This window comes from Tamandua tetradactyla, chromosome 20, assembly GCF_023851605.1.
Source record: "Tamandua tetradactyla isolate mTamTet1 chromosome 20, mTamTet1.pri, whole genome shotgun sequence".
NCBI lineage: Eukaryota > Metazoa > Chordata > Mammalia > Pilosa > Myrmecophagidae > Tamandua > Tamandua tetradactyla.
Genome location: NC_135346.1, coordinates 42,867,459 through 42,939,547, shown reverse-complemented (window position 1 = coordinate 42,939,547; position 72,089 = coordinate 42,867,459). Strand labels below are relative to the sequence as shown.

The following is a 72,089-nucleotide window of genomic DNA, read 5'->3' as shown; positions in this document are numbered from 1 at the left end:
TAAAGCATGTACTTATTTGTTTACCTATTCGAACGTGAAAATGCACAGAAGTATTTTATGAACAAACGAATGTACGGGTGTTTAAAAAGCTTCTACTCTATGAGATTTAAGTATAGATACTTTAAAGCTGGGAGCTTTACATCTGCTCTAAAGTCATTTTTTTCTCTTTTTCCTTCTACAGAATAAAGTGGTAGAATATTCTCTCTGAGATGAAAGCCTCATTTATTGGATAAAAGTCACTTCCCCTGACTTGCAAACCATTTTATAGAGGATTTTAGAGAGAAAATTAAAGAAAATCATAACAGAAAATAAAAACAACAGGGCGGGCCACGGTGGCTCAGCAGGCAAGAATGCTTGTCTGCTATGCCAGAGGACCCGGGTTCGATTCCCGGTGCCTGCCCGTGTAAAAATAAATACATAAATAAATAAATAAATAAATAAATAAATAAATAAATAAAAAATAAAAGTAATAAATCCAGCCCATTTAGAGGCACTCAAAACTATACCTTTTGAAAGGAGACTCTTCTATGGCTGAATACATGTCATATCCTTTCTCTCTCTGAGTCTGATTCTCTCCTTTCTTTCTAGTTCTACTCTCATTCCAACTCTCTCTCCCCCTCATTTTTCCTTTGGTCTCTCTTTTTCTCTGGCTATTGGCATGGCTTTGTTTCCCTGTCTCTGTTTCTCAGTCTCTTTTGGTTTTTAGAATTTTATAAAACACTTTCAAATGTGTTCCTTTCTACACATCTCCTTCAGATTTCATAGATCCCAAGAAACCTAAAATAACCTATTATCATTGCATGTGTGTATATTTCCTTTTCACTGGCAAAACTCAATGCTATCCAGCTAGCAGACTGAGAACCACAAGTGGTCATTAGAGTAACTTACTGGATCATAAGCAATTTTTAGCGCAAAGAATAGAAATGAAAGGAAATAACTTAGTTAAACAAACATACTAAAAGGTAAATGCATTTGTCTCTGTAATTATGTACTAGGCCATGCTATAAAATGCATTTCATGACAGTGTGTTGCAGTGAAAAATGTTTTAAGCCTCTGTTCTGCTACTTTAGGACACCCCTATAATCTTGAGTTTCTATCTTGCCTATAATTTTTTATAGTTCTAATAGGCACCTAAATTTCCTTCTGTAGTTTCAAAGTTATAGCACTTGGGATCCAATCAAAGTGAGATGCTGAGATGATCAAGCAAGTATCTGGAGATATCCTCTGTCTTGGACATTTTAAAGAACATGTGACTTAAGGAAACATAGCCTCTCCGTACCTCTTCCTAATAATTCCTTTTGGTTTCTGAAGTTTCATAGAGATCTGTTTCAAAATTTACACCTATGAGACAAGCTCAAGCCATCATATTGCTCACCTTCCTACAGAATTGACTTCATGGACGCAATACATTTGTTCAAGTTACCAACAATTTGTTTTGCCTTTGTTTTATCTAGCTCTCCCTGGGATCCAACAGAAACAACTACCTCAAGAAGGAGGGCTCTACAAATTTAATGGTTTATCATTTAATCATGGGTTTATTCTGTTAATTTGGAACAAAACCCTCTAAGTGGGGTCATGGGTTACCATTTTGCACTTTAAATTTGCCCCTTTCTTGACTTTACTCTTATTTATGATCCAATGTAAATGTATGTGGTTTTTAAATGTAATGGCCTGATGAAGGAATGATACTCTTCCCGACCAGGTGACAAGAGAATACAGCTCTGTTCCTACTCTCCAGGCCAATATAACTCCTGTATCATTCCTCAGTAAGTCACTAGCATTGAAATTCTTCAGTAGGTGGCATGTGAGGAACAAAGGGCAAAATCATGACCCATTCTTCTTAAAAGCCTTCATACTGGGTTTTCAAATGAAAATAAATAACAGTGCTTGTCCACTCATGTTAGGATAGATTATTAGTTTTCCTGTATTGTGTGCATTTAGCAGAAAATGGACCCATGCACTCTGGCATCCTTGGTATCTTTTAGTCATTTCTCTTGCAAGATCTTATGTTCTGAAGAGACATATTCCATTTAGGGGTTTAGATTCAGCAGTTATAACTCTGCTTTTAAGAGTTCACACATCTTATTTTTAGTAGGAGAGGCTAATCTGTGTGATTACCTTCTCCTGCTCTCTCTCCCATCCTCCACCCTTCTTTCTCCACATTCCCAACCTTGGAATCTCTTTCTGCCACTTGCAAGTGTGTTAAGATGCCTCTCACACTTGGAGAGTTGTTAGGAGCTGCAAAGAGAAATAGCAGGTGTAGACTGGGAGGGTGCAGCATGAAGATGCCGTGCAGAAGATGGTGCTTACAGGAAACTCTGAAGTGTCGAGGCTGGTAAACTTTGGCCCAGACCTGGCTTCCTCCAGACAAAAATAAACCAGCATTAGGAAAAGTCCAGTACAGCAAAACCTCTTGAAATCCAAATTTTCATTTCACGAGCTCCTAGTTTACTGACTAAAATTAGTTTCCCTGTAAGCATGTCCTAACTATCTCAAGAGGGTCAGGATTCTGCTCACTGGTCCTAGGGACAGGTTATTCACTATGACCCCTGGTTCTTTCCCCCAGGCTACCAGTGTTCTGCAGTGACCCTCACAAAAGCAGGAAATCTGTAATATTTAGTGACCATCCCACTATGCTCCTTCATGAGCTCAGTGGAAGAGACTCTCATCTATTCCATCTCTTCCATCCCAGGCATGGAGGAAGCTTTTCCATTCTGTCATCCATATAGTTGAAGATCTTAAGCTATCCTTTTTCATGGAAATTTACTGAAAGTTTGAGAAAATGGAAGAGAAGGACAACTCAGAGTTTAATTATAGCTGCTCCCCAGGAGCTCAGCCTGGGCTGACTCTCTACTGCTATGGGCTGTTTCTAAAACTCAGGGGAAGCTCAACCCCCAAGTGCCAGCGTGGGAATTCACGGAGAATTTCAGTGTTTTGGAATATGAGAACTTATCTCTTTTTAAGAGAAAAGAGGAAGTTTTTCTCTCACTATAGTTTAAGTTTTACCTCCATACTTTCATTTCATTTCTTTTTCTTTCTTTATTTTTTTCACAAGACTGATCTCTTCTCAAGATACTGAATAATGGGAGTTTTAATTCTTTTTAAGAAAAACTCAATTTTATTGTCATCCATACAATTGTCTGACATTAGTATGTGTACTGGAATTTTAAAAGTATTAGTCTTAAATAAAAGCACCTATGGAATATCCAGTACAATTTAGGTAAACCAAAACAAGCTATGCCAATTCTTTTTCAATAACACTTTATCACATACTTGGGGATTCTAGACTAACTGCAGTTCACTCAACTGGAGTCCACTGCTATCGAATTTATGGATTTTAGAGTAGCTAACCTTCTGCCTTCCTCTCTTCCCACCATGAATAAAAGAATTTTTGAAGCCAAATATTAAATGTTGCAAGAGAAATGTAGTCAGAGAAACAAAAACTTTTTCTCAGCCCTTTTCAAACAAGTGTAACATTTTTATCTAGTTGTTCAAGCAGACTTTAAAGGACGATCAACTTGACAAATTTTTTAAGTTTACTTTCTGAACGATACAATATTTTTAACATTAAACAATGTCTAAATTGAAATAGTGGCCAGATCATATTCTTAAAATGAGTAACCCTGGATTTTCATCTTATTTCTTCTCAATTCAGCAAATCAATGAAATAACTCTTAGGACTTACAAAGAATCTGTGGATTCTAATTGACTATGAATTGCCTGTGTGGTAGAGTATTAAAAAGTATCAGTTAATTGAACTCCCAGGAAGTCCAAAAGCCGCCTTTTAGCTAATAATTTTTTCTAAAACATAGCCAGAATGAATGATTTAAAAATTATTTCCTTTCTCTTACTCTCAGATAATATAGAAAATTCTTGAGAATATCAGAAGGAAAAAAATCAAAAAAAGAATAGCACTGGTTATATGCATGTACACATACACACACGTAAGCAAAGTACACACAGTTTTGTGGGGAAGAAGTCTTGTCTTTAAATTTGTTACTGTGTATCAATAAATGCAAATTTTCAGTATGAAATCTGGAAACAGTAAAAAACATTAACCTGTTTGACCATTTTTCAATCAGGAAATTTATATCTAGAATAAATCTTAAGGAAATTTTCATGGTATGGATAAAGACAGCAACAAGAAGAGTTACAGCAATCAGAATATATATACATGTATATATATATATATATATATATATATATACCTACACACACATCGGTGTGTCCATCATTGTATCCCCATTGGCTGATATTGTGCTGACAATCAATATATATTTAATGTTTGTCTGAATGGATAAGTAAACTTCGTCCAGAATCGGCTGTATTAAATATTGAGGATATAGGAGTGAACAAAAGAGTCAAGATAAAGAAAATCATGGATATAACAAACACTTTTCAAAAGACAATTTGAGATGATGCAACATTTGTCTAATTCTAGGCTATATAGGCTAAAGCCAATATTCAAACAGATAATGGCTTAGAATTATACAGAATAATGAAAACCAAGGAAATTCAGATTCAAGAAGGACATGTCTAAAGGAGGATTGATAAAAATAAATCCGCACAAAGACACAACATAGTAAAACATTAGATTATCAAAGACAAATAGCAAAATTTTAAAATCACAAAGAGGAAATAATGCATAATTTACTGAGAGTGCTGGAAAAACAATAGTGATGACTGAATAGAAAAGGCATATATACAGAAATATTACCTCTTTTTCTATGCCAATACATTTGAAAACTGGAATTAAATAGACAAAAGTACTCACCAAAAACTGATTTAAGAAGTAAGAGGAAACCTGAATACGTTTATAACTGTTAAAGAATGTGAATCGGTAGCTAAAAATCTACCCACGATGATAACAAACCTTAGCAGATTTGCAGAAAATTCTATCAGACTTCCAGGGATAGCATAGTCTGTATTTCAAAGGAAATATTTCAGAGAGTAGTAAATGGGAAATATTCCCAAATCATCTAAGGATTCAAGGACAAACTTTCTGCAAAGACACAAACAATAGGAAAAATAAAGATATAGACCAATCTTGTTTATGACCATAGACACAAAATTCCTAAAATAAAAAAGCAAACCTTGTAGTTATCTCAGAAGATGCAGAAAAAAAAATAATTCATTTGACAAAACTTGATGCAGTCTTTATAAGATTCGGTAGAAAAGTAGGAACAGAGAGCATCCTTAATCTAAGAAAGGGTATAGCAGATGCTTCAGTTCTTTGTCTCACAACCTCTCCACCACTTTTAATCCTGTCAATTGTTGTGACTAGGTTTCTGAATATGGAACTTGATAGAAACTCTTCTCAGCTACAGTGAGTATCTCTCATTTTCTGCCCCCAAGGTTGGTCTAATGTCATGGGTTAAACATCTGACACTTAACACGTGCATCTTGGAATGTGAAGCAATTAACACTCCTGTGAGGCAGCAATTGACACTACTGGTGGATAGAAAATGTCTTAGTTAGATTGAGCCCCAGTCTTCCACAGTCGTGACTAACAAATATATCTTGGCATTGTCTCCTCTTCCTTCTCTGTTTCACATTCCAGTTCTTACTCCTGCTCCCTGGGATTGATCTCAAATAAATTTTCTCTACATAAACTTTTGTCTCAAGCTCTGAATTCAGGGTGAACCAAAGCTAAGAAAACTGGTGTCTATCATACTTGATGTCAAAAGAAACAATTTTTGCACATTAATTAAGGCATCAAAAGAGTTTGTTGAAAGAGGAAAACTATTAATCAGCAGGGACATCTCAAAACAAAAATGGGGAGGCTCCACAACCATCTGGTCACAGCTGCTTATAAAGACATTTAGGGAGTTTCCAAGTTTGGATTATGATCAGTAGGTAACATTAAATTTCCTCATTACATAGAAGGGTCTTACAAAGTGGGGAGCAGGGGAGCAGTTACATGTTGATTAGTATGGTATCTTAGTCCATTCTGATAAGCTATCTCTACTTGCCAAAATCTGGCTTATCACTAAGGGTTGTTTAACTGCTATTCTGTGGGTGTGTTCCATTTTCTCTAAAAGCCTCTGCAGTTGATTGTTTTTGTAAATGTCCTGTAATTTCTCAGAAAGGGTCATTCCTAGCAACACCCAATGCAGGCAGCCTTATTATTTTACTTAAAGGTCACCCTTTTGGTCATTTTTCCCAGTGATCTCATTGGGAATTTGACCAAAACACTCTGGTCACAGCCATTAATCTAACTTTTTGTCCAGTTGTTGAAAAGCCCACTCAGTCACTGTGTAATTTTTTCCCCTTTCATTTATTGTGTTTATTTCCTTTTCTTGATTGTAGTAAGGTTCATTGGATGGTTGTTCATTTACATTTAAGAGCCTTGAAGTTGGGTTACATTGTGTAGGGGTTTATGGTTTTGGCCTGCTCTCTGAATCAGGGTGTCCACTATTTTTATTTTTAATTTTAGTCTCATTCTATTAGAGACAGTCCTATTTCTAAATCATTTTCCTTTGAACTACCTATCTTAAGAGCAACCATCTGTCTTGAGGGTGACAAGGAATTGGAGCAGCATCTTGAAATACAGTTTGTATAAGAAATAAAAACATAAAAGTATGACCACAATTACAAGTTTAAATCCAAAGTGTACTAGTTTCCATATTCTCTTAAACCCATAACCTAAAACAAGAGAAAGGTCTGTAGTATTGGTCAATGAGAGGGAGGGGTAAAGGTTATGGTATGTGTGAGTTTTTTCTTTTTTCTTTTTATTTCTGTTTCTGAAGTGATGTAAATATGCTAAAAAACGATCACAGTGATGAATACATAGCTAGGTGATGACACTGTGAATCATTAATTGTACACCATGTATGGACTATATGTGTATGAAGATTTGTCAATTAAAAAATATGTCTGTTCCTTGAAACATTTGAAACTGACCGTTATTACAAAACACCTTGACTGGTCTTTTTAAATGTTCATGTTATTTATCACTGCACATTGTTCATGTGCCAGGATGGAAGTACCTCCTTGTGGGCAGTCAGGGTACCTAGAGCCTATTTGTGCTGCAAGCCCAGTGATGCTAAGTGCTCAGCTTAAGACTTGAAGGCCTGAAGAGCATAAAGGATTGAGTTAAAGCTCTGTTCCATAACCTTAACCTCAGATATGTTTATAACTGCTCACTTCAGGTCATATGTTCCTAGGGAACATATTGTAACTGAGTAATTAATACTTAACAAATAACTGTGATTACTGTATCATTTATACAGATTTTTTTTCTTTTTACATTATAGAATAGCCAAAATTGAATACCTGAAATTACTGAAACTCAACTAGCCTCAGTCTTACTTAACGGTTACTATTGTAATGGCTATTCTAGCCTAGTTTCAGCCAGGTTTATACCTGATACTATAATGGTAACAATGCCATCTCCCCTTGTTTGAATCCATAAAAACCCTGAACTCCTATGACTCAGAGAGAGAGATTTTGGGGCCCATTGGCCATCTCATTTCCTGCTCTGTGTGTAGCATTGAACTCTTTCTCTCTTTGAAACCCCATTGTCATAGATTGACTGTTGTGCACATCGGGCAGAGAACACTGTGTTGGTTCAGTATCAGTACAATGGTTTGAATGAAAGTGTGGAGCCCTGTATTGTCATAGGTCAAGGGATTGAGAGTACTTTCCCACTTTTGGCAGTTTGAGGCCTGATAGACAAAAGATCCTAGTTAGCTTTTTCACTGCCATTAAGGATAGACAATGTATGCAAGATTACAGGATGCAGTCTAATTTACAGGTAGGGAGTAAAATCAATCAGGTATTTGCAGTTTATAATGGGGTTGCAAAGTAGCTCATATAATAAACAGAATCAGAATCTGATTAACCTACAGAAGTGGGCTATAATTTTCCATAAAAACAGAAAATTTCTATAGTCACTTTCCTTTGGATGAAAGATAATTACAAAGAAAGATTATTCTTGATCATAAAATAATGTTGGTTTCATTTACTGTGACTTGGTTACATGGGTGCAGCATGCATGGTGAGTTACCACAGGCATTTTTAAAGGTTGCTTTTTTGAAAGTTTTCATAAGGAACCTAAGATTGAACCTTTAAGAGTCTCTCAAGGCTAGCAAACCAAGTCAAGAATGTAGCACTACATCCCACCAGAAGCACCTATAGGTTTGAATTAATTCCTTTTCTTGAGGTCCCCTAAATATGATATGGTTCCTATGTCTGACAGAGAGTGACCTTCCTTACTCACCTGGAAAGGGGGGAACCCTGGAGCCAGGTACTAGACCAGTTTTTCCAAGAGGATTTTCTAAGCCTTGTCTCCATGAAGTCAACCTTAGTTCTTTAAAAGTGTCTGGTCAGGGCGGGCCGCGGTGGCTCAGCGGGCAAAGTGCTTGCCTGCTATGCCGGAGGACCTCGGTTCGATTCCCGGCCCCAGCCCATGTAACAAAAACGGAGAAACAGAATACAATAAAACAAGAAAATGTTTAAAAATGTTTCCCTTTCTTCCTTCCTTCCTTCCTTCTATCCTTCCTTCCTTCTCTCTGTCTTTCCTTTAAAAAAAAAAAAAAAAAAAAAAAAAAAAAAAAAGTGTCTGGTCATATCTAACTAAGTGAGCATCATCCTCAAACATGACATTCCAGTCAAAGCCTTGGTTATATAAGCAGTGTCTCCAATTATGCCCTGATTATAAGGGAAGAATAAGAAAGGGAAAAAAGATAAATGTTTCATGAATTATAAATAACTTAAGGGAAAAGGGAAAGTGGTTCCTTGCATCTAAACTATAGAAAATTAAAGTAGTAGCAGTATTCCAAACAAAACTTATAATCATTCTTTATCAGTTCATTCAATTCTATGCAATTAATCCTTGTTTTGCTTGATCTTGTGTTGGCAACCACAAGAATCCATTAGCTTCTCCACTAGAATTCTGGAGGTCTTGACTCAATCCAAATCTTTTGCCACGGGAATCATGTATCATGTGTTACATAGTCCTTTCTATGGTTCTGTGAGGCTGTATGTTTTGTTGAAGGTGAAATAATCTGGCCTGTAGCTGATTGCAAGAGTTTTCAGGAAAAATTAAAATAGAAAGGAAGAAAGAAAACCCATTTGTGGATGACAGAAGACTTAAAATGACCATGGTTATATTCTTACTCTTTTATAAAGGCAAAACAGTTGATGAGAGTTCCTTATTAAAAAATGCAACTGTGGAGGAAATTTGGTTGTTTCTGAGAAGTGTTTTAAGAATAACTGACAATATGATTATAACATTATATTATCATGGTCTAATATTCGTCCAAGCTCTCCCTGGACATATCCTGAACAAGGAGATAATGACAAATCTCTAGGAACTTTATATAATTTCTGAAATATTTATATTTATATCACTTGATTACTAAATCTGTATACATTTAAGACAATACCTAACTACAATAAAACACTAAGTTTATATTTTACTTAACACTAATGCAGAAACATACTTTTAAAAAACAAAACTAATAATATTAAACTAGTCCCATTCACTAAAGATTTACCTAAATTATGTGAACTTGGAGTGTTCTTAGGACTAATCCAAATATTTTAAACATTCTGCCTTCTTTTTAAACATTGGATATATTAGAAGTTAAGTTTCCTTAATTTCTGGGATTTTAGGAATATTTAATTTATATAAGCACTTACTTAATTCTAAGCCAATTAGAATTTCCTTAAGGGACTTTAGAAGCTAATTAGGTAATACCTTCTGGAGGTAGGAAAATATCACACATAAAATATACACACACAGGTATACAGACAGACATAAATAGAGCTTATAGGTCCAACTTTAAATTTTTCAGTCATGACTAAGACATAAAAACACAAACACGCATGACTCCCTTGTTTATATGAAAAAGCTGGCTCTCTGTCCTTGTGTCCTTGGCAGTTGAACAAGCCAAGGTTATGCTTGTCAATAGCTTTCCCACCAATAATTATGAAGGAGACTTTTAAGATTTTCTTTTCCCTGATGTGCAATCTAATGGAAGCTTTGCCATATTTTTTCAGAACTTGTTTTTGAATCTCAGATATATCGTAGAAAGAGGGATCCTATAGGTCTCCATCTGGGTTGGTCCAATCAGCCACTGCTATCCAGGAGTTAGCATCAGAGGTCTCAACGAACATGTGTACAAGTGGGTATAGCTGAGGTAAGCCTAGTGTTTTGATTTGCTAAAGTTGCTGGAATGCAATATACCAGAAATAGGTTGGCTTTTCCAAAAGGGATTTATTAACTTAAAGTTGAGTTCTCATAAAAGACTCCAATAAAAAGATTAATACTCACCTTGAATGAGGTGGGTCACATCTCAATTGCAATGGCTTAACCAAAAGTTCCCAACTATAACAAGTCTGCAACCACAGGAATGGATTAAAAGAGCATAGTCTTGACTTCCGGAGAAGATAGCAGCTTAGTAAGATGCGCGGGTCTTAGTTTCTCCTCCAGAAAAGCAACTAAAGAAACAGAAACAATACGAAACAGCTCCTGGAGTCACGACAGAGACCAAAAAGACAGCGTACCCCATTCTGGAACGGCTGAACGGGCAGGGAGAATCCGCTGCGGTGAGATACCCGAGGGGCGCGCGTTTTCCCGGCCGGGGTGGCTGGTGACTGGGGTCCCCTCCACGCACGTGGCTTCCCGGTCTGACTGGGAACGTTGGATAGTGGGGCCCTCCCATCACGCTTGGTGTCTCGGGCCAGCTGGGCAATTTGGACCGGCACTCCCCCAAGCCGCGGCGGCTGGCGACCCCACCTCCACGCGCGGTTTCCCCGGGCCGACTGCACCGCAGACAGATGAGCACCACGAGCGCCACCTACTGGACAGGAAAAGAAAAACAGAGCACAGAGATTTCACAGAAAAACCTTTCAACCAGCCGGGTCCCACACCCAGGGAAATCTGATCAAATGCCCAGACACCAGCAGAAAATAATGGATGACGCTCGGAAAATTGAAGATATGGCCCAGTCAAAGGAACAAACCAATAGTTCAAATGAGATACAGGAGCTGAGACAACTAATGCTGAATATACGAACAGAAATGGAAAAACTCTTCAAAAACCAAATCAATAAATTGAGGGAGGACATGAAGAAGACATGGGCTGAACAAAAAGAAGAAATAGAAAATCTGAAAAAACAAATCACAGAACTTATGGGAGTGAAGGACAAAGAAGAAAAAATGGAAAAAACAATGGATACCTACAATGGTAGATCTAAAGAGACAGAAGCTACAATTAGTGAACTGGAGGATGGAACATCTGAATTCCAAAAAGAAACAGAAACTATAGGGAAAAGAATGGAAAAACTTGAGCAGGGGATCAGGGAACTGAATGACAATATGAAGCGCACAAACATACATGTTGTGGGTGTCCCAGAAGGAGAAGAGAAGGGAAAAGGAGGAGAAAAACTAATGGAAGAAATTATCACTGAAAATTTCCCAACTCTTATGAAAGACCTAAATTTACAGATCCAAGAAGTGCAGCGCACCCCAAAGAGAATAGACCCAAATAGGCGTTCTCCAAGACATTTACTAGTTGAATGTCAGAGGTCAAAGAGAAAGAGAGGATCTTGAAGGCAGCAAGAGAAAAACAATCTGTCACATACAAGGGAAACCCAATAAGACTATGTGTAGATTTCTCAGCAGAAACCATGGAAGCTAGAAGACAGTGGGATGATATATTTAAATTACTAAAAGAGAAAAACTGCCAACCAAGACTCCTATATCCAGCAAAATTGTCCTTCAAAAATGAAGGAGAAATTAAAACATTTATAGACAAAAAGTCACTGAGAGAATTTGTGACCAAGAGACCAGCTCTGCAAGAAATACTAAAGGGAGCACTAGAGTCAGAACCGAAAAGACAGAAGAGAGGGGTATGGAGTAAAGTGTAGAAAGAAGGAAAATCAGATATGATATATATAATACAAAAGCCAAAATGGTAGAGGAAAATATTATCCAAACAGTAATAACACTAAAAGTTAATGGACTGAATTTTCCCAATCAAAAAACATAGAATGGCAGAATGAATTACGACCCAGCAATACCACTGCTAGGTATCTACTCAAAGGACTTAAGGGCAAAGACACAGATGGACATTTGCACACCAATGTTTATAGCAGCATTATCTACAATTGCAAAGAGATGGAAACAGCCAAAATGTCCATCAACAGACGAGTGGCTAAACAAACTCTGGCGTATACCTACGATGGAATATTATGCAGCTTTAAGACAGACTAAACTTATGAAGCATGTAATAACATGGATGGACCTAGAGAACATTATGCTGAGTGAGTCTAGCCAAAAACTAAAGGACAAATACTGTATGGTCCCACTGATGTGAACCGACATTCGAGAATCAGCTTGGAATATATCATTGGTAACAGAGACCAGCAGGAGTTAGAAACAGGGTAAGATAATGGGTAATTGGAGCTGAAGGGATACAGACTGTGCAACAGGACTAGATACAAAAACTCAAAAATGGACAGCACAATAATACCTAAGTGTAATGTAACTAGGTTGGAACACTGAATGAAGCTGCACCTGAAATATGGTTTTTTGTTTGTGTGTTTGTATCTTTTGTTTTTGTTTTTTCTTTTTCCTTTATATATATATATATATATATATATATATTAGTATTATTATTTTAATTCTCTTCTCTGTATTAACATTCTATATCTTTTTCTGCTGTTTTGCTAGTTCTTTTCCTAAATCGATGCAAATGTACTAAGAAATGATGATCATACATCTATGTGATAATACTAAGAATTACTGAGTGCATGTGTAGAATGGAATGATTTCTAAATGTTGTGTTAATTTCTTTTCTTTTTTTTGATTAATAAAAAAAAATTTTAAAAATAAATAAATAAATAATAGGGGGAACAAATGTTAAAATAGATTTAGTTTGAAATGTTAGTGATCAACGAAAGGGTCAGTAAGGGCTATGACATGTAAAATTTTTTTTCTTTGTTTGTTATATTTTTCTGTTGTCTTTTTATTTCTTTTTCTGAATTCATGCTAATGTTCTAAGAAATGATCATGATGATGAATATGCAACTATGTGATGATATTGTGAATTGCTGAGTGTATGTGTTGGGAATGTTTGTGTTTCTTGTAATTTTTTTAATTAATAAAAAATTTAAAATGATAAAAAAAAACAAACAAAAAAACCCTTAACTGTGTTTCTACTGGATGGAATAACCACACAGAGAAGAATTATACCAAATGACTTAACACATTAATTTGACTGTAGGCATATATATCCAAGAATAAAAAAGAACTACAAATAAAAAAAGAACTGCTCTCCTTTGGTTACAAGGTTGGGTATCAATCTAGCAGAATTCTCAATAAAGGATTTAATTATTAAAAAAAAAAAAAAAGAGCATAGTCTTTTCTGGGGTATATAGCAGTTTCAAACCAGCACACCTAATGCATGTACCCCCACCCCCACCACCAAATTCTGAATTCTTCCATGAATACATTCTGGTCTTTTTTAGGTTTAGAGAAATCTTTAATTGTGGCTCCTCAGTTTAGTTCCAAGGCTTAAATTCTGCACTCACCTCCATAACTGGGTTCATGGAGAGATATATCTTTACAGGCAACTGGCATTTTAGGGTTTTGAGGAGATTTCTTGCAGAAGTAGAAGATCTGGACAAGGAGAAGAGAAGAGTGGAGTCAACAGAGAGGCAGAAGCAGAGAGATAGGAAAATAAGGGGGAAGTAGAACAGCTGGAGATATAGAGTAGACCTCAGGACAAGAAGGGGGGAGATTTACTAGAAAAATAGCCTAGTTTGTTGTTGCATAAGTTTGTCAATTTGCTCATTAGTTTTGGCCAAAGAATCTTTTAGAGAGGCAATTTCTGATTCAGAATATCATTTAGAGGCCTCAGTGTACCAGTCAAAGAATGTTTCCATATTTTTCTGGCAGGTCTTGGATACTTTCTTTTCTAAGATGCCTTTCAACTACACATTTTTGTTCATATCAGAAGCTTCTTAAAGTGGCCACTACAAAAGCAAATTGTCCTTCATCAGATCCATCCATGAACAGAAAAGTCATGGGTAACAGGTCCATAAACAAGAATACATGAGAAACACTAATTTTAGCAAATGGAAGAGAGTGAGATTTAAAGCAAGAGGAAACAATTATATTGCATTTGGATGAAATGAGTCTTGGGTCCCAGGGCTTTTGGTTTAGCTACTCAGATATTGCTCCGACCTTTCAATCCCTGAATGGAAGTTCCAGCCAGGGGTCTGCAACTGAACACAGGCAGCATAATGGATAGAAAAGGAAATCAAATCAGACAGGGAATCTGACAATAAGACTGAAACCAAAGGTACCCAAAGTGGTGACTGAAAACACAAGTCATTCTTGCTGAGATTTGCCCATTTACTCAAAACCAAACAAGAATTGCACCTATGGTGAAGAGTTCATGTTTATCCAAAGCTGTAAAAGATGAAAATCATGTAGGTGCCTTGTGTTTTAGTTTCTTGGCTGCTCAAGCAAGTGCCACATAATGGTTTGGCTTAATCAATGGGAATTCATTTACTCATGGGTTTGAAGTTAAGAGAAAGTCCATATCAAGGCATCATCAAGGCAATATTCTCCCAGGAATCTGTGGCATTCTGCTGTCTCCTGGTGATCCTTGGTCCTTAGCTCGTCACATAGCAAAGCACATGGTAGTGTCTCTTGGTCTTTCCCTTCTTTTCTGGGTTCCACTGATGGTTTCTCTCATAAAGGACTCCCGTAATAGGTAAAATCCATACTGATTGAGCTTGACCACACCTTAACTGAAGTAATTGCATCAAAAGGGTCTTCTTACAATGGGTTCATACCCACAGGAATGGATTAAATTTAAGAACAGTTTTTTCTAGGGTACATAGGGCATCAAACTGCCACAACTTGCAAACAGAAACACACTTCTCTTAAGGTAGACGTGACCTCCCATACATCAACACACACACAGACAGTACAAGGTAATCACCAAGGAAAACCCAGACCTAACCAAAACCAAGTCAAACAATAAATTAAAGAGCTCAAAATCCAAAAAGAGCAGAATTTAAATTTTGGGTTTGATATTTCCTTGCTCATGAACAGTTTTTTTTCTCTGGATACACCCTGTTAATGCTTAGATTTATATGTGGCAAATTGTTTCTTTTGAGAATGGTGAGAAATAAGAAATGTACTTTTCAAAATCAGAGAAAAGAGAAGAACGTCTTCATCTCTGCTGTAATTCCCCACCGCATGAGGTCCCCAGCTGGGACAGCAAGGATATATTTTAAAAGGAAAACATTAAAAAGAAATGATAAGGGTGGTGCAATGGTGGTTCTATGCCAAGAACTCTCATTTGCTGATGTGAAGACCTGGTTTCTATTCCTGGAGCCCACCCATGACAGAAAAAAAAAGAAATAATAAATATTGAACAATTAAAATATACAATTTTCATTAGTTACAGATAGTATGACTTCCTACAGATAAAGTCTAACAGAGGTTCTAGACAGAATTTTAGAGCAAATAAAAGAATCAAATAAAATTATTGTTCACAAGATGCACACGTAAAAAGAGCTCCTAAAAGAGTGGCAAATAAACAGAAAACTTAAATTTCAAAAAATACCATTACCAATAGCATAAAATATAAGATAACCATAACAAATAAATCTTACAAATTCATATAGGGCAGGCCATGGTGGCTCAGCAGGCAAAGTTCTCACCTGCCATGCTGGAGACCCGGGTTCTATTCCCAGTGCCTGCCCATGCAAAAAAATTAAAATGCATATAGAATTTGTATTGAGAAAATAATACAACTTTAATGACAAGGGTAAAAAATAGATCTGAATAAATGGGGAAATATAGGATATTCAAGGATGAAAACTTCTATATTTTGCATGTGTCAACTCTACCAATTAACGTCTAAACCTAATGCCATTTTCAAACAAAATCCCAACAAAATTTTTCACAAAACTAGATATGCTGAAAAACAAGATTATTTCAAGAAGAAAATAAGGGGATAGTGGTCTTTTTATATATTAAGTTTTATTTCTAGAAGTAATCATTTCTAAAATAATGTAGTGTTAATGCAAAGATAAGTAAGTGGACATATGTATATTTCCTTTGTGAATGTTAGAGATTCCATTGAAAAAATCAGTGAAGAAAGGGTGGAGCATTCAACAAATGTTGCAAAAAGATATTTCGATCCATAAATATAAAATTAGATTCCTGTTTCCCACTAAATACAAAGACAATTTCTGGAAGGATTAGTAACATAAATGTGCCAAAAAACTATTTGAAGATTACTTTTGGAAATCAAAAGAGTATATCTTTATGATATCAGTGTAAGGAAGGCATCTATAATTAAAAATCTAAAATTATAAACCCAAAACCAAACGTCTGTATGTCAAAACAAATTGGAAATTCAATCCACATACAAGGAGAAGTTATTTTCAATTAATTAAATGACAAAAAAAATCCAGAATTAAGAATACTTACAAATGAAAAAGAAAAAGATAACACAAAACACAGAACATAGGTAAATGATATAAAACAAACAATAGAAAGAATAACAAACCTGCATGGCCAATAAATATGAAATTGTGTTCAACCACATTAGTTATCAGAAAAATGGCAATTCAAGGAAATATTTTACACTCATCAGCTGTACAACATTTATAAGCCTAAAGCCCCATTTTTTAAATGATGATGTCTAGAAAAAATATTTGTCTTAAGAATAACTTGTACTTGTGTAAATTGATACACTTCTTCCAAAAGACACTTAATAATAACCAACAACTTTAAAATTAACATATCCTCAAATAAAAGTAATTCTATTTCAAGGTCTCTATCCTACAAAAGCACACAAGAGCTTATGAAATGAGACATGTATGAAGTTGTTCATTGCTACAGCATTTGATGGATTGAAAAAGTGGCAACAGATTACTATACTTCAACAGGAGAATGAAAAAAATTAAATGTAATTTCTTAACCATAGAATGCAATATTGTAGAGAAGCATAAATGAATGAATTATATATATGCATATTATTTTGTATTATTTATGTAATACTTTAAAATAGACAAAATCTAAGAGAATATGGTTTTATGGATACATATTACATAGTAAAATTATGCAAAGATATAAACACATGGTTGTGATAAACTTCAGCTTCAGTAGAGTGTACCCTTAAGGAAGTAGGGTGACCAAAAAATGGGAATTGGGAATTTTAGCTGTATTTGTGATAATTTGTTTTCTAAAAGCTAGATGGATCTGAAAAATTACGGTCAAATGGTAGTATCTGAATAACCTTGTTTTTGTATAAAAGGTTTACATCATATTATTTTACACGCTTTATATCAGATTGATAGGTTTCATAATTAAAATAAAAAACAGCTAAATACTCAAAGGCAAAGAAATGAAGACACAGGGATATTTAGTCACTATACATCATAGCCAAGACTAAAATATTAGGGGACCTTCTTTCAAGGTTCAGAGTCCTCACAGAGCACACATGAGTGTGCTTTATGCTTTGGACTCATGGTTCAACTCTTCTGAGTAATTGAGCTTAGAAGACAGCTTTCCTACAAACAACTCGAGCATGATATTTTATCTGTCTCCACTGCAATCATGATGAATGAGTGAGATTTCAGTCAGGGCTTTTTGTAGACATGATTGCTTTTACCTTGGCTTTAATGTTATTTTACACTTGAACTAAATGTTGGTCCAAAGACAATACCTCAGTGAGAAGGCATTATTTGCTATCAATTCTTCCCCTCCCCACATGGCTTTTCATATGGTCATGGGATACCAAGAACTAAAGCAGAGGCTATTTGACAGCTTTAAGGCTCAGCCCTAGGAATGTTATAGCAACATTTTGCTCTATTTTGTTGGTCAGAATGATCCCCAGGGCCAGCCCAGTTTCTATGTGGGAGAGGACTACACAAAAGGTATATGTCAGAAGAAATCATTGGGAGCCATCTTTCAGTCCCAACTACTGCAAAGCATATGGTATCCAAAGAATGTAGATACAGTAACTGTTTCATTTTGCTTTTAATTTGAATTATTATTATGCAATTATTTATTAATAATTAATATTAATAAATTGTATCTACTAACATTAATACATAATATTTATTAATAATTAATATCATGTATTACTATGATATTAATTATTATGTAATAACACACATAAAACTCAAAATATTCCAATTTTAAACTTGCTTTGCTGTTATTCATTTCCAGGTATAGTTTTCATTTCTCCATGTAGGAAAAATGAAATGTTAACCAATTACAAGTAATGCTCCAAACAGCATTGGAAAGTAATGTTTCCTAGAAAAATATGAGAACAGTTAGAAAACGTGTTTTGAGAGCTCATTGACTCTCCATCTCCATTCACTTTCAAGCAATTTTGTCAGAGAAAAATGGCATTTTGGCAGAGTACACAACTATAGCCACGGAAAGCATTACCTAAACCTGTTTTGAAAACTTAGAATGGTTCTGGTTCCATTTACTGCCATAAGATTTTTTACTAAAACTGCAATATTTCAGAGAACCCTCACTTTAACTAAACTGAAACATACCACTAACGCAACCACAAACACAAGCACAAATCAAAACCACCAAGAACCAATACCAGCACAAATCCCAACCGCCAAACCCAGTTGAAAATCAACTCCAAGCCTAACTTCAATCCAGACCCTCACACTAAAACTAAGCCTAAACCTAGGCCTAATCATAACCCTAACCCTAATCCCAAAAAAAAAAAAAAAGAAAAAAAAAGTAATGCTCCAAGTTTTACCAGGTTTGGGGCTACAATCTCCCCGGTTCACCACATGAGAATAGTGTGGGGAAAGTCACCATCTCCCCATACCTGCATCTGCTGTGACATGTATCACCCCATCTCCTTTTCTGTTGTTCATAAACACTAGAAGTTGCTGTGCCATAATTTACTTCTAAGTCAAGATATCAGTTATATCCCAATCCTTTTTGGAGATGTGGAAAGATGTCTGGCTGTGTTACAGCAGACTGGAGAAACACATCAATGTTCCCCTTGGGTACAAAGGAATTTTGTCCCATGTCCGTGGTCCTGGAAATTGAAGCAAGACCACGCTCAGTGGAACCGCAAGGTCTACTCACAACTAGGCTATTTTCTTGAGCATCCTCTGCCTAATTCAGAAGTGTTGTTTTTTTTTAATTCTAACCTGAAGAAAAGAAGAGGGAGAAAGGTCTATTTTTATTTTTATTTTTGTATTTTCTATGCTTGAAGTTATGTCAGTTTTTGATAAAATTTTGTCTCAAGGAAGAGCCCTAAGAGAGATTGCTGATCTACAGGAAAAATAGTTGGAACATCTGAGGAAGGTTGTGAATTAACTAACAGAAATGAATAAATGTGGGAGAAACCAAAAGCATTGTAATGTAGTCAATGTATGCGGGTGGGCCTGGGCAGTCTATCATATTAGCCACTGGCCGCATGTGTCTACCAAGCACTAGAAATGTATCTAGTCTAAGCTGAGCTATAAGTGTAAAATACACACTGGATTTCAAAAAATAATTAGTGTAACAAATATAAACTATCTCACTTCTAATAATATATCTAAAGACATATTGAGTTAAATAAAATATATAATTAAATAAATGTTATCTGTTTCATTTACTTTTTTAAAGTAGCAACTAGAAAATTTTAAAATTACAAATGTGGTTCATGTATATAGCTTGCATCACATTTCCATTGAACAGACTTGGGACAGAAAATGAAGGATACGATAGAACAATGTATATTGCAAGAAAAGTCAACTTGGAGAGAAGAGCCAGATTATCACATTTTAGTCTTCATCCTCCAGTCTTGTCACTACCTAACACCCTCAGGATTTAGATATAACTTCATAGGAAGTGAAGAAAAAACTGATTTCATTGGGATTCATTGCTTACCTGACCAAATGCTTACTTGAAGAAGAAATGAACTTTCATTGCTTGCGCATCTGAATTTGTGGACCAAGGTTTATTTCTAGGATTAAAAACTAAGAAGAAAAGGAGTTTCAATAGGTACCAAGATGTCAAGATCAGATAGATGGAACATCCATGTTCCCTATCAAAAATCCATGAAGAAATCAAAGTTTGAGATTTTTTTTTTATACCTATGACCTCCTCCAAATGGTCCGAGTTCATTCTCCTTGCTTTACCTTTATGCATTGTACAATTTAGACTGACTTGTGCCTACTCTTTTTCTATCCATTCCTCCAAAGTTTTACTTGTGTCCCATCTCTACAAAGACATTTTCCTACACTGTTTTAGTTTCCTAGGCTGCTCAAAACAAATACCATGAAATAGTTTGGCCCGAACCATGGGAATTTATTAGCTTGCAGTTTTGAGGCTGAGAAGATGTTCAAATTAAGGCATCATCAAAGCAATATTTTCTTTCTGAAGACTTGCTGCAGGTGGTCCTTGCCTCCAATGCCACATGGCAAGGTACATGATGTCATCTGCTGGCCTCTCCCTTCTCTTCCAGGTTTCCTTGACTTCAGCTTCTTGCTTCCATGGCTTTCTTTTTGTTTCGGTCTGAATTTCATTCTCTTATAAAGTATCCCAGTAATAGGATTAAAACCCATCCTGAATGGGGTAGGCCACTCCTTAACTGAAGTAGCTTCTTTAAAATGCCCTACGTACAATGGGGTGATACCCATAGGAATGGATTAGATTAAATAACATATTTTTCTGGAGTGCATCCAGCTTCAAACCAACACTCTACCCTAGTCTAGATACATGATTCTGTATTCCTTACTCTTAAAGTATCTAGGCTCTTTTTTTTATGTTGGTGTTTTATTAAATTTTGCTTTCCATAGATTTTAAAATACTGATCTTTAAAAATTAGTATCTCAACAATAAGAATTCTAGATATTTGATAATTGGGACTTTGTAATTCTTTTATGCCTCCCACCATGCCACACATGTAGTAGGTATTCAACAAACATTTGCCTACCCAAATAAAGCATAAAATTAGATGGAATGCCTAAAACCTTAGTTGTGAAATATGTTTAAACATGTTTGTGATGATGCTATCTTTGCTTGTGAGGTTCATGAAATACCTACATTGTACAAAATTGAATTTAGTAATAGTATATATTTACTTTACCCCATGCAGTCTATAAGATAAAGAAATCATCTGTCAGTAGTCATTCAGCTGGTGTGCTCCCAGTGAAAAATGACCCTTTTCCAAATTCCTAAATGTCTTCATTCGAGTGCTTTTATTTCTCTCCTGTATTATTGCATTAGTCACTTCTCTGGAATTCCTTCCTGGTCTTATTTCTCTTTAATCAGTCCTTCACCTTTCCAACAGAAGGATCCTTCTAATGTGTAAATCTGAAAGTCATTGTCCTGGTTAAAATCCTTCGATGGCTTTTCATTGCCATTAGGATAAAATTCTCATTCAAGCATGCGACTCAAATTCCTCTATAACAAGGTGTCTGCCTATTCTTCTTCAGCTATCTATTGCCACCCCTCTAGAGAGTTACTAGACAATCTTTGTTTTATTTTACCCTCTCCATTCTCATTCGACCCTGTTCACTCTTCAAGCAATAGCTCAGGAAACATCTCCTGCAGGAAATGAGCTAAAAGACTGATGCTTTCACTCTTTCATCACCAATAGTCATGTTGTACTAAACTGTGACATCTTCAAAGCAGGGGTGGTGTCTTTCATCTCTTTTTAATCAGTCTCCAACACTGGCACTCAGCAGATTCTCAAATAGAATGTGTTACAAAAATGAAAAAGTTAGTTGTAGTGAAAGGAGAGAAATTAAAGGGGCCAAATTGCCCAAATAGCCAGAGGAGACATTTCTGCAAGTCTGATTTTGGATTGGATCGAGTTAATATTCCAAGAATAAAGAAGAGGCTCAGACTTTTAAAAATCATCCTCATTAGAAATCCCTGAGGAAAAAAATCTAAAAAATTAGTCTTTTTTTTTTTAATTAGGTCTTTTTTTTGTAACCCCAGTGACCATACCATCTGGTAAACATTTTAGTAACATCACTTTAGAGTGAATTGCATTTTCTAAGTTTGGCCAATCGTTTATCTGTTCTGTGTGGTAAGTGGCATGGCATTTTTAGTATGTTCAAATTGCAAGTTAATTTAGTATTTATGAAAGTTCCTTGGTGATTTGAGTGAGATTCAGGCAGTAATTATGGTTTGTTTGAAAATGGATGATGCTTGATTATTATATCATGTACATATACATTGAGATGCATTTATTGACTTTCTAAATTTGGAGTCCATTAATAACTCTGAAATGAAGCAATGTCAATTTTACTTGTTTATATCAACTTCAAAATGTGTAAGTTAATGAGATTTGCACACCAACATTTTTCATAGTTTTACTGCTGACTCTAGTCAGAATTAGCATCCTAGTTAAACATATTTTCCCTTTGATCTGATAACAATCAAAAGAATAGTTTATGTTTGAATGTTCCATTCTTTCACATAGCAGGTACTTTAGATCTTGAGAGCAAGTTGGGATGGAAGGGATTGTGATCCCTCTCAGAATATTTTTAATGATTGCTCAAGAATAATGCATATTCAAACCAGTTCTCTCCATGCTCTCTTCAACACCATCCTTATGTGAATTGAATGACAGACCAAAAATCAGAGGTGCAATGAACCCAGGCTATTTGCATTCGTAATAACTCTCTAAACATATAACAGATAACTCCTCATTCATTCCGCCTATTCTTTCATTCACGTGTATTTAATGATCACGTATTATAGAGTAGGTAAGAATTCAAAGTGGCAATAAAGTCATGCTCCCTGCCCTCAAAGGACTGGCAATGTGGTAGGGAGAAATGCTGAGCTGACATTGGTAGTTAGAGACCAATGTATAAAGTTAGCTTTGACTCCAGGGAAGAAGGGAAATCAGGACCATTTTGGCCCACAAAGAACTAAAACATCCATGACTGTTCCTAAGCCTTACTATTTTACACCATCATTGAAATTTGCTGTATTCATTGTTAAATGAATCAGTAGCAGGTTTCATCCTAAGCCGGATAGCCTTGTCCTTCTGTTCTCTTTTGAGAGAAATGCAGAGTTCTGACAGTTTTCCCCTCTTTAATCATGTGTCGAATCTCAAGAGCTTCTTTTAGGACACTTTGTCTTTAAATGGGTCCCTTAGTAATGCTAGATGTTAAAATCACACATTCTCACCTGAATATACTTCTTAAGCCTGGGTGCTATGCACGAGTCCTCATTAGGAAGGTGACAGGTTCTTGAGATTATTCATTCTAGAGAAAATGATACCTCCTGTCTGGGCATGTCAGTTTGTGGTTTTTAAATAAATGTGAGAGTTTAGAGTCAGGTGGACCTAGCCAGTCCAGGATGCAGAATTCTGAATAGGGAAAATGATTCAGTGACTAAGGCCACTTATGGGAACTATTTTTATTCATTCTTTATTTTTGCATTTGTAAAGACTCCTCATATAATTTACAAATTCACCACAAAGAAGTTTTAGTGTACGAATGAGAGTTTTTGTGACATACATCTTTTCTGCACTAGATTAGAAGTGCAGATAATTGGTCTGTGCATATTTTGGGCAATAAACCTTTTCCTTTCAATGGGCTTCAGTTTCACCATCTGTAAAGTGAAGGAATTGATCGGGGTAACAGATGACACACATCTGAGAAATGCCATAATTGTCATATTCTGCATCCATGGTCGACGTCATTAACCAATCGCAACACTGTCGTACCAAAGTCAAGTGCAGTTTCAGAGTCATTTCTAGCATGTGCTCCAGGCAACTGTTTCGGAATCAGGTGGAGTTGGAGTACAAGGTAAAACCCATTTGGCATTCTTGATCTAGTTCTCCCAGGTCTTTAATGCCACTAGCAGTCATCAAGTATGATAGTTCTATGTAGTACTACATTCTTTTTAATTATTAATGTTCTTTTTATGCAAAGTATACATGTGTGTTTATAAAAACCTTCAGACAAGAAAAAAATAACCATAACCTAAGCTCCCACACTCAGAGATAACTACTATGAATTAAATTTTATACCCAGTGCCTAATTTTTCCTAAGTGTGCTTTGGGTGAATGTTTTTTTTATTTTCAAACTTTATACCATCTAGGTGAACAAGATTTCTTTATTCTGAACACCTACAGATTAGCATGATCTTTTCTGCAGGAATTTAGAAGTTTGCCTGTTTGTTTGTTTAATATGAGCTCCCTTTCCTACTGATCAATTCTTATCTTTTTCTGGGAAAGCAAATACTGGTCAGGACACTCAAGATGTTTATAACTGTAAGTACCAAAACAGTTCTCTATGAGAAGCACCCTTATTCCAGGAGTACTCAGGTGGACTTGATGGATTTATGACTGAAAAGTACCTTTTAAATCTTCAAGAACAAAAACTCCTGGAATCTAGGCCAAACTTTCCTATTCATTCATGGCTGGTACCTTGTTTTCTACTTTCCTTAGAGAACAAAAAGTAATCTGTCTAAAATTCAAATCTGGTCTGATCATTCTCCAGCTTAAAATACTTATGCTGACCACCATTGTTTTGGAATAAGATCCAAATACTCTTAACATTACATTATTTGTATCTGGCCCTTGCTGACCTCTTTGTCTTTACCCTTCGGTGGGTCTATTTCCAACAATCACTGCAGGAAGCATCCTAAAATATGTTCAATTATTGAAAGAGCCATGCTCTCTGGAGACTTCAGGTCTTTTCACACATAGAAATAAAATATAAAATAGAAATTTAATTTGTAAATTATTTTCATAAAACAGATATTTTAATATTAAAAAGTTTCTAACTAAAAATACTGGATATGATTTTTCATTCATTACACTTAATATTTCTTTCATGTTCCTTAGTAGCATTTTAGAAGTTTTTTTCTTACAACAATGCAACAGCAATAAAAGTAGTAACAGCTAAATTTTAGTATTTTCTGCGCATCAGATGCAAACAAAACCATCCATTATTTTATTTAATTCTTACAACAACATAATGAAGTACCGCTATTAACATTTCAGAGATGAAAAAACTGAACCACTAAAAGGTGGGGTAATGGTTTGTGTCTCCAAGACCTTCTTACTGGGTATTATACATTTTCCCTTCAATTTAAATATATCTATATATTTATCTATATATATGCTTTAGATATATACATATAGTATTTATTATTGCTATTGTAAATTAGCTGTTTTCCATTATATTTTATAGCAGCTATTTGGATATGAGAAAATTTTTGTCTTTGTGTATATTATTGATACTATAACCAACCACCTTACATTCTTAGATTCTAAGAATCCAACCATTCTTAGATTCTAAGAGCTTTAAGATCATTCTTCTTTGGGATTTTCTACTTATATAATCACATTCTTTATTTTTGTACTCCACTGTTTATACTTAATAGCTCCACTTTCCTTGATGGCATTGGCTAGACCTTCCAAGACAATACTGTGCAATATGGTGACAATGGGACTGACATTCTTTTCCTGCCTTAAATGGGAATGTTCCTGGTATTTTGACAGTGGTGATGCTGATTTAGATATTGTTTCCATTATTTCTCTGCTGTAGATCATTGAAAGTTGCCACTTTAATATTCTCTTTAGCCTGAGAGTTGTTCAGTATAGAAGAGTTTCTTTCTCCACACAGATGAACTTTTTGTTGTTTAAAGATTAATTTCTGACCAATTGCATTTTGAACAGGGAATTAAGCCTATAAATTATCTACCTTACAGCAGCTACTAATATATATTTTGAAAGCTAATAAATGGCCATGCTTTGTGAATGGTCCATGGAACCTTGAAAATAAAGCACAACCTTTATTCTAATATCTAGCTATTATATTCACCTTCTTTGACTTATTATTTTCCCTTCTTATTTATTTGTTGTCATTTTTTAAATACCATGAACTGAAAGAAATAAGGTAACATCTTACTATTGTTTTGTTTCTATAAATGTTTCCTTGATTTTCTTATTGGTTTTACATCTTGCATTTTGTTTCTACAACTGTTTGTTCCATAAATGTTCATGGCACATATTTTCATTGCTCCCCTTCCTTTCCATGTTTAATGCTTTATGTCTGGAATTCAACATCATTTGGTATTGACTCCTGTTGATCTGTGAGCGCTTTTTTCTTTAACTTTCAATGGATTTTTATTCCAACTGGGATTTTTGGTTTTGAGCATTGACATAATATTTTTTATTAATGCAAATATGCTTCATCTTAGTTCTGTTATGTTATTCTCCCTTTCTCTCCTTTCTTAAATGCTTTCTTAATATTGCATTCATTTACCATGAAAATCTTGCTATTGACATTAAAATGAGCAATTTTTCCTTTTTCTTCTTTACCTATGTCTTGATTATGCATGGTCTAGATGTTCATAGGATTTTAGTATTTTTTAAATCACATCTTAAGAAATCCATCAGCAGATATGTATTCTTCACCCTTTACCGTTTTTATATCCTTTAGTCTGCAGATTTAAAGCATTCTTTGTTACAGAAAAGATTGCCTCTGTCTCCTTCTCTAATTTGCTATTCTATCTTCTCTACACTCTTCCTCAAGAATATCAAATACGCATATTTCAATCTCCTTGTCTCATTTATATCTATAGCTTCTTCTCCAAACACTAGTAAGGTGTCTGTTCTATACCATTTGGTTTTTCTGTAATTTTCCCAAGATGTACCTCTGTATTACCAACATTGCTTTCAATAGTAATGTCTTTTTTACTTTTTACTTTTTCTCTGGCTTTTATTTTTGTATGAATTTCATATTCCTAATTGCAGCCAGCTCACTTTCCAGTGCCTTTTGTTATCCTTTAACTCCTCCATTCTTTGGTCATTTGCCCATTTTCTTTGAGATTCTTGTACCAAAGAGTTCACATTAAAAAAAAAAAAAAAACATTTGCCAAACTGGAAAATATTGGCTTGAGCTATTCTTTCTCATGGACTTTTTGTTTTAATTTTCTTTTTCCATCTGCCTACTGTTTGTTATAATGTTTCCTCTTTTTTTTTTTTTTTAAATGAAATCCACCTATAGCCTTTGGTACATGGATCCTAAGCTAATTATATTTTGACTATGCTTTGCATCTTTCACGTGGACAAATTGGAGAAAGAGCCACGGTAATATACAGACTTAGCAGGCATCTTCAGTGCAGAAGTTTCGTCCTCAAACTTCCTCACCTGTGTCCTAGAACTATGGCTTTGATAGAATTATATGCACCCACTGCTCCGGTTACTCATTTCCTCTCTCATTCACTGCAGCTGTGGGTGCACCTGTAATACTCCATGGATATATGCTTTCATTAGGTGGTGAACGACCCTTATGTGTTGCTTAATCTAATTTAAAAAAATCATGATAGCATATCTTTCAAACTTCCTCCTTTCAGGAAGTTTGAAATAGTTTAACATTCTCTCCTTCTTAAAATTCTGCTCTTAAATTTCTGGACATTATGATACGCCAACTGTCCTCCTATAGCTCAAGTTATACATTAGTATAATATAAAAGCTACTCTTCATCCCCACAATTCTATTTTCATCTTCCTTCTTTCATTCTCCATGGTAAAATTAACTCTTGGTGTATAACTTCAAATAGACACTTACAAATTCCTAAACCTAGATTTATCTTTTGAACTCTTCACTGGGTGTATAACAGTCTCTTAGACAACTAAACCTGGATAGCCCTCAAATATCTCAAGCTTCTGATATCCAAAAAGAGCACAATTTTTCTACTCCAAAGTGTGCTTTTCTTCCTATTGTTCCTTCCTCAGTGAAAGCAAACACAACTGGCATTCCTCAGTTGTATAATCTAAACACGTGGGCACCATCCTAAATCCCTCCTTATCTTTTCTTTTCACATTCACTCACCAGATCTTTTTAGTTTAATGCCTGTTATATTTCTACACACTTGAATTCTGAAAATTGTCTTCTCTTATGGATAACAGTTATTTGACTGATGTTCCCACTTCTGTTTTGGCCCCCTCTAACTGATCTCTGCCCTGCCTCTAATGTGCATAGTATAATACTCTAATGTGCATAGTATAATAGTAAGCTATATATATATGGTTTAATATATTTAAATTGCATAATACTAATATAGCACATTTATATATAGTATATATACACATATATATAGTAACAATTTATGTTCTGTAAATAGCTCTGTATTTAAGTTACCCTGTATTGTACTTTTGTATGTTCTCCTTTGCCACCCCCTAAGGGCAGGACAAATATCTTTTTTTATTTCAATCTTTGCACCCTCAGTGTCTAGCACCATTCTTAACCTAGTGGCATTAAATAAATGCTTGCTCATTGAATAGAACAGCCAAGAGCATGAATGAATTGCTCCAAAATAAAGCAATTTGGAGGGTCTTAGTATAAAGAAAACAGCCCTACTAACATATCTCAACAGATTTCAAGATCTTGCACATATTATGGAGAAATAGAAAAATCAGTATTCATAGAAATGATGAGACCTCAAGAAAATCCTAAATGGTGTCTGCTATACTGGTTAACATGATTAAGTGTATTTTGGAAAATTTTTCATCCAAATGAGAAAAGAAATGTATTTTTAAATGAAAGTTACTTAAAATATATCATTTCCCAACAACTTCTGATGTATAAAGCACTATTTTACCTCATGTTTACATATCTCCAGAACCTGTTAATTTTTACACTGCAGCTTCATTGCTTTTGTTTGTTTGTCTTTAGGTGGTACCTTAAAATTAGACGCTTGAAAATCTTCATTTGCTATCCTGATTCTTTGTGTAAAAGGCTAAGAAAAACCCTTTCGTTTTATATACAAATTTCAATCTTGATATATATCCCTTTCTATTACATTTTTAGAATAAAGACTATGCTTTTTCTTACTCCATATGTGCCCATGCATTTTTGAAGAGTGGCGTAGGGACTACCAATGATTTTTAGGCTAAAATTTGATTTTTTTTTCTTGCAATGATGTATTTTTAATAGAATTACCCATGATGATATTGATCTCAGAGGGTGAATTATTGTTGATGATCATTTTTTGGGGGATAGTAGTAGGAATAATTTTACCTTGAACCACACCACCAACCACATTCTTTCAGTCAAATTTCCCCAAATAAATATGAATTACACATTTTAGGATAACAGCTACAGTTAAAGATTTAATTTTTAGTACATGGAACAGGATAGATCTAATTCATTAATGGAGCATTCATTATATTCTCCTTATAGAAAACTTGTGGCAATTTACAATAGTAAATTGGTTTATCAATATATGAATGTCCCATTGATAAATAGTCTTTATTAAGCATTTTAAATTATTATTAAAGTTTATGTAGTAAACATTCCAAGAGATATAACTTTTATCATCTCATATTTTGAGATTTCTAGAAGTTCTTATCCCATCTTACCACCTGCCATATTTTTTCAGCATCTTTCTAAGAGCAGAAGGCAAATCAATTGATAGTACCAGTACAGATTTATTACACTACAGCTCTACCAACCTAGCCTCTTCCCCCAATTCCTCAGGATAAGTTCTCATCCCCAATGGTGTCCATGCCTACTTCACTATAAATGCCAATAAATTGGAATAAATGAGGATTTCACTTGCATAAAGAATCATCTGTTCTCAACTTGTGTGGTGTGAATCTACCACAAGAATAACACCATATTCTGATCAATGTGTAAAATGTATTTTTGGCACAACTGGTGAACTTGGCTAAGGAGCAGGATAAAGAGGGCATAAATCGTGTTACAAGTAAAAGTTTAGAGTTGTAATCCCAAATTGATGGCAAAGTCAAGATTGTATATGAAATGAGATATTCAAAAACTTGCCTCCTGACTGTATAGGAAAATGGCATCAGGGGAGGAAGCAATTGTATTTAGTAACACAGGCCAGAGAAGTGACCAGCTACAAGAGGACAGATTTAGTTATTCAATGCTTTGTTGTACGGCGTAATGATGAATGTAAAATGATTAATGATGACATGTTCATGCTGCTCTGATTTTGTTTATCACTTCAGATGTGTGCCTCCAAAATCTGCCATTTAAAAGTATCCCACACATAAATTTAAAATGTTTGAAAAAATAAATAAATAAAATTTAAAAATGTTTGAGAATTATATGCTAAAATTTCAGAATTACCAGTATGTTATTAAGTAATTGCATTTCAGCCCTCACCCAACAATTCTAATAGAATCCCTGCTTCAATTACCTGTTTCAACAAATTCTGTGACTTCTTCACCTCTTCCAGTAGATGACCAAATGAAAGAACGAGTGTAAATATATAGTTTTGACTTTCAATCTCTTGGATCACCCTCTTCTTGTGTCTAGTTTATTATGCACCTAGTACAAATATAAGAAATTAATTATTTACCCATAGTTTCTTGGCATCTCTTCTGGTGATCTTAAATCTAGAGGTTTGATGCAGGGTGGGTGTGCTGAAACAATTGTACTGTTTTGATTCCTGCCACTATGCTTCTAGTTTCTCCAATTATCAGATTTTATTTACACAAATGAAATCCTACCTTTTCAGCTGAGGGAGGAAAGTGAAAGAGAGAGTTAGCGATGGAGGAAGGAAAACGAGGAATAGGGGGAGAGAAAGACAAAGAGAGAGAGTTTTGTAAATATAGTAGATAATTCCATTGACCATTCCCTTAGAAGTACGAGCTGAAGTGAGCTTAAAGAGGCAGAAGTGAATTTCCTATTTTCTCACTCATTTCCATGTACTCAAAGTATGAGAATCCTGTGACATGGGATTCTAATATTTAATGATTATGTAACTTTCATCACAAGACCCTTTTTAGTATGTACTGTACATAACTGGACATATTAAGATTTTATTTACATATTAATCATGGGCATTTTAAGGAATTAAAGACTATTTTTGATTCTTGCTTTATACACTGACTTTGAAAGCAAAATCCATATATTGTTTCCCCTTTGCATACATCTTAATTTCAGAAAAGTTAAGCGCATAGTACTTTACATCTTTTCTTTTCAAAAAGAAAAAAAAAGATGTACTAGTACAGTGATAAAGGTATTTTCTTGAAAGCTTGATGCTTCACAATAGGTTCATTGTGAAAAAAAAAGATGCATGAGTACAGTGACAAAGGTATTGTCTTGAAAGCTTGATGCTTTGCAATAGGTTCATAGCTAAGGTATTTGCAGCTTATTTTAGGGCAAAATAAATGTTAACCTATAGACTCTAATAGCTCTCTATAATTTAGCCCTGCCCACATGGTGTTGTGCCAAAGTCTTTTTAAAAACCTTTGCCTCACACTTATTTGAAATGAATCTTTGGAAAGATACAATATATTACTAGAATCATAGCAAAATGACAAACAACAGTTGCTAGGGTTGCACTAGTGAGACATATACACATGTAAAATTGGAAAGGCAAATCTTTCAATACTTGACTACATTATTAAGATAGAGATATTAACTGATTTCATTAACTGATTTCAGCCAATATATGCAGTAAAACAAACCTCTGCCAGAAACACTAAATAATATTTTTCAAAGATGAATTGAATCTTGGGTCCTGATCATTCTAATCTCATCTTTTTTTACCTTTTCCAAGAAATTCAACTTGAGTTTGAGAAAGACGGTTCATGGGAGCTATGGCTACAGTCATTAATATTCCAAGCAAGAAAAATGAGGCTATCAAAGAAAACAAAAACAACAACAACAACTTAGTACCCTGAATGGTAACTTTTTTTTGCTTTTGAAAAAGAAAAGTAGCTATTCACATTGCTTCCTTTATGTGGCATCATTAAGTTGTAGGAATACAAACTTTGTCTGCAGCACAAATATCCTGTATTAATCATATTCCCTCAGGAAATGCCCAGAATTTGAATTATAATAAGATTATTTCAATTAAGACAAATTAAACTAAAACTGTTGAAGTCATCAGGGTACTGAGAAAACAGGGTACTTAATTCCTATCTGTTATCTATCCATATCTATCTAGCTATCTGTTTATCTAGTTTCCACTCTTAACTTCGGTAATAATAATGAAAATGAGGAAAAGATGACGTTAAAAATAGGATGGGGGTGATTTGTTGATTGGTTTTCCAAGCTGTTAAGGAAAACACTCTCATATGCTATATTTATCAAAATACCATTATTAGAAATTAACATTAAGCTGCCTTTAAGAGATATGAAAGTATGGAAATTCTTCTTTAATACCCTTTTGCGATATTTGTAGATGTTGGTCAATAGAGAAAAATGCTCACCCAATTGTTAAGGGCAATTCAAAATAGAAAGTGGAAGGTTTTGTCGCTTCAGTTCTTTTAGTGTAAGTTCTAGATCACTGTGAAAATATTTGCCCCATGGATTAAGTTATCTATAAGACTAAAAGATGGGGTTAGTATAAATCATTGTTTTGAAACATTAGATAGAAATCTGTAAGTAGTATTAGCAGTAACCAATGATGAGGGCAGTTTTATCTAGCCCTTGAGTATACACGCCATATCCACAATGTGCAATTTTTTTGCCTTCATGGGAAAAAGAATTTTGAATATATCTGCAGCATAAATAGAAGAGGGCCACTAACATTATACCTGTAAATTACTTAAAGTATTTTTTTAATTCTCTCATTGTAATCATCCTTTAGAATGTTTCAGCATTTCTTACATTATTTGTTATAATTAAAAAACATTCCCCACTTCATAGCATATAATTTCTAATATATATATAAATAAACAAAAGCAGAATTAGCTTTAATAGAGTTTTTTTCCCTTCCCAATTTTCCGCAGTGCTCAAGAAAAAGAGTTTTGAGCAACAGATTTAAATCTGCATCATAGCTCTATAAGTGGGGGTTGGTATAAAATTCTTGCTCTCTTTGGGTTTGCAGAACACAGAGACATTCTAGCTACATTTTAAATTTAGTTTTGAAGAAATACTCTAAAAAGTTTTGAAAATCCATAGAAGTGCTGAAATAATATCTGCTCCCTATTTCTTCTTCAAAGAGACTGTGAACAAATTTGCAGCATTTGGAATCCGAGAAAAATACTTATGTAAAAGGAAATCTCCATTATCTTTGCCTTTCCAACATGTTTCATGTTGTTGCCAGTAAAATAGAGGTAGAGGAGTAAAGACTTACTTCCCACTCAGACAAAATCAATTTTAAGACTAGATCTTCAATGCAACCTTAAAAAACTCTATCCCTACCAATTAAGTCTAAATGAAAGAGCTTGAAGTACTGCTTTAAGCTAACATTATATTTTATTTCAACCATAGCAACACATTTTTTATATTAGCTACTTATGTTTGTCCAGGTTCAGCATTTATTAAAATATTATAGAGGGTTCACAAGTAGTTCAGTGGTAGAATTCTTGCCTGCCATGCGGAAGACCCGAGTTCACTTCCTGGCCCATGCATTTCCCCTGCCCCAAACAAACAAATGTAAATGGTGCTGCAATAATAGGATGTTTACATGCAAAAAGAATGAAGTGTGACCCCAGTCATATAGCATACTATATATATATATATATATATATATATATATATATATATCATGAAATAGAATGCTATGTAATCACTAAACTCTGAGAACCACAATTAAATTCTAGACATGGTTCATCCTATGGAACCTTTGCAAAATCCTCTGGCCACCTTACGCTCTCCATTTTCTCATCTACAGTGTGGAGCTAATGATACTTGCTCATATGAATTTCATGGGGTCCAAAAGGACCAACTCAGAAAATAGATTTGATGTGCTTAGAAATATATAAAACATAAGAACAATAATACAATGTTATCAATTATAATGGAGATAATAGAAAGTTTATGCAATTAATGTGTCTGAAATAGATAACCTTTCTTATACCCGCAGAAAGACCTATGTTATTTTGCTTTTATGTTTAAACTTGCTGAAATTTATCATTTTTTCTTATAATATTGTTAGATTTGTCCATGTACATTGAGGTTTTTATCAAAAAGGAGGCCTTTAAATTTGTATAAATTCAAACTAGAGTATTTGAATATATGTATGCATGTATATGTATGAAGATTATTTTATCATTTCTAAATATTTGGAGACAGGTTAATGTATATAATTTGGTTGCTCTATGGTGTATATACGCACAGCATACACACACATAATACAAATATGGTGTAAATGTATATATACATTTATGTGTATATATAAAGTATATACTTATTCTGTGATATATATTTTCTATCTAAATATATATATGAATAAAAAATAAAATAAAAAGATAAAAAATATATATATGTACACACACATTGAGAGAGAAAGCAATATCTACAGATATTTAGAAATGAAAAAACTAATTAATTATGAGTTACTGAAAACCATCCCCAAATGACTCTGAATCTGTTGAGTCCTGTGAAATAGACAAATAACCAACTATTAAAAATCATTGATATTGCATTCCAAAATTCTTTCTAAATAATCTGAAAATTGGACTGATTTTTTTAAGAAAATAAACAAAAAGCAGAGAAACATCAAAAACATCTTGAAGAAAGGTTACACTTTAATCAATTATTTTTCCCATGGAAGCACGTAAGTTGAATTAGAGAAATATGAGCTTTCGGGTATAATTGCTTGAAAGAAATATTCTGTACAGCAGTGTATAGATTTGCTTGCTCTGTTCATTAATTTAAATCTTTAAAACTATTTTTTTAAAAACTTATTGGCCTTATTTTCTGAATAACTGATTTCATAAATGAATACTCAATTGATTTAAAATGGAAATCAGGCATGCATAATTAAAGTTTTTCTAAGGAATCTGCAATTTATGCTAAAATGAAAAAAGGAAAGAATTTTGCCGCATATCAAAATGGAGGAATATTTTCAGCCATTCAGCCGATTTTTAAAAAAGTAATTTACCTGATTTTCTACATGTGGCATCATAGTAAATATGACATTTGGACTTGAGTTTCTTACATTACAAGAATAGTTCATATTACTGATTTTTTTAACTCCAAGCAGCTGATTAGCTATCTTAATTAGGCACCGATGACTTTTACCTTTACAAAGTATGCATATTCATTGTTTTCCTAATAAATCCCAGAGTGTGTTTTACATTTCGGTAGGTGGATTCATAGCTAGCAACCTCTTGTGATTCTAATTATGGACATCTCCTGATCAGTATCTATTAGTTAAAAACTTGTTTTGCTATAGATAAGTGTAGATAAGCAACAGATATTGTTGCTGCATGTATCTCACTATTAATCTAAATGATATTTGTTTTCAAATGTCAGAAACACTGTCTGTCCCAGATGACATTCCTCTAACATATTGAAAAGAAAACACACTCTGCTGGTTCTATGAGCACCCTAATCCATGATGTGGCCACAAACTGAAGAGAAAAACATGGAAAAATTGAATGGAAAAACAAAAGGAAAAAAAGTCTGTCAACTATAGTGTTGCATTGGGCAAGAGATCTTATTATTCTGGGTTTCAGTTTTGTCATTTAAAAGAGAAGTGCTGGGGGGTGCATGAATAGTTCAGTGGTAGAATTCTCACTGGCCATGCTGGACCCCTGGGTTCCATTCCAGGCCCCTGCACTTCCCTAAAACAAACAAACAAGCAAACAAGCAAACAAAAATTCAACAAATGGTGCTGCAATAATGGGATGCCCACACGGAAAAAGAACGAAATATGACCCCTGCCATACAGCATTCAAAAAAAAAAAGAAAAGTATTGACTACTTACTCACTAAGATTCCCGTCTATCTTATGATTCTCTAATATCTGTCTAAAACTTTGCTGATTCCTTTGAAGTATTTGCCAAACCCACTTCTTCATATGGTTGTTCAGCAGAATCAAGTGAGAGGTCACACAATATTCACAGCTGTGTTCTTGGCACATATTAGGTATTAGCTACAGTTTGCATCATTTTCTTCTTCCTCTTATTTTTTGTCTATAATCTTTTTATTTTGGAAATACATTCAAACTTACAGGACAGTTACAAAAGTAATTCAAACACCAGAGAACTCCAAGATATCCCTATCCTTCCAGACACGCAGATCTACCAATTTTAGCATCTTGCCACATTTACTGTATCATTCTACGTATTTCATCAATTTATCCATCCATCTATATATCTATCTCTCCATCTGTTTGTATGTATGTCAATTTATCAATCCATTTTCTGAGCTCTTGAGAGTAGGCTGAATACATCATGATCCTTGAACACTAAATAACTTGAAAGAGAGAACACTAAATAACTTGAAAGAGATCCTTTTCCTAAAGGATCAATAAAGGCTATTGCAATTTGGGCCCAAAAAGTGTAGTAATTGGAGAAAAGTGTGGTGAAATCTTCTTAATACTTTAGAATCCTTGGGTGTTTCATTTTTCCATAAACACTTCTTTAGTCATGATCCAATTAATCAGCATAATATTCCCTTGAGAGAGTAAACTAGCAAATACTACTAGGTGAATAAAGATGTTCATTTTTACTTTGAGCTTATTTATAACACTAATTCCCTCTTTATCTAAAATATCATGAAGTATTCCAATAATATCACATATGTTTTTCCATGTGCTTAAAAATAGATTATCTTATAAGTTTATCTCATTAGAGACGGAATGAGGTTCTTCTTTGTCTTAAGAGTTATTGGATGAATGCATCTCTTTGGACTGTTAGAAAGAATATCTTTGATTCTGATATTTCCACTGTCCTTCTGTTTGCCCTCTCCTGGAATAGGCCATGAATGAGGTACATATAGGCATCAACCTATTGATATTTCTATTTTATGTCCATATCTCTTCCCTTTCTATTACAGCAGTTTCCACTGGGAAACAAAATGAACAAATTTGGGGAGTGAGCCAAGTTGGCAATGATCAATCTTCTCTTCCTGTGTTACTTGATGCCCCTAGCAGAGCCTGGCACTCAGATACCATGTCTTCTTCACAACTGCCATATTGTGTTGTAAATATCTCTATTAGCGCTTCTTTCCATGGATTCTAATGATCTGTTTATGTTTCTCTCCTTTCACTAGACTAAGTATCTGTAGGAGATTGAATATTCATTTATTTTGTTTTAAATTCCAGCATATCCCAGGTGCATAATAAGTGCTTAGAGAGAATGAAGGCTGTTTATATTTCAGATTAATGAGGAGAAATAAGTTCAGAAGAAGAGCAAATACAGATAGTTGGTACTGAATTAGAAATCAATCTGTAGAAGGGAGAGCTTATCATGTATAATTTATGGTCATCATGCTTGAGAAGTTTGTGTGAGTTCTGCATTCTCCTGACTACATTGGTGCTATTTTAAACCTGATGATCACACTTGACATTAATACAAATAGCTGTGCAGTATGTGAAAATGAGCCTTACTTTCTTTGATATTGTTTATTCTATAGATATTTTGGTTTACATAAAGTACCACACTCATCATTATTCTTATTCACAATATGCTATAATTTATTGACCACCTAATACGTGCCTGGCAATGTAGAGGGATCTTTATATTTAAATTTCAATCTTTGCAATTATTGTGAAAGAGTTTGGGTATCCTTATTTTACAATTAAGTGCACAGAAGCATGGAGGTGAAACATGACAGGACTAAATTCATAATTTCCCGCCTACGTTGGTGCTTCTCTCTTCCCCCAAGTGATTTCCAGGTGACCGGCTACAGAATTTCGAAATGGCTTGACTTAAGTTTGTTTTTGCTAATAAAAGCGAGAAAAGAGGCTACTGTTGGGCAATTGCTAGAAAGATGAAGGGTGCAAATAATGCACAGAATAGAAAACTGACCTATTATGTTATCCCTGTGGCAATGGCAAGACCATTCCACTCTCATCTATTCCATCCCACATATTGTTTTTCAGTATCTAAGGTAGACTCATTTTCAGGAAAAGATAGTGCATTATTCACTGGGGAGAAATGGTTGTTAAGAGGCCTCCTCTACAACCTAGTACATATATATATGTGTGTGTGTGTGTGTGTGTGTGTGTGTGTAATGCTTCTGAGTGTTTAAACCTTTTCTCAGAAACTAGCTGATAATATGTAGGCCAGCAGAGAGAAGCAACAATAAATACACAAGACTGATGTGGCTTCAAATTCTGGTTCTACCCTTCTCTACTGACTGTGAACACATTATAAAGCCTCTTTCCTTGCCTGTAAAATAAAAGTAAAGGTCATAATAATGCTTTCCTCAATAGATTTTATAAGGCTTAACTGGGTAATGCATTTAGATTGCTTTGTATATAATATTATCTATAATAACCCTTACTGATAAGTGAAACTGGTATATTAGGTCCCTTAGAGCATCAAAGATAGAACCATGTAGAAATATGTCATCCATTCAACCAAAATTTATGGGGCATCTACAAAGTTATTGGACATTGTAGCATACACCTGGAAAATAAAGAGAAATAAATTCCAATTCATACCATGAAGATGTCTCCAGTTATCACAGGGCTGGTAAATGATAGCAGCAGCTAATAATAGCTGAGAATTTTTCATCAGTCATTATGTGTCCGGTGCTATTCTAAATACATATATGAATTTAGTCATTTAATCTTTACCACAATTCTGTAAGCTAAGTATTGTTATTAACCCCAATTTGTAAATGAGAAAATCAAGGCTGTGAGTATTTAAGTAACTAGTCTAGATGACATTTAAAGTGTTTAGCTTTACAGGACCACATTCACAGTTCCTGTTCTTTGCTACTATGAGATGGTGCATCTTGTTATTTCCATTCTTATATAGGTGCTTGGAGAAAAAATACTGGTCAAGATAGTAAGGGGATACTTAGCATACTTTTTTTTTTTTCATGAGCAGGCACCAGGAATCGAACCCGGGTCACTGGCATGGCAGGCGTGAACTCTGCCTGCTGAGCCACCATGGTCTGCCCCTTTGCATACTTTTTTACTCCAAATTCTTTGAAATCGGGGTTTATAAAATAAATAAATGATAAATAAACAGATAAAAATATCCATGTTCCAACCCAGGGCAAAACCTCCATTCATCAGTAAGCCCTTGGTGATAAGTGGGTACTGAATTCACATTGTGGCAAGGAGGCGGAAATCGTATTTAATCACTTGAATGTTCTTACCAGAACTCAGGCCACCTGCACAACAGCAAACTCTATATCGCCAAGGGCAGAAGCATGTTGCTTCCCAATGAATCACCTAAGTGTCCCATTTTTAGAACCAGAACCATGCTGTTTGTCTGTGGCCCAGGAATAAAGCAGAGGCATGCATACAATATATGGACCTTTACTGTGTTATCTGAGAGGAAGTATCAAGTTTTGCACAAGACGGAAATGAATTCAGGATCTCATCTTGTCGAGAGCTACTGTGCAATTTATATAAACTGTCTGAACCTCAGTTTCATCATTTGCACAAGGTACATCAGTAGAATCCTCTTTATAGGCTTGCTGCAAAGAGTAAATCAAATAATATGTGGAAGTGATTAGAAAAATGCGTGGCTTGTGCTAAATAACTGGAATTTGTTATCATTAAGCCCAAACCACTTTTATTTAGTTTGATCACTTTGTGTAGAAATATTTTAAAAGGGGTCACATACTTTTTCCGAAATTTTAAAAGAATGGCACTGCAAACACATTGTAAAGTTGTTATAAAGTAATAGAATTTGACATTGCTAAAGGATTTTGAAAATTATCTAATCAAATCCCCTGATTATAAAGAGGTAGAAATTGAAGCTTAGAGAAGTAAATGACTTATTCTCCAGGTCTCCTGACTTACTGCAATGCACTCACGACGCTGGGTGCTTAGAGCTGCACTGCTTTACTTTTGTAACAGCCAGCGTGCACACTGATGCACAATGGGCCCGTAATTTTGAAGCTGATTTGTACATTCTTCTGTCTCACTGCTTTCTATGCACTGTCACTTCTATTTCTGATTTATCTGAATCAAAAGTCTCCATCTTCTACTCCTTTCATCCACGCTCAGTTAAAAAAAAAAAAAAAAAAAAAAGAGGATGCATGGGTAGTTTAGTGGTTAGAATGCCCTCCTTCCATGCGGGAGACTGGGGTACAATTCCTGAACCGTGCAACCCACCCCCCAAACACACACAAAGAAAGAGGTAATTTGAACTCAATTTAAAATATGAGTGAGTAATAGGTTTGGTATGAGGATGTAGTGGTTCTTCTGTGAGTAAAATAATTGCCACTGAATGCCTTTATTTTGACTTATTTATTTTCCACAGTTGCAGATGGGGGTAGGAATTGGGGCATTCTGGGCTTATTAAGTTATTGGTTTCTGAAAAATCAAAGTCCCTAGAAAAGTGAACTACATACACTGAGGCACTGTTACATTAGCATGTGGATAAATGTGAAATTTTGAGCTGGAAAAAAAGTCGATAAACCTTACCACCAAAAAAAAAAAAAAAGAAAGAAAGAAAATCCAAGAATAGTAACTAAATTATGGGATTTTATATGTGCAGCTAGAACAAAAACATGCAAGTTGTACAAAGAAGAAAACCTATGAATTCATTTTGTAAAAACTGAGAAAGAAGGAAATTAATTTTAGGAATTGTGGATAAGTTTATTTGCATAGTACCTTTCTGAATCTGTAACACATCTAGCCTGGTAAAACTGCTGTCCAAATGGTTATTATGTTATGGTAATGCTGCTTTGCAGTTTCTCCCCCAGTGTTTTTCCACATGCTAACTAACAACACATGGGGTCAGAAAGAAGAATGTAGTCCAGATTCTCCAGGATTTAAGACAATGATTGCCATCGATTTTTCTGGGGCAGAAAGCATTAGGCTGTCAAAATCACAGCTTAGTAAAATTATTAAACAATAGCACATAATCAAACCATCAAACTTTGTGGCAAGCTCCTTGAAATTGTTCTTTCCTTTGGATACTAGCACTGTGTATGCACAAATGTTTCAGCGTTGATTAGTGTTTTGTTTAGTTTTTGTGTGCTTTATGATAATGTGTTTTGTATTTTTTTTCTTTGTTTTTTGCTTGTTTTTGTTTTCTTTTGCTTGAGCAGGCACCGGGAATTGAACCCAGGTCTCCGGCATGGCCGCTGAGAACTCTGCCTGCTGAGCCACCGTTGCCCGCCCTGTGGTTTGTATTTTTATACCAACTAATATTTGTCATAAGAAAGTTCATGATTACCATTTCACACACCCGACATGAAATACTTTTAAAAAACTTAATTTTATCACTTTTATACCAATATTTAGTATTAGAATAGATGGATGGTGATAATAACAATAATGACAATCACTTATATTTTACATATGTGAGACACTGTTCTAAGCACTTTTTTTAAACTTTTGGCAATAGCATTTAGAAATGGGTTTTTATCAGTAAGGGCTTTATGACAAAAACATGTCCTTGGCCCATTTATACCAACCAGCCTTTATGACTCAACCACTAAGGACACCAGACAGTTTAGGTTCTAATCTGTGTTTGTCTTTAAACTACTTCCTCTTCATTCCAAGTGCACCCTTCCATATATTATTTTGTAATTCTGGTGATGAACTGCACAGTTTTCATTTCTCCTTTGAAGACAGTTTCCTGTTTTGTTCTGAGAATAAGAGGCACTAAGGAGAGACGACAAGGCGAGAGCAAAAAGGAAGAAGAGGCATGCTCATTCCATTCTAAGGCTGTTCCTATATAAAGACTGTCCTGGTGGTGGCTCTTCATCCTGGCAGCAGCAGTTGGTTCAGCCTCCAGCTTCTTATTGCATTCCCAGGAATAAGCTCATCCCACTTCAGGTATTGTCTCCTGCTTAAAGTTCTGGGCCTAGCTCTCTGAGGATGAGTCCCACAAAAGCGGGAGCTATTTCCCTACCTGTACTATACCAGGACTTGTCCCAAGAAACAGACCCTCAAATATGGGATTCTTGGATTTATTTGGTCATGAGGTTGGCCCTCAGATGAAGTGCTGACCTCTGTGCTAAATGGGAAAAGAGATTCTAGTAATTCATGGCACGAAATTGTTTCACAATTAATTAAAATGATCACTTTTAGTTAACATGTCCTGGGAACCGAGTGCCTACTAAACTCAATTATCATAGTAGTTATGGCAGACAGAACTGTACATGGGAGAGTCTCTGATGACAATCCTGGGAAATCCATGCAAAGAAAACTGTAAGCTCTGGACTTTAGATTCTCAGCTCAAGCCATATAGAACAAACATGCTTCTATGGTAGCCCTTAATAAATCTCTTATTTCTTATAGTTACCAGGCTGGCTTCTCTTAATAATCAGATGCATATTTTTATTGTGCTGATCATATAATTACAATATAAATTGAAGTATTAATTGGCCATGTTTTTTTAGGGGGAAGTCAGAGCATTTCAGAAGGAAAGCAAAAATGAAACTTGAAATTGGGGCATTTGGGTAGACTCAGATAAAACAAAGAATCTTAGAATACCTTCCACACTGTGAGAACCCTATCCTACCTTTGGATTCAAAGCCTTCAGTAATTCTACAAGGTAAAGAATTCTGAATCAGTCAGCTCAGATGCTGGCTGAGTGAAAAAGGCAGTAGGAAAGGGAAAGTATAAACTTCAACTATAACCACGTGACCAAACACAGAAATGAGAACTGTAGCCCCTATGTATATTTCAGCCCTTGATTGTTATTATTTTCACAGACATAGAGATGTGAATAGATATATAAGTAGATATGTATATAGAGAGATTTGTATACATTAACTGTTCTCTTCTGTTCTCTTCTGACCTCCTTCATCCCTTCCTCTTACTATTTTATGTGAGAAGTGTTTTTTTTTTTTTTAATCATAGTTAGCATTATGATTGAGTCATTAGAAAACAGAATGCTTGGGTAAGAATGTAATTGTATCAGAAGAATAAATATCACCATTCAGAAATGGATCCTGCTCATTGCCTAGAGATGTACACAATGACTGCTAGAGTTTGCATTTCTGTGTTTTTGGAGAAATGGTGTTAGCATTTTTGTTTGAGTGAATGATAACTGCATGTATTGCTGATGTCATGAATAAGTATAAATATGTAGAGAATTGTGTATATGGTTCTGGATAACCAAGGGGTGAATTAAGCCTGTTATTCAGGAATTGGTTGACAGCTCCAAATCAAGCCTTCCTTTTGTGAAGATGGGACTGGGTCTCAGCTTCCCATTAGGATCTGACAATAGGAGGCACTAGAGGGAGAATGGAGGTCAGGAGTAGAGGAGAAGGAGTTTTCTGCGTTCTGTGACTTGCTATGTCTGTCTATGCTACTCTTTGTCTGGCAAAACAGTGGGTTCCACTCTCCATTTTTTTTCATTCACAGAAGAAGCCCTCTCAGGGGCGTTAGTTTCAGAGAGGCAGCGCCTCATCCTCAAGAATATGAGTCCCAAGTTTACAAGCGTCCTCCTTCAATCTCCTGAGGTACGAGCAACATCTGGGCAGAACTGGGAGGTCTCGGACCCAGTTCTGAGGAAGTTTCCTTTCGTCTCATGATTCTAGCTCTCAGGATTTCCTTCTCTGACCTGAGGTAATGTCACTATCACCATCTGTTACGGTTTGGGTTTATGTGTCAACTTGGCCAGGGGATGGTGTCCAGTGTCTGGTCAAACAAGCACTGGTCCAACCATACTGCAGGTTGCATTTCATGGCTGGTTCATAACCAGAGGCTGGTTTATTAAGTCATCAGTGTGTTGATTGCATCCATGGCTGATTACATCTGCAGTCCAAAGGTAGCGACTTTTGCAATTAGCAACATATAATCTGATCACCTGAAGGGTTTAAAGGAAACGTCAGAAGAGAGAATCTATCTGCTTCAGCCAGCCAGCCTCTCCTGGGGGATTCATTAAGACCTTCATTAGAGCTGTTAGCTTGTGGCCTGCCCTATGGAATTTGGACCTGTGCATCCCCACAGTTGCATGAGCCATGTTTATAAAATCTCCTATTTGCAGACATCTCCTGTTGGTTCTGTTTCCCTAGAGAACCCTGACTAATACACCAGTCCCCTGAGGTGGAGTTCCCTCCCCAGAGGTCAGAGGCCAACTCTACATAGCCTCTCATCCAAGCATCTAGATTCTGCTAACTCTATTCTCTTCACTTTGGGGTCTGCTTCCTGACTTTACCATCTCTGTATTGCTTAGTTGTTGCGGATTGAAATATATAGTCTGATATCTATTTTACGCAGTTTGAATTTGGTCTCTAATAGCTATGAGGACTGGGGCAACTCATGTGCCCATTCAGAGACTCCATTTTGTGTTTGTTTACTCAGGTGTAATAAAAAGAATATATAGATTATATCTGAGGTGCTCTTTCCATAATTGTTTTGTTAGGAATAGTAGTCCCAATATTTCTTCCCTATAAAATGATTCTTATAGTCATATGGATTTGGGAAATGTAATAGTGCAGCAAACAATTTGAGACTTACAGTGCACATAAGCATAATAAAAGCTCTGAGAACTCCTATAGAAAATAAATTTGTTCCACTTTGATAAAGCATCTCTCCAAAATTATTTGACTATGGGAAGTGCTTTATTTTCAGTTAACATATTAGCAGCCATAGCACACATGGAGAAACAACATTTTTTAGATCCCAAAATTTCATAAATTTTATGATGTTGTTTCCTTGTATTTAAGAGGGATCTAGTATCTATAATATGTAATGCCTTTAACAGGTTTTACTTGTCCATTTCAGCTTTATGTGTAAATGTGCGCTGAGAATAACATTCTCTGCAGTGAGATTTAGAATGAATGCCGTGGAAGAGCACGGAGGACAGGACACCAGGGACACTATTTCAAAAAATGAAAGGTAGAGTGAGAGATTCTGGAGGGGATAAAATAATAAGAATCAAATTGTATTATATAAAGACATGATGGGTTATGGTTAAGTGAACAAACCATGGACTAAATTTGTCTGGATATCACTCTCAGCCATTAAATTTAAGTGCTCTTTGATCTTGAGCAAAGTTTTCCATCCTCTCCTTTCCTTGTTTTCCTTATTTTTAAATGAAGATAATAATAGTACATCCTTTACAGGTTTGAAAGGAAAATTCAGTGCAGTATATAAGACATCCCTACTTGGGATTTAATTACTTTTTTACTCCTCAAAACAGAAGTAGGCCCTGTATAATTAGACTAACTAAATTTAGTTAGAAAAGAACATGTGATACAAACATAAGCATTTAAAAACGGAAGGGCCTTCGTAGGTCATCTCATCCAGTCCCCTCATTCTATATGTGGAAATAGAACTGAAGTTCCCAGAGACTAAGAGATTGGTTGTATGGCTAATTATTAATTAATAGGGAAAGTGGACTATATCTCAGTCTCCTCACCCTTAATCCAGAGCCAATTTCATTAAACTCTAAGTTATTTCACTGTAGTGTTTTGGCATCTTCCAAGATAAAGACAAGAATAGGAGTGTCCAAGCATTTCTTTCTAGGTTCAGAACTCAGGGCACTCTCCTAAGTGTTTAGGACCTAAAGACATGTAATGAGGGGTTTATGGATTTAGACAAAACACACATCAAGCTTTCTCCTACTCCTAGATCCTCTTGTCCAATAACAAGTCTATGAGGGAGAAACCTAGTTAGAATAAGCATCAGGAAGATCAGGAATAGTAGAAAGGGAGTTTAGTTGCATTCCTTTCTCATTGTTGATTGAGCAGGATGGAAGTGAAGGATTGTTTATTTGAATATGAACTCAACTTTCTTTGTAGACCGAGGCGGCTGAAGCTGGCTCTCCATCCCTTCTGTCTCTTAGAGTCACGAAGTATACTAGAAATGGAATAGAGTTAACCACCTCATTTCCCCATACCTAAGGAACTTTTCTCCCTAGTTAAGTAAACAGATCTAAAGCACCATGTTTATTGTTCTTTTATTTAGCTTTAGGATTAGAAAGGTGGAAAACCAAGTGATATAACCACAATCATAACATAAAAGGCTTCTTTTTAATCACCATTTTTTCCTACAACTTTATGAAATTATGCAACCATACAATTTTAAAAAGAGCGGTTATTAGAATAAAACAGTCCAACCAAAGCTATGTACATATGCATACATAATTTATTATCCATGTTTAATGTATATGTGTACGAACACCGTACTTTATTGAGGTAAAAGAATACAACGAGGTTAAAAATGAATGGTTAAGCTCAATGTAAGCTTTACAATGCAACAAAAAGCCATTTTGCTAACATAAAGGCCCCCAACATGCTGGCATTAATCTACTGATACACATTTAGGCAGTATTTATGATTTTGCTCTCCTGGAAACTGAGCCAAAATACACATATTTTAAGGTAACCTTTGGAGGTTTCAGCATTTCTTATTCTGTTTGCTTTGTGATAACTATTATTCACAGTGATAATTAAAACATTCAACATTGAAAGAAAAGGTTGGCAGTGTCATCCTGAATCCATTTTACCCTTTTATAAGAGTTTTCTCTAATGCACTGAAAAGTCATATTTTTGAGCAACTTTCAATTTTGAGGGGTAACATTATTGTTTTTATGGTCCATACACGCTTATTCAGAGCTATTTGCTATAGCTTTTCAACTTGGAGTTCATGTTTTGAAAAGCATCTACATAAATCTCCATACTATTACATTTTTTAAAGACAGAAAATGAAACCTTGTGGAATCCAGGTTATCCTGACTACCAACTATTCAACACTGCCACTCACTTCCATCGTGTCTTTGGAAAGATAAACTACCCAGTATACAAGGTTGAACCCTGCAAAGGCAACTGGGAAGAGAATTCGGGAATACTGGTCTATTTTACTCGTGCCTCCAAAGTCTGGAGAGAGCGGTGGCGGAGTGACAGGCGTCGATGGTAAGATGGGAGCTCTGGTCAGGACTTTGCTGGCCTCAGAGGAAGGAACTATTGGCAAGGTCAGAGAGGTGATTCTTTTCTTTAGATTGTACTTGGCCTCAGGGTACTGTGGAAGAAAGATGCAAATCATCAGCCTAGATAAAATGATGGTGATCACTTATTTTATCATTCATTTCCTCATCATGAACAACAATTTATTGAGTATGTACTTACTACAACTACATAAGGAAAGACTAACAAATTCTGAATAGTATCTGGAGGCACAGCTTTTAAAAAAAAGGCTTAAAACAACAATAAAAATACGTATATTTGATTAGCTTACATCCAATATTTCATCCTACACCACAGTAAATCAGCAACTGATGCCAAACACATTCCATGCCTCAGAGACTGTGTTGCACAATATACCATTAGGAAGAGATGAGCTAGGTTGCAACGGCATATTGGTCTCATGGTTATACATTTATCTGGGGGGCAAAAGGTATGGGCAATGGAGAGGAGGATTCCAATTTGAAATGAGGGACACTTATTTAATACAAGAAAATAACAGCTCAGTGAACCGATATCATTCTTTTAGACAAATGTCCAAACTACATTTGCATCCTCACACACACAAGTTTGAACTAGTGAAATAAAAAATTAAATTAAAAAGAGCTCATTATGTTAAAGCCAGTGACATAGCATTAATACCTTAAGACTGAGTGAGAAGATTGCTCACCCCTTGAAATACCTCTGCCTTTTGGCCCAGAAATTTTATTTTGAAGCCTTCTCCTTCTTATTCAGAACTGCTTCACTGGTCTTTCCCCATCTTAAGCCACCCAAAATGATTTATTTGCTAACTTCCGAATTGCTGTAGATTCTTTTCTGTCATTAGATTTTCTGTTCCGCCAATATCATAGACAAACAATTCTTTTCTTGAAAGGGATGTTTAATGCACTATTTGATGGGTGAGAAGGTTAAGGGAGGGCAAGAGAAGAGACCTTGCCCCTCATCACATGGTCAGTAATAAATCCCAGTGGTCAACTGCAGTACTTGTTTCACCCCACTGTTTTCTCATCTCTACTCTAAAGTATCAGGCCTAGTTCAGAGACTCTGATTCTGTTTGCCATAAACTCCTTTCCTTGCCATCGGAGTCTAGGGGACCATCCTCTGATTCCTATCTTTTCTTGTTTACGTCCTAGAATAGACACTCCCCTTGCGGCAGGAAGTCCTTGCTGGCTTTCTACCTTCAGACACTTGCTGTGCATTATCTCTCTGCTCTTGTAATACTGCCTTGTTTTCTCCCTGGCAGCAAAATCAGCGCTTTGGTGCTTGGCAGGGTGTGTTGCTCACGTGGGTAGCATCCCGTGGCTTTAGCCAGCATCCCAGCAGCTACAGGATGAAGCAATCACCTCCCCAGTGTTGGCTGAGCCACAGGACCAGAATGACCCGCCACTGTGGTGACATTTGGACTGCAGGAAACAACCCCAAGCATTGTTTTCTTTCGATTCTCCTCCTGAATGGAAGTCAGTATTTCAATAATAATAGTCATCATAGAGAGTACCAACTCAGTGTGCATTTAGGGGCCAGGGGAAAATCTGTTTCTTCACCAAAAGCAAAAGGGGGACTGTGCAGTCAAGCCTGACTTGACTTGAACATGACAAATTTCAAGCAAAGAATATATTGGCCCAGTCCTGTAGTAAGCTCTCTGGTCAGAAATAAATAAACCATAAGTCTTGGAGGTGCCAGAGAGTTGAAAAGAGCTGGTGGCTTAGTCTGCTGACCTTCGACATGAAGTGACTGACACTTTCTGTTAAAATATGTGACAGCTGAGGAATTCTAAATCCATGGTCACCAGTCATGCATGGATAGGACCACAGTAGTGGTATTTTGGTTTCAAATGCATGCTGAGTCTCTTAGAGAAGCCACACAATACCATCTTCCAAGATTTCTATCAGGTTTCTGCAACTCTAACTTGAATTTTCATCTATTAAGCATGTAATTAAAATGTTCTTCACAAGTGGACATGTGTCACTATTTCCTTCTTCTAAATCATCCTCCCTCTATATGGATGCAGCACTGAAATTCTCTTCTCTATTAGAACTTCTAAGTGTTATGATGGAGCAGAAAGAAGAGAGAACTTCAGAGAAGGTTTTCTTTCTATACTCAGCTTCAGTGTTAATAATTTGCATTTGCTGTCTGAAACCTGGATTGCTTTCTTTTTTAAGTGGAAGAAAGGCAAATATGCCTAGTTTACAAGGATGAAAAGGTGATTGCAATGGATAATATACTACCACCCCACACCCCTTCCTTAGAGATATGGGACGTGTGAATCACTTTGCATTGCTGAAAAGGGCTTAATTATGATTGACAAATGAGGTCCAGAGTTAAAAAATATCATTCAGAACCAAGTAACATGAAAAAATGTAAGTACAATGACATTAAATGGGACTTAAAGGTCCCCCACAATAGAATTACCCTTTCCCCATCTACTTCCACAAACAACCTATGGACATTTGCTTAGGAGTTAAGAGAACAGCACAGTCAGAAAGTCTTAGATTTCCATTCCACAACTACTACTTATCACATGTGATATATTTTTCCTAAGTTTCAAGTTCCCATCTTTAAAGTGGGAGCAATTATTAGATATACATTTTTTTTGCCAGCAAATCTTAATTATATTTTTCAACCATCTACAACATATATATCCTCTCATCCTTACCACTCACATACCTTTACTTTATTTCTTCCTTTCTTGAAATAACTGACCCCATATACCCCTTCTTGAGGTTTCCTGCACAGCTCTGGATACCAAACTAACATCACTAATTCACCCAGCCTTTGTCCATTCTGACAATTTAGCTGTTACAACTCTTTTAGCTGTTTATTGCATTCTCCCTTGCAGGTATAGTTATTCCTACAGTATCTTACCTTCTTTCCTAGAAAGAAAACTTAATCATCGAAGAATATTATTCTCATACATGAGTGCTCCACAGTGCCTACCCAATACATAGACCAGAGTTTATGCTTAATAAACAAATCCAGGATAAATAAATGAATGCAAATTTAAATATTTTCCAAAGTGTTCTCAGAAGCTGGAGTGGGCAGGTAAAGAGAAGGTAACCCAAAGTTTTATCTTGTTATTTTATATTTCAATACTGTATTGTATATTGTATATCCCATACCTCGATGCCTACTTTTGACTGACACTACCAGGTACTACACATGCATTATCTCAAATATTCCTTGCAAAAATCTATAAAGTGAATAGTATTTTCATCTTAGAGGTAAAAGACTAAGGACGGGAGGTGTAAAGAGGAAGCTCACACAGTTAATACGTGGCAGGATCTAGAGTTGATCCCTCTCAGATCCAGAGATCCTGCTCTTATTACTTATTATGCTGTTCTTCCCATCAGTTTTAGGATTGACACATGCTCTTCAACCTCACTCTCAACACTACTGGCATTCTGGTTGGGGTCTTTTTTACTGGGGAGAGAGGTGGAGTGTACTGTGCCTCATAGGATTTTTAGCATCATTTCTGGCTTCTACAAATACGATACCAGTAGTGCTCCCCTTTCCAGTCATGACAACCAAAAACGACTCCACACATTGCCAGATGTCTCCTCATGAGGGAGACAGCCCTTGTTGAGAGTTGCTGGTTTAGAGCCAAAACTTCCCCACTACCCATAAGTGAGTGGAGGAATTTCTAGCAGGCAGCAAATACAATACGTTAAAGGAAATGCAAAAGGTCTGGCCAACCCCCATGCTAGATAATCAGCTCCTGGATAACTGGCAATTGGCATCACGAGGAAACTGGACACAAATTTAGGAGAAACACATTGGATTTCTGAAATGAAAGGGAAGCCAATTTTGCAAAATGTTCAAGCTACAGGTTTGCATCAGTCCCTGCCTGCACTATTGTAAGCCCACAAGCATCAGCTGATGGGAAAATAGGCTTTTGTCAGAGTCCAGATGAGGGCTCAGCTTGGGGCTGTCACTGTTTTGAGTGGAGCACCTGCGGTTTTGAATTTTTCCAGGGCTCCCCTGCTGCTGAGTGCCATCCTGCCTTGGGTATTTTTAGAGAACTGCCTTGTTTTAAGTAATGCCATATTGCAAAGCTACTTTGAGTCAAACTGGACATTATGACAATCAGTTATTTAATGTAATGATAAGGCAGTTGGGAAGTATTTAAACCAATTTTGATACAACATTCAGTGAGTCTAATATATGAAGGGTTTGGGGGCAGCAGGTTACCTCTCAATGGAGATATTCTAACCAGTGTTGCATTATTCAAGGGACAAACTATGCACCTGCTTTTAGAATCAGCAATACGGAGCATCAAAAATAAGGGAAAATACATTTTAAAAGCCCTTAGGATTTCATATATTTGTAAAGCATCATATAAGCCATTACAGGGAAAATTAAGACTGTCGGATATACTTATATTTACTTTTACAACTGGTAGAACTGGGGGCAAAAATGACCCCAAAATTTCAATGGAGAAGCAACTTATTGATAGCTTCCTAATGGGACAGTGGTGCTAAGGAATATCTGAAAGGCATATTAGAATGTTTACAGAATGCAGGATGGAAAAGAGTTGGGAGGAGATTTGACAGAAGGTATGAAGAAAGAGAACCTACACCTTCATCTAATCTACTCCACCCGTAAATAATTCAATGGCCCAACCACAGGGAAAAATGTACCATCATTTTTCCATTGCTTAGGGTCTCTGATGGGTTTAATTCAACCCTGTCTCAAACATATTTCTAGGGAGTAATGATGGTAATCAAAGGAATTATGACACTATTTGAAAAAGGTAAAGTAAAACTTTCAAGTCCTATCATTCAGATCTCTCTATGTGAGTACAAGATCACATGGCAGTAGCCCAGCAGACATCTCCACCTTGAAGAGAAGGGCAAGATGTATGTCTTATTTCCTTCTCAATGCCCAAGATTCTAGAACGTGACTTCATGGTTCCATCACAGGCCTTAGGCTCATCTTTCTGTTCTAAGCTTAGACATCACTTCTGCAGAAGTGACGACCCCTCCAGACTGATTTATATCCTCCTGCATGACTCATCCCATCCTACCACACATCTCTAACCACGGCCTTTGTCACAATGCGTCGCTGTGGCTCACTGCTTTCCCTCTCTTCCTGCTGGGCAAGGAGCTCCATGAGGAAAGAGGGCCCTTTGGTCTCGCTTACCAATATCTCCTCAGCATTCCACACAGGGCCTGGCACACACCAGTTCTTAACAAATCCTTATGGTATGAATGAGTCAATGAACCAATGGGTACTAAATGAATGGTTGTCAGGGAAAAAGAAGAAAAAGAAAATAAATAAATAATGTGAGCACCATAAATAATTATTGTCCTGAGTAATGAAATTCTGGTGTGTTTTCACAGCCCCTGGGAAGAAGAGAAGGAGCATTTGGGTGTGTGGATGGGTGTGCAGGCGGAGGGGGGCATCATTCATTCTCAAATGTAGTGGTGAGGGCTTAGACCTTTAAACAACATGTAAGTTAACAAGTCATCCAAAATGAGGCCAACATCCAAACCGGGTCCCCCGCACAGTATAGGGTGACCCAGACACACAGTGTATGTCTGAAACCATGAGAACAGAATTAACTTTCCAAGGCCAAGATAGAATATCGGTTAAAACAATGAGAAACAACATCACATGAGCATGAAAGAGGCCGTGGACAATTTCTCAAAAACAAAGAAAAAAAAATCTCATATACCAAGTATCTTAAAAACAAAAAGAGAAGTAGCCTGTCATGGTTAGGGACAGGTGTCAACTTGGCCAAGTTGTGGTACCTGTTCATCTGATTGGGCAAGCGCTGGCCTGTCTGTTGCAATGAGGACATTTCATAGGATTAGGTCATGATCACGTCAGCTACATCCACAGCTGATTCCATTTGTAATCAGCCAAAGGGGAGTGTCTTCTGCAATTAGTGATGCTAAATGCAATCATGGGAAGCCTTTTAAGGAGGACTCAGAGGAAAAAGGTTCCATTCCTGCTTTGGCTGGTGAGCCTCTCCTGTGGAGTTCATCCAGGCCATCCATTGGAGTCATTGGCTTCGCAGCCTGCCTTGTGGATTTTGGACTCTGCGTTCCTACGGTCACGTGAGACACTTTCATAAATTTTATATTTGCAAGTGTTTCCTGTTGATTCTGTTTCTCTAGAGAACCCTAACTAATGCATAGCCTATAGAGCACTTCTGGAGATTTAGCTTTAAGGCGCTGTGGTGGTTTGAAGCTGCTTGTACTCCACAAAAAAACAAGTTCTTAAAACTCCTATGGGTGTGACCTTTTGATGAGGCTACTTTAATTAAGGTGTGACCCATCTCATCCAAGATAGTAAGACTATCCAAGATGGGTCTTACTTCTCTTACTGGAGTCCTTTATAAACAGAATGAATACACACAGTCAGAGAAAGCCACAGAAGCAAGAAGCTGAAATCAATGAAACCTGGAGGAGAAGGGAGAGACCAGCAGATGCTGCCATGTGGCTTGCCATGTGACAAGCTAAGGACCAAGGGTGGCCAGCAGCCAGCCCCAGAACCACAGTCTTGTGGAGAAAATATCACCTTCATGATGCCTTGATTTGGACATTTTCCCAGCCTCAAAACTGAAGCTAATAAATTCCCATTGTTTAAGCCAACCCATTTCATGGTGTTTGCTCTGAGCAGCCTAGGAAATCAAAACAGACACCTTTTTGGGTTTGAAGATTGGATTTAAAATGCCAGAATTGTTTTTCATAATATATTAAATTTCAAGGTCAAAATAAAACTGATACGCTTTCCCCCATATCCTTTCTAAGTAGTTTCCTATGCTAAGCAATGAGCACATTAAAATATATAATTTAGAATCACATGAAATATACAAGCATTTAGTTTCATTTCAAATTCACTACACTTGTTTGTTATTTCAATGCCCTGCTTACTCAAATAAATGGTATTTTGATTATAACTGTATAGGTGTTTTTAAATGTCATGATATTTGAAAGAAAGAAAAAATGACCTTACAATCATAAGATACCATTTTGTTGTATAAATCACAACCGGGTTATTTATGTTTGTTCCTCTGCATTATGTAAGGCAAACAACCAAGGTCTGGCTTTAACAAAGGAACTGCAAATGTTCTGTGTAATCACCTATATTTATTTTTTTATACCTTCAAGGTTTTGTTTAGTTATTTTGGTTTTATTTTTACTTTTACACTCTGAGCTAGGCTTTTAGAAATAAGGTTTTCCTTTTCATTGTTTTAAGGTACTTTATTTGGAGCCAGGCTCAGAAATACAATTTTTCATTAAAAAAAAAAAAGAGCAGCTTACTTGCAGGAAAAAAGAACTTTCAGTTGATTTAAATGAAAATTTTCTCCAGCTTCCCAAAGGATCTATTCATTGTATGTTACTATGTTAGGATGGTCTGAGATATATGAAGATCTAAGATCTTAAGTTTCATCATATTAATTAATTATAACTCTAAAATAATAGCCTGAGGGGATGAATAATTCTATGATTTTTCCAGGGAATTGAAATCATACTTCCATCAGTACTATACATTCCAAGAGTTTCAGTATAGTACTTGGATTTTCTTTTTGTTTCAATATCTGATCAATAAGTATATTCAAAATCATTGATATTCTTTTTTACCCTGTTTCTCATGAATTTCCTTTTTCCATGTTACTTTGTTGTTTCTCAAATGAGAAAATTGTAAAATGAATTGATAAACATTAATTCTTCTTTCTTTAGAGATTCTTTTATTATGAGAAATGGAAATAAATTTGGAAAAAATTTTGAATTTATCTTGCCTAAAAAATGTGGCTTTCAAATGTTTTGGATTAGGTCTTCAGATTAGCATATTTTGATTACAGATTTATGTTTTGGTGACCTTTTAAATCACATAGAAAGAAAATGCCATTGAATCAAGGGAAGAATTTTGGGAGTCGCTCACCCTCATTCTGAAAATATTAATCCAGTGGTATGTACCAGGCGTATTTCAGTCTTTGAGGAATTGCTGACAAAGGGCAGGGCTCAGTCTTTCTAATGTTCTGAATAGCAGGTGACCTGGGATCAAATCTTAGTTTTGCTACCAACTAGTAACTTAAGTTTCATCATATTAATTTATTACAACTTTAATTTTTTTGTCCATGAAATTGTTTTTCCATTTGTAAAATTAGGTAATTAGATTGGATCAATGGAGGGCAAGCTTTTTTTTTTAATGAGAGATAACTCAACAAAAAAGTTTTAAATTATATATTTCCACCAGTCATGGCAACGGCCTTGTCCTAGTACTTGGAGAAAGCAGAAATATTTTAACAAGTTCTTTAGCTCATCAAGGAGAAAATTAAGAAAATTATGATCATTTTACTGTATTTTATGCATGGCTTTTTTATAAACCTACACATATTCTAATTTTTAAAAAATCACCATTTTAGCCAAAAAATATTTTTGAGTAGAATATGTGTATTTTATAATTCTTATCATAAAATTAAACTTATGTACATATCTCAATTTAGGTAGGCTGCATGTAATCTTGAGATATAGAAATGTTTCTAGAATGAATCAATTATAAAGGAATATCCCAGTTCAATGTGTCTAAACTACTTTACAGAGCAAAACTTTCCATCTTGTCTAAGAGTTACCTTCTGGGACCTCTATTGAAATAATAATTTACATTTGTAAATCAGTTCCATTATCTAGTTTTAGAAAGCATGTTCAGCTTAACTGTGGTGTATGATCATATATGAAACTGAAATTAGGTGGGGACGGTAATTTAAGACCCTGGAATTCTTAATACCACCATTTAATTCTAATTCAAAAATTTTGGAGACCAATGCTTAGACACATCAAATCTAAACTTGAATTTATGAGTATTTTTCACTGATTATAAGCCTCTGATTAAAAACTCATTTTTATATATTTAAAACATGTATACGGATATGAGAATGCTTTTATAGGATTCAAATTCTTGGGTTATGATCCAACATTCATAGAACCCAGAACCTGATATTTACATCATATCCTCACGAAATAAAGCAGCACACAGATTTCTAACAAGACTCACTAGGAATATATATATATATATTTACTTTATTCTCTCTAGTTTGTCTAAGTGAACATATTCAGAGAAAACATCTAAAGACTAAGAAGAATTTTCTGGTCTCTGGAAACCTGGAATCTGCCCATAATAATGAGGATGATACAAAAAAATTTTTCAAAAATTTAGAGCAAAGATAAAGGTGGATTGTCCCCTTTTTTTTTCCTGAGAAGTTGCAAGAGAAGTGGACCTTGCTGTTGGAACCAGAGTTATGTAATGTGCACAACTAACGTTACTTCTCAACTATTACTTGATTAAAATGCTGTTTGAACTCCCTTGTCCTACATGGAGGATAACAGAAAATTAAAACGTTACCAAAACAATCCCAGCTTCCAAGTGTTCAGTGGCTTTTGACAGAGTCGCTGGAGGCGGGGCTGCAATTTGTGCCTTCCTTCTGGCTTTCTGTGTCTGAAGATTGGTGAAGTAGTTGACAGCTGCAAACTCGATAAGGGCAGAGAAGACGAAAGCAAAGCAAACAGCTATGAACCAATCCATGGCAGTCGCATATGACACTTTGGGGAGAGAGTGCCGGGCACTGATGCTTAAAGTGGTCATGGTTAAAACAGTAGTGATACCTAAAATGAGGAGGAATGGGAAATAAAACATTTACATTCTGAATCCTATAGTAAAATAAATGAACACATCTGGGTGGAAAAGATTAAGCAGTCTATAAATGCAAAGTAATTTTTGTTATATTTTATTGTATTATATTTCAAAACTGTCACAGATATTAGATGTGTTGTTGGACATTATTAGGTAGGTGGGTTAGATATTATCACTTTTGTATCCTTCAAAAGCTAGAGCAGTGGTTGCTCAAAAACGTGGAATTGTGTTAGTTTGTGTTAATTGTGACGTTTGAAGTCTTGAAACATTCTAATTGTTTACTGCTTGGGAAAATGTACAGCAAATTGTTACACCTTAAGCAAAAACTTAAATGTCTGGCCAATTTTCAAAACTGATAACATCTTTATTCATATTTAAGAAATCTGTCAGGTCTGAATGACAAACATAGAACTTGGCACTTCAAACTTCATTTTATTGCTTTATCTTAAAACAAAATATTTATTAATGAGAAAAAACAATTTTGCCATGCTTCTGCCAACAGTTTTCTTTCTCAAATTATGACTTGGGGAATTTATATAATTTTGGACATGTGAAACATTGTCGAAATTTTTTGGCATTATTTTATAATTTATCAAAAAAAGAGAGATTCTAATCAATTAAGAGGAAAATCAAGATTTATCTGCAATTTCAGTTCAATTCAGTACTTCCATATGTACTATTAAATTCCTAATCATGATAAAACCAGCAAGAGTTTGATTTTGTTATATTAAACATTAATTTAAATATTTACCAATCAGATTTTCTGTCATAGCTCTTTTCTTATTATTTCATTTTGCTCCATTAAAACCCTGCAGTGATTCTACATATCATAACAAGGACTAAATGATAAGGTTGAATCATCATGATATTTTAGTATTTCTAATGTACAAAAATCACAATTTAATTTGGTTCAGCCTAATAGAATTGAAATATAATGTACTTATTAATGAATTCAATATCTCAGCCTTTTGGTCTAATGGATTTACATGCCTGTTTTTACCTGTTTTCTCTTTTTCCAGTTATAAAAAGCTAACAGAGATCCAAAACTCTTAAGTGGGACACATAAAAGTCATCAGAACCCTTGCTGGAAAAAAGTACTTTTTGTTAATTTATGCACCACGGAAGTTGTGATAAGGTGAGGGCAATTTTACATTATACATGTGTCTGAATGAGATAGGAGTATTTTTCTTTGTGGATTGCAAAAGCAAACTGGTGTGAATATTCACTTAAAGTTCCCAAGCAATGAGAGGTGGAGGATGAATGGGGCTAGTGTAAAAACAGAAAGGCATACCAAAGACAGTTCTCGCTGGGACAGACTCCTTATTTATCCAGAAGGACACCTGGGAAAGAATGACTGTCATAATGCAAGGAGTGTATATCTGTATCATGAAGTAGCCCATCTTCCTTTGTAAGTGGAAATGAACTGTCATTATTACGTATTCACCTATTGGAAGACACGTATATTAGTATCATTGCTGTTGACAGTGTGCAAAAAAGAATGCAGCTGAAGATAAATTTTGCTGGGTTTAAGATGAGCTTGGTCTGGAAGAAAACAAGCAAAAGCATATTTCAAAACACGACAAAGCTACTGATAGAGCAAAGAGACTCCTTAGTTCAATATGATTTTTGGTGGGTATCATGTCACATACATACAAATACAACTCATTCCAAGGTTACGGGGAATTTTATATGCACCTATTGCAAAATCAATATGATACAAAGTTACTCATCACTTAGAAACAGCAAGCACAGTTGAGGATGGCTATGGCAAAGGAAAAAGAAATAAATATTTTGAAAGTGTACCTCTCCAAGGACTATAGTCATGCATTGATCACATCCTTACCCGTGTTAGATTTAATTGTCTCACTAGATACTGTTTGTCCAATCAGGTCATACTGGAGGAGGTTTGAAGATTCTTCTGGGACCTCGACAGAGTAAAGTGGTCCTTTTTTCCATGTATATATGATTTCACTTTTGGGGTAAGCATCTGAAGTTTTGAAACAAATTAAACAGCGGTGTATCTGACTGGTTGTCATATTTTTCTTTCAAAGCAAGTCTTGTTTATATGAAAAGAAAACAAACGCCAGTAGTAAATTTGCTTTAATACTTGTCTTTAATCTCTATGTCTTAAACCCTCCATATCTTTATCAGATTGCCAGATATGATTAATCAAGTGTATTCCTGAAATCACACTGAATGTATAATAACAATACTTCCTTCCTGCCATCTAGTCTCTGGCTACAACCAAGTAATTACATATTGGGTATGCATTATTTGACTCTGGAAGTTTCTGTAACTTACAGCTGCCAAACTTGAGTGGACAAGCATGGCCATCCATGGGGAAGTTAACCAGCCTCATGGGACAGTCAGCATTGATGGTAAGCCTAGGCACATTGAAATAAATGGTTCCAAGTTAGTATAAAGGACAAATATCTAGGTAGAGGAAATAGAATTGGAGAAACCTCACCTCATGGTATATAGAATGGTTCCATTTTGCATTATTCTGAAGAGTTTATTTGGGGTTGTCATGTTGTGTGCAATTGATTTCTTGCCATTCCTGAAAAAAGTGTCAGGTGTCCAGATCTTACTGACCATCAAATTATTCAAACTCAGAATCTCAGTTGGCCCTCCAAACTTCAGCCTCTCATCAGTCCAGGTCTGGCGGAAGAAAACATCCATGGTATACTCCTAAAAGAAAATAAGAGGGCCGCGGTGGCTCAGCGGGCAAGAGTGCTTGCCTGCCATGCCGGAGGACCCCGGTTCGATTCCCGGCCCCAGCCCATGTAAAAAACAAAACAAACAAACAAAATATAATAAAAATAAAGATGTTTCCCTTTCTAAAAAAAAAAAGAAAATAAGACATTCATGCAGAATGGGGAGCTTTGTTAAGAATAGTTCATTCTTTAGCTTATATACCCAATCCTAAAACTTAAGAAACAAAGTAACTCTTTATGACAGTAACTTCTCAGGACAGCTAAGATGTCAGTGAGTCATAATTTTACCAGACTCAAAAAGTTTGTAATAATATCATCTAAGATAAGTCTGGGTTGGGCAAATGTCCCTCCCAATCTCGGCCACCCTCAATGTTTCCGCTCTTTTTATCTATCCAGGCAGTCATCTCTCCATCCATTGACTTAGCTATGTCTTCACTCCCCCATTAATCTAGAAGAAAATGGATTAAAAGATTATAATGTATTTTGGTAATGAATGGTGGTAGAGTAACACAACACTTTGGACATAATTAACAGCACTGAAACGCATATTTGAATGTGGTTATAAAGTGAAATTTTAGGCATATATGTTACTAGAATAACAATTTTTAAAAAAACTCCATAGGACTGTCAACACAAACAGTGAAGCCCTAAGGTAAACCATGGATTATATAGTTGATAGTACAATTATAAAAATATGCTTTCATCATTGTAACAAATGTACTACACTAATGCAAAGGATTAATAATAGGGTGATAGATGAGAGCTCTATATTTTATGCACGATTTTTCTGTAAACTCACAACTTTTCTAATGAAAATAAAAGATTTAAATGTAGACTTTTTCCTGGATTTCCTACAATCAGTGAGTCTATCAATTCCCCTTGATACTTTGTTCCCCTTCAAAGGAGTCTCCAATTTATCACTGTACATTCAGTAAATTTCCAAGGATAGATAAGCTACTTGATAAACACACTATGACTGTACCTCATAATTCTTTTATATTTTTCTTATAGCATATAAAAGCAAATGTTACTATGATTACTATAAATGGAGCAGCATTTAAACATGCATAATCAAAATTACGAGTTTTAATTTGAAGCTTTAATGAAAAACATTAAAAAATCTTAAGAATTATGATAAGAGGCACTATAAAAGTCAATGATAAATAACAATTTGTAATTATATTAAAACATTGCTAATAATTGCTTTGCATACTTTATATGCTCTTTTATAGGACATATTACTGCAAGTAGTGATTGTATTTTAGTAATATAATTTGGCACAGTATAAATTCACATAAAAGAGATCCAGGCTATACCAGGTTTCTACTGTGCAAATAATACATAAAATGCATAAAATAAAAGTCCAGGAATCCAGTCTTAAACACAGTAGAAAAATGGTGGTGTTTGTTTTTACTTTAGGGTGAAAGAGTAGTAAAAAGAAAAATATGATGCCAAGAAAAATCCAGTATGCCAATAATGCTGATTTCCTTTATCCTCAAGTTTTAATACATTTATCTTTTGAATAAGCTCTTATTCCTTCCTCCCTTCCTTCCCTTCCTTGTTTTCCTCCTACTTCCCTTCCTACCTCCTTCTTTCCCTTTGTTTTTTACACCTTCCTTTTTGTCTTTTCTTCCCTTTTTCCTTCTTTCTTATCTTCTTTTCTGGTCAATTCAGAAAGCATAAGATGGTAAAAAGTATTCAATAACAATTTCTCCAGACTTACATTTCCCTAATAAAATTTAATGCCATACCTCTTTAGGGACAATTAGAGATAGCTAAATTGATTTCAGTTTTAGGGGAAAATGCTGCCTGAGAAAATGTTATCTGAGACTGTGAAGAATATTGTGATTCACTTTGTTCTACAAGACCAGCTCGGATTTCCATTGCCATGTACTATAAATACTCTCTTACAAATCCTGGAGCCATCTGTACCCAGAACAGAGTCCCAAGAACACCTACTGGTTCATCCGCAACCGTAAAGGTGGACTGTGTAAGCCTTTCCAAATGACTCCCTTTACCATTTTAAGGAAATATACTAATCATGACAAAAGATGGTTAAAGTTTACATTTCATAGAGACCGTCAATGTACTCTTATTATGTGACATAGCAGCTTTCTAGTCTCTCTTCTCTTCCAGCAAATTTACTAGGACTTTACAAAGGAGGAAATCTCTCGGTAAAGGATTAGTACATGACAGAAGATATGATCTTAGAGTCCCTCAGATTAAAGTGTTCAGGCAGAACCCTTTGTGAAATGTGAAGGTGATTAAACCAGCAATCTGCCCTAATGGCAGCACCTTCCCAGTATGAGCACACACATTGCACCATGAATTTGGAACCAAGCTGGTGGCAATGCCCATTATGAGTAGTCTGGAACTTAGCCCTTCTCCCCTAAGTAAGACACCCCTTATCACTCTGGTCACTCACCATCTCCACATCTGACACAGGCCCAAAACTGGTCACGTAAATGTCTGTTTTGACTTCAGTGACAACACCTGAAATTAACCCAGAGGAGAAGGGGAGTTACCACCAGTGGAGTTCAAGGAACTGAATAGAGATTCCACCATAGAACCCCTTCTTATGGCTGGGATCTGAAGCTCATTCTAATGCAATCCCAGTCTTAGGACTTTGTGGGTCTTTCAACGCTGGAAACTCAGATAGGTTGCAAAGAAAAGTTTTTTACATGGAAAATCTCATTCACATGCACACAGCTCTATGAGGCATACACCCGCATTACAGCTGAAGCAACTGAGCCTTGAGTTTAAGTAACTTGCAAAAGGTCATACATTGAGGAAGGAGCAGAGACCAGATGGGAACACACATAGCTTTACTCCACAACCCCTGCACTTTACCACTCAGAACTGCTGTTTCTTTTCTGACTCCTGTGGGTCTTGGAAAGGTAGTAAGGGTGGGACAGGAGAGAACAGGGGTTTGGTCTAGCAAGGATGCTGCCTCTCACCTCCGAACCCTGGCCGCAGTCGATTGTCATAGCCTTCAAGTAGGTTGTCCAGGATCCGGCTGATGTTCTCTGAGTAGAGATTTCCTTCATCTTCAAGATTCCCCAGGACGTCATCTAGCCTGTGAGGAGAATACAATCCACCCTAGTCAATCCTACCACAAGCAGTTGCCTCATCACACCCTGCCTCTTCCATATACTCGATCTAGAAGTCACCCAGTAAGTTTATGCTTTCTCTTTTTTTTAAATGAAAAGGCAGGAAAAAAAATCTTACTTACCATAAAATAATGTACAGCCAGGGCAGAGGCGACGCCATCTTACAATGCACTGAAATGCCCTGTTTACCCCCCACCCCTTGATCTCCTCCCTCCTACCCAGCTCCCCTTTGCCAATCAACTAGAAAAACCTCCCAAACCCCTCATATCCCTTTTTCCTTCTTTGTTTCCGGTCAATAATCCAATCGATAAGGAGGTTGCCAGAAAAACTTTGAGGTGTCCCTTTTCTCCGATCGTTCGTGTTTCTGTCTTGTCATGTGGAACAAGGTAAGTCTGTGGTTGTAGGTGATGCCCTGATACTCAGCCTCCTCCAACTGACTCAGTTGGAAAATGAGAGTCCAAAGGGAACGTGCATGGCCAGAGAGCAGTGACAATAATCAAATAAGGCATTAGGGGAGATTAGAAGGGAGAAAGCCACTGCTAGTTTTGGCATGGAATTAGCAGGTCCTGTGAAGAAATCTGGAAAGCAGTGGCATCTTGCTGATTGAGATTATGTTCCAGTGGGTTCAGCGTTTATTATTTCTATGGTTCACAGAAGGATTCCCATATAGCTCTTAATGCTTGAAATATCTAACAATATTGCAACCCTCCTGGATTCTCTTTCTGAATTTCATCTGCTTCATTGGCAGCAGACTGTCCCTCCCTCTGTATTTAAAAGTTGACCCTCCTATTCATTTGCAAGCACTTAAAACGTGTTTGGACAAATCCTGGCCATCTTGCTCTTCGGTTAACACTTTTTAAAATACTTGTAACTTTTCCTTTGCTGATCCTTATTTTCAAAGGTGTTCCACCATGATCTAAGTCATAAATAAGACCTAACACTCTCCTTAAAAACTGTGCCAGATTGATGAGTACTGCCTAGTGGAGACAATACCTGAAAAATAACAGGTTAAACTGCACCTCCGCAAAAATGCTGCATGAATAAAACATCTTATAGGCATGGCTAATGATGATATTTCTGGCATTATTTTACTAGGCTTGCCACATGTCAAAAAACTAAATGTTTAAATCCAAAAAATATCATTCTCTTCCCAGTTTCAGTAGAAGAGGTTCTTAAAGGAATCTTTTGAACCCTTAATATGTTCATCTTTAACCTAAACTAATAATAATAAGTGCGTTGTGGTTATTGTTATTTTTTAGAGCAAGATCATAAGAATAAGAAGCAAAAGTCTCACTTCGCTGCCTTCCCACCTGTTCCAATCACCATCCACTCAGTTCACATCTTTATTTCCTGGAACCTTAATTCTATGAAGTCCATAGTAACTGTTGCTGACATATAGCACAGTCTTAACAGGCATTTTTGAAGTCAGGATATAAATTGCTTTGAGGTACATTAAGTTGCTATAGAGAGGAGGAAACAGTTGAAGACAAAAAGAGTACAGACTTCTTGTGTGGTGTTTATTTTTAGGATAACTGAAGCTCAAAGTTAAATGGAACTCTGTGGTAACCCATCGAAAACTTGAATTCCCTCTAACATATCTGACAACTGGTATATAGCATTTGCTTTTCTCACATTGTTTTACTTATAATGAGTTGAAATGTGTGCCCTAGACCTAGTTCTAACTTTTGAAGGTATAAACAATAATGTCTCATGGAAATGCCGTATGGCAATAATGTTAAATAAAGACAGCTGCCAAGTCTTCTTTAATTTAGGCTAAATGCTCACAAAATATTTTTCATGTTCATTTTAGAACCTGGTATCCATACCCCTTCTCATTCTTTAAACGTTCCCAAACTGGGGACTGCACATATTATCAGCTCATATTAATTGCACTATAACTTAAAACCGCCAAGTATTTGGTGTATATGATGCTGTTAAATCATTCTATGTTCAATTATACTACAGCTTATTGTTTTATTAAAGCATAAGGGCCTGAACTTATCCCTACTAACTTGTTAGATTCTACCTATTCGTATCACTTTGTTTTTATATCAGTTAGCATCATCAGAGAGAAAGCTTTGTGATGTTTTGACAAATGGATTTTTTTTCCCCATGGTAAAGAAATGATCATGGTGAAACTGTACATATATACTTATATACCTATAGAATAAGCATATTTTATCATTGTAATTGTTTGTGCCACAAGGAACAAATAGTACTTGCGTTGCATTAGTCCCTAAAGAGAAGAGTTATATTAGTCCCTAAAGAGAAGATTAACACACCTAATTCCACTTTCTGATGGGTTTCAGTTAGAAGTAAATTAATAAGGGAGAAAAGAAGACCTTTTCTACTTTCAATAGGAGACACTGTCCTAGAGGTAGAAGGAATAACAAGCTGTGCAACCTTAGTCAAGTCATTTCACCTCTGTGGGCCTCACCTTTAAATGACTGTGCTGGACTGGGTGATCCCTAAGGTACTCTTAAATTCTGAAATTCTGTGGATTCTAATTATATGTCAGTGTCTATAAGTAATGAATTCCCTTGTTCACACATCCCTGTCAGAATTGGGGCAGACAAGGTCTATTTGCATCACAGTTAATTGGATTCCAATTATTACTTTCCCTTGGAACTAGCAAGAAAGGAACGATCTCAACAGCATGACAATGGCTAAGCTTTTGGGAGAAGTATGGTAATTTATGTAGTATTCTGATTTTGCAAACTAAGGTTCAAGCCTCAGGATCCTTTCCCACCTCCCTCCCCCTTTTAGAGAATTACCTTCCTCTGGTATATTTGAGAATACTTGTCCCAAGCCTGTCCATTTCACGGCTGCTCTTCCATGATGTATTCTCTTTTTTGATCACTTTAGACAACCAATTACTTGCTTTGTTGTTTATCTGCGGCAGGAAGTCTAGAACTCATCCTCACACAACAATACTGTTATTGATACGCTGAAGTTCGCGGAAGGGCAGCGTGAGAAAAATCATATCCCCTTTCTTTGCCCTGCCCTTGAAATCCTTGCACCACCACCATACAAAGTCTCTCAGTATTTAATGGCTTACCATAAACTCAGGGGTAATTCGAGGAAATCATACCACAGAAAGCATGAAGTTGATGCCAGCCACTAAATAATTTTTACATGATGTAAAAGAACCACGACATAGATACATACATACATACATGCATACAAGCAAACAAATAAACACAGTCTTCATGGAGAAGCACAGAATCACCTCTTGGGCAACAAAGATTTGCATCTTCTCAGTGCAAACCTCCATTGACCTTTCCATGGTTATGGTTTCTGAAGAGATTATACTCTTCTCCAAACCAGTGTGATGTCAGAACAGTACATTTTCAAAAGTTTTAGCTGCTCACTGTAGAACAGTGTTTTTATCTGGGTCACAAAGGAGGAAATCAGTACCCCAAAAGATATTTGAAATTTGGCAATGTTTCAGTCATTTTTGGTAGTCGCAAATGGGGGGAAGTTATATACTGGAATGTAGTGTAGAAAGGAGGGAAAGCTGTTAAACACCTCACAATGCAGAGGACAACCTCCACATAAAGAATTATTGTGCACAAAATATCAATTGTGCCAACACTGAGAAACCCTGCTCTAGATTAACCCTGTACTGACTTCAGCCTGATGGCCCTAGATTGTGTGATGCAGCCTTCAAAGTCTAATCACTCCCAAGTGTCTGCACCAGTGTGCTGGCCTGATAAGTCTTCATTTCCCACTTATAGTCAATTGAAGATGATGCTTCCCTAAACATACAAACAAACCTGTATTTCTGAAACAAATATTAAACCTTAAAAGTAATAAACTGGTTTAAGGCCATAGTAAGAAATGAAGCATGATGCACTGTTTCTCCTGTCTAAGGGGTTCTTATTGTTTTGCCTTATTATGCAAAACAGTTTCAGTTCCTCTACAATTTATAGATGCAATCCTTGCCAAATAGCATATACATTGCCTCATCCACTCTCATGAACACCTTTTGTTACCCAAAAATTTGTCAAGAGAAAGAGATTGGCATTCTTTATTTAGGGTCTGGTTAAATTCTTTGGCAGAACGCATCACTCTTTCTTCACTGATTTATGTACGTAGAAATGTATAGCATCACAATTCATTATTTTTCCTGTACAGATTGAACTCCAGAAAGTTGTTTCTTGTGGTGGGGTTGGGGACACGGGTGTTTGTTATGAGAGTGTGTGAAGAAGCATTACACCAGGGCAAGGGAATTCTGGACCTGTATCTTTCAACAACTAGCTAAGTGACTTTGGGCCAGACATTTGATCTTCATGTCAATAATGTCTACAACATTTGTAAATCTGTGTTTCTTTATATTTACTCAACTGAATTCTAATGAGAAGGCACAGGAGCCATGAAAACCAGGATAATGGAACAGTATCTTTAGGAGAGAAGATATCATTTTCATTTAACTTACACAAAAGAATAGACATCATGAGCATAAATGCTTCTTTTAACAGCATGAATTTCCTATAAATGTCTTAAGCTTTACAGTTTATAAAGCTACTTTATCAGAACATTGTTCTATAGCCACTCCAGTACAGAGAGTTGGAGAAATATTTTACCTACTTCACAAATGAGGTAGCTAGACTCAAGAAAGTGAAATTTAAATGGAGCAAGTGGATTCTAATTTCCAAATGTTTCACTAAAATACTGCGAAAAGCTCTGTCTCTGCTCATGAATCCATTCCCCATTTCTCTGAAATTTGATCATATACATATCTTCATTATCATGATCTCGTTGGTACCTACCTCACTGGATAAATGAACCTTTAATGTATATGAAATATCAAAACCTTATTAAGTACTTAGGTACTAGTAAAATTTATGTTGTTAGAATCTAAATCTCTATTAACTTGGAAACATCATTAAAAAAGAAAACTCTTTACCTTTAGTTCCTGATTGACATTTTAGAAGACATTTTTTGCTTTGCTTTGTTTTAACCTCTTTTTATTTTTTTTAAACTCCCTCTCTCAACCTATCCATCTCTGACCATAGCACTACTATTCTTTTTCAATTATTGTTTTTTACTGATCTCCCACTTCTAGAAATTTTCTCAATACCTTCACCCTTAGGAAAACCTCTTTAATTGGTTTCTATATCTTAATTCTCTCAGTCATCATTCTAGTTTAGTTTTTAATAAGTCATATTGGAATCATTTGCCATTTCCTCCTGGTCAGTGTGTTTAACTTCAGTATCCCTCTGCTTCTCATTCTGCATACCCCTGGCATCTTCTTCCTTTCATCTAATGTTTGTTGACTGAGTACTGTGAAGCAGTTACCACGTAAAGCATTATGGAAACCGGAATAGCTAAGATATTCATAGTGTCTTTGTGAATCTCCAAAGGATAAATAAACCATAATTATACTTTTCCCTTATAGTATTCTCTCCTAGTATCCTTCTCCCACCAAATCTTCAATAGTGTCTTATTTCCTAATGCATAATAAACTCCAGGCTCCTCTGAAAAAGATGTGGGTATACCCACCACAGCTACCATAATCTGAGTCCATTAAACCGGTCAAACATTCTTCCCCCAATTTGAACCCAGAATTTTACGAAAGCACGAAAGTATCTCGATATTTCTGTCACTCAGTCTCTTCTCATGTGTTCCTCTTACCTCTATTGACAGTTTCTCCTACTTCCTTTCTCCAATTTCCATCAATTTTTTAAGATAGTTCTTCAGTGGCTTCTCCTTCAAATTATTATGTTTCTCTTGGCATGGCTGAAAGATGTACTAAAAATAACGCTTACTGTGAGAGGCAGTAAAGTGCAGTCGATAAGAGCATAGGCCCTGCTTTCAAATCCTGGCTCCACACTTATATAGATGCCTAACTGGTCATTGTCTGTTTCCTCACCTTAGTATATTAGGAAAAACAGTGGCATTTCTCTCACAAGTTTGTCCTGACAATTAGGAGTTAATGCATGTAAAGCTTGGAATAGTACCTAGCATGTAATAAGCGCGATGGAAGCATTTTCTGTTAAAATTTTAGGACTACTATTGAGAGCCACATGGATGAAGCATGTTTTATGAAAGGTACTGCAGGGGTGAAGAACAAGACCCCTTGCCATCAAGGAGCTTATTTTTCTTTATAGAATTAAGCTTTAAATAATTATATCCAAATAAAATATGTAATTAAATTCCAATTAAAACTATTAGGGAGAAGGAGAAAGTGCTACAGGAGAGGAACCTGATGTAGTTTGGGTTGTCAGGGAATGCTTTCATAAAAAGTGAAATAAGATTTCACAGAAAAATGGTATAGTAGGAGAAGAATGTTACTGAATTTTGATTAGAGAGAAAGATGAGCAAAGGTCTTGATGGAGTATGGAGATGACACATTCAAGACAACAACTACAGAAAGGCTTTGTGCCTGGAACTCAGCAGCAAGGAAAAGAAGGTGAGGGATGAGTTGGAAAGTCAGAAGGGAGTCGGAGCCTGCAGTACCTCCTCAACCCTGGCAAAAATTGTTCTAAACACTTCAAACTCAGAGAGATGTGAGCAAACTTGCAGTTTTTGAAAATTCAATCCCACTGTAGTGTGAAGGATGGATCACAGAAGATGATAACATGCCCTAGGGGTGGGGGGAGAAATGAAAGGCAACAAGTGGTAGAGATACAGAGATGTGTCATTTTTAAGATATTTTAATTTCGGCATTAATTACATTGATTTGTTAATGTAAACTTCAGGGGTTAAGGTGTGAGAAGAGTTGAGGATGACACCCTAGTTTCTGACTCAGCTAACTTTGCGGAAGGTGGTATCACACACAAAAGTAAGAAATAATGGAAGAGAACCAAAAAGGTGTATGTGTTGGGGTGGTTTATAAAGAAAAAAAAGAGAGAAGAGACAGAAGACTAGCTGAGGATATAGTACAACATCAGTGAAGAACTTGGTTTGACAGTTAAGCCTGCAGTTCTGGAGCTCAGGGGATATATATATATACTTGAGACACATTAGCATACAGACAGTCCTGAGACTGACTGTGATTGCCATGGAATGGCCTAATAGGCAAAGGGATGAGCTTCATAGACCAACTCTCAGGAATTCTAATAACTGAAAGAAAAGGAGACAAAAGTGGAATGGACAGAATAGCATAAGTATAATCAAGACTAAGTGCAGTGTTGGAAAAGTGAAGAAAATTCTAAAATTAAAGCAGTAGGCATAGTTCTAAATGCTGGTGAATGATCAAGTAAAATATAAATCTTTACATGGAAAGCAGAGCCCCTGCCCTCAGACAACCTAAATCACCTCTACAATCAGAAAAGTCTAGTACCTGACCACGCAGACGTGTTGTCTACACAATAGCAAAACAAACAGCAACTCAACCTGAGTACTTCTTAGAAAGGCATAGATTCAGGTCACACCCAGATACACTGAACCAGAATATGCATGATAATAAAGTTTCCTGAGTATTAATATAACCATTAACATTTGAGAAACACTTATCTACACCATGCAATCCAGAATGCAATAATAGGTCGATTTGAAATGCCCTATGACTACACTGTGCAAGTTTGGTGGGGTCTGGGAGTAGAAATTTCTTTTGTATCAAAGTGTTTGCTTGTACTGTTTGTTCTATTAGATTGTAAGATTCCCTAAATTAAAGACTGTACTTTGTTCAATTTTGCATAATCAAGGTTGGTAAAGTACACGGAGTGATATTCCTGAATTAAGCACAAGCTTCAAATAGCAGGAGCTCTGATTAAAGTAATCCTTATACTTACCCAGAAATTTGCAGAGTGCCTGTCTCAAAAAGAAAGTAAATGTTTGTAGGATGAATAAGTAAATCTAACAAAGCACTGATTACCCAAAGAAAAGCACAATTGAATTGGATGGTTCTTAAAAATAAAGTTATCATTGACTTTGTAAGGGTTTTAGACCAATTTAAAAGCTTAATAAGTGCTCATGGATATAGAACAGTGTTCTTCAAATTGTAGGTTTTGAAATTAATTTTGCAGTATGAAGAATACTTGTTTTTTTTTGCATGTGCAGGTACCAGGAATCGAACCCAGGTCTCTGGCATGGCAGGTGAGAATTCTACCACTGAGCCACCGTTGCACCACCCCTAATGGAATGGAAAAGAGATAGGATACAATCAATAAGAATAAGATAATAAAAATAGGGAAATATTTACATAAAAAATTTGGTATTTGAAAATAAATGAAGTAAATATAAGCCTCAAGACATTAAGGTAAATCCTAAAACTCCAAGAAAGAAGGAAGAAATTATAATTAGAGAAGCAAAGTATTAATTAAACAGAGAACCAGTGTTTTAGTACAGTTGATAAATGATATTAAATTGTGGTTATTCACAAAAACAAGAAAAGGACAAACTTTCAGTGAGACTGAATGAGAAAAGAAAAGTCAATTAAAAAATCAATAGCTTTCCTATAGAATAGACATAACTAATTATAAAATGTATTGGAAAATAGAATCTGATTAAAAAATCAAAACCATGAAACTCTGTTTTCATTCAATTAAGTCTAATTAGAAATACATAATATTAATTTAAAGAAAAATACTAAGCTTTAAGAAACATTTAAAAGGAGGCCTGAATGAATAGACATTCTATGCTCAGGTTTAGAAATAGTCTGGATTTAAAAATAGTAATTCTCTATAAAAATTGATCTATAAATCCAAATTAAACACTATCAGTATCCCAAAATAATCCATTATGAAACTTGATCAGCTAAACTTACAAAGCATTCAAGAAAGACTTGGAACAAACATTATTAACGAGTAAGTGCGGTCCTACCATATAGCACATGTTACTATAGAACTCTTACAATTTTTGCATGTGGTAGAGTCACCTGAAAATAACATACAGATTAATGGAACTGAATGGATACTCTAAAATACCTATATATTGGGGCAATTTTGCTTATAGGAAAGGTGACATTTCAAATCAGTGAAGAATAGAGAGCATATTAAATAAATTAGATGGAAGATTGATTATCTATTTACAGAAGAATATTGATCCTACTACCTCCATGCCTAGCATATATAAAAATCAAACACCAAAAGACTTGAGAACTAAATGGAAACTACAAAATTTTAAAAATATTAAACCAAAACAAACAAAAAAAGTATCTTCATGAGCTAAGGGAATAGAATTCTTTCTTATGCAAGAGAAACACCCAAAAATTGATTTTGGAAAAGCATTAATATATCAGACCTTTTAAAAATTGACAAATTTCTATAAAATAAATGACAAAATTAACGGCCAAGATAAGTAATTCTTTGGAAGAATATATTTTCAAATATATGAAAGGACTGCTATCTAAAATGTGTAACGAATAAAAATCAGACGAACAGCCTTGATATATGGACGAATGACATGAATTTGCAATTCACAACAAAAATGGCCAAGAAACATGAAAGACAGACTTCATTAGTAGTAATTAGTGAAATGTAAATGGAATCAAAACTTTGGAAATTCATCTGCTAGTCATAAATCTTTAAGATTTTTAGTAGTTTGATATTCAGTGCAATGTTTTTCACTGGGATGTGCTATTTGCATGTGGGGAAGAGCAATTCTTCATTAGGTGGGACAGTCCTGTGCATGGACAACAACCAAACATGCCGTCTCATTCTGAAATGCTCCCTAGAGGGAGTTACCACCCCTAATTGAGAAACATTATGAGTACCGCATGCTGTAATCAGACTAGAGATCCTCGTTGAACCTAAAAATGTGCTCAGGACTCCATAGCCCGAGTTCAAAGAAAGTGTCATTTGATGTGACAAAAAGCTCATAGGTAGATTTACAGTTGATTGGCAAAGCTAATCCCCTCAATACATCCCAACTCCAAACAGAATGTAATTGGAGTTAGGAAAAAGAAAAAGCAGGCCATTGGAAGAATCAGTAACTTAGTGAGAGGCTGTCCTGTTACCTTTATTTGCCAAATAAGGGAGACTTCAAGTCAG

The 72,089-nt window shown here is 35.7% G+C and overlaps 1 protein-coding gene and 1 long non-coding RNA gene across 2 annotated transcripts; one reads left to right on the top strand and one right to left on the bottom strand.

The window, feature by feature from the left end:
* Positions 1–46,023: 46,023 nt before the first annotated feature.
* Positions 46,024–62,311, bottom strand: GABRA6 (gamma-aminobutyric acid type A receptor subunit alpha6). The gene is made up of 9 exons (XM_077138089.1): positions 62,274–62,311; positions 61,999–62,117; positions 61,467–61,534; positions 58,795–59,015; positions 58,629–58,711; positions 58,171–58,314; positions 57,619–57,771; positions 56,040–56,299; positions 46,024–46,749 (listed from the first exon to the last, which is right to left on the bottom strand). The coding sequence occupies exons 1-9, from the start codon at positions 62,309–62,311 to the stop codon at positions 46,474–46,476; spliced, it is 1,362 nt and encodes a 453-aa protein (XP_076994204.1). The 3' UTR covers positions 46,024–46,473.
* On the top strand, positions 51,639–58,336 carry LOC143664575 (uncharacterized). The gene is made up of 3 exons (XR_013166521.1): positions 51,639–51,889; positions 57,347–57,462; positions 58,217–58,336. It is a non-coding gene; the product is annotated as an uncharacterized LOC143664575 (long non-coding RNA).
* Positions 62,312–72,089: the final 9,778 nt, after the last annotated feature.

Bases quoted from the DNA above. Each gene is read 5' to 3' on its own strand.
- GABRA6 (XM_077138089.1), bottom strand. From the start codon at position 62,311: ATGGCGTCGCCTCTGCCCTGGCTGTACATTATTTTATG. The intron at 59,016-61,466 runs GTGAGTGACCAG...ATTTTCTTTTAG, and splicing joins CTGTGTCAGATGTGGAGATG to GAGTATACCATGGATGTTTT. The intron at 58,315-58,628 runs GTAAGTTACAGA...TCAAAACTTCAG, and splicing joins TCCACTCAAGTTTGGCAGCT to ATGCTTACCCCAAAAGTGAA.